The 71,475-nt window shown below is 47.7% G+C and overlaps 1 protein-coding gene across 4 annotated transcripts; it reads left to right on the top strand.

Moving 5' to 3' along the window:
- The first annotated feature begins 30,615 nt into the window (after positions 1–30,615).
- YWHAG (tyrosine 3-monooxygenase/tryptophan 5-monooxygenase activation protein gamma) lies at positions 30,616–66,182 on the top strand. Of its 4 annotated transcripts, XM_044993974.1 has the most exons (3): positions 33,202–33,276; positions 36,817–36,882; positions 62,732–66,182. In XM_044993974.1, exons 1-3 carry the CDS (start codon positions 33,217–33,219, stop codon positions 63,386–63,388), a joined length of 783 nt encoding a protein of 260 aa, XP_044849909.1. In that variant the 5' UTR covers positions 33,202–33,216; the 3' UTR covers positions 63,389–66,182. The 4 variants fall into 4 exon arrangements, with proteins under 4 accessions (XP_044849910.1, XP_044849913.1, XP_044849912.1 ...); XM_044993975.1 differs by lacking the exons at positions 33,202–33,276; positions 36,817–36,882 and adding an exon at positions 30,616–30,758; XM_044993978.1 differs by lacking the exons at positions 33,202–33,276; positions 36,817–36,882 and adding an exon at positions 33,039–33,097.
- The last annotated feature ends 5,293 nt before the right edge of the window (positions 66,183–71,475 follow it).

Genomic DNA, 71,475 nt, shown 5'->3' with positions numbered 1-71,475 from the left:
AAGCGTGGGGGGTGTTTTTAACTTGCATTGGCTGAGCCACGCCGGGTTTCAGGCTACGGCGGTTAACATCATCGCTCGGTGCTGCTCCGGTATTATTCTGCACCTCACGCGAGTGAGGCTGGCTCAAGAGGGGTTCACGCCGCGTAGAGAGCTCGAGGTAACTTTGACGGCAGCATTGTGGGCCCATCGTTAGAGATCGGCTCAAGCGGCAAAAATGTGGCTTTACTCCTGGATCCGGACTGCAGAGGCTCCAGAATCCGGGGGTGTTTGGATCCGGGCTTGGCTCTGAGCTAAATAGAGATGAGGGCGGCACCCGGCTAGGGGAAGTGAGTGTGAAAGTGCTGCTGGGACTCCCCTGAGTGGAGGCAGATGGAGGCCAGCTGCCAGGCTGGAGCTTCTGCTTCTCTCCCTGGAGGAGGATGGGGGCGTCTGTGCGAAACAGACCCCCCCTGTGCAAGGCACCTGCTCCTGTGCCGGATGAACCCGGAGCAGCACATGGCAGCTTGGGAAGGCAGCCCACCCCCACACCTGCCCTGCTGGCTGGAAGATGTTGTTCTGCGTACGGAGGGAGCTGAGAGCCCGTGGGGTCGTTCTGGGAATGCAGGAGCTGGGGGACCACCTCCCGTGCTTGGATCTGGCTGGGTTTCCTTGCCACACTCAGCCCCAGGGCACTGAGCACCAGCAAGGCAAACACCAAAATGCTGCGGAGTGGGGCAGGGGATGGGGAGCTGCAACGTAGGCCCTGGGATCTCGCCAGCCTTTAGATCAGCGCACCAGGGGCGGGTGTCATGCGTTTCCCCTTCTCCTGCCTGGTGGGACTTGGCCGCAGTGGCATGGGATCCTGGCTGCTGCCCTGGGGGAAGGTAGAGGGACTCCCCCATCTGCTGGGTGTTTGCATTGAGTAATGATGCCACCCCATCCCTGGGGCAAGGCACCAGTGCTCCCTGGCTCCTTGCTGGGGCAGGGGAGGGGCCCTTCCCTTTCCCCTCCCCCTCGTGGGGAAGGGGCCCTCCCCCCGCCCAGGGCCAGGGCTCTCCTGGCCCCAGTTTGGTTTCACCCTTTGTTGCTTCTGACGGGGAGGTGCAGTGGGGCGGGGTTGCTGGGGAGCGGAGTCTCCTGCTTAGGGGATTTGTCACGCTTTCCTTCCGGCCCCACACCAGGGCTCGGGGCGGCCCCTGGAGAGAGCCGGGGTGTGTGTGGGTGCACTGTTCCTGGGGGCCGGGCGAGTGGAGCAGCACCTCCCTGCTTCTGCCTCGGGGCCCCCTTGGTGAGCCTCCGGCCTGCCTCCCTGCTCTCCGGGGGACGGGGGTCCTTAAAACCCCCTCTGGGTCGGAGGCGCGGTCCCGTTAATGGCTGCGACCAGCTCCTCTCGCACCCTGCTGGAGCCGCAGGAGGGACGCTGCGGGGAGCCTCGCTTTCCGAAAGGGAGGGGGGCAGGGGAGGAAACTCCCAGGTAGGCCATGGTGCCACACAAAGCATCTGCCCCTTGTGCTGGCTGCCGACCAGGGCTGCCCATGGTCAAAGCCAGAGAAGCCTGGTCGGAAGTGGCCAGGTACCAATGGGACCTCCTCCCCTAGCAGATCCACCCCCGGGGCCTGGGCCTCAGGACACTGTGGTGCCAAAAGAGGCCTTGCAAGTCCCAGCTACCCCCCCGGAGGGGCAGGACCATGTCAGCAGCGGGCTGAGGGCAGGGAGGGGGCAGAGTGCACTGCTTGTCATTGGAGCAGCCCCGAGGCTGCTCTAGTTTACGCTGGCTCCTGGCTGCTCCAGAATAGGGGAAGCGCAAAGACGTGTGAAAGCTGCCTTCGTTTCCCTCTTTCCCTGTAGCCCTATTCTGCTCCAGCTCACGGGTCATCCCCGGAATTGTTACGTCCTGCCCCTGCTTAAACCCAGGTCTGCCCTCTGCTACCGCAGTGAAAGACCCTGGGAGACAGCAGGGAATCAGTGGGGTAAGGGACGGCAGAGTTGTTTCTTTCCTCCTCTGACCCCTCCAGAGCCGTGTGTGGGACCCCTCCACAGACCCTAACAATCTCCTTCTGGAGCAGGGATTTCCCCCCCGCCTGCAGCTCGAGGACACCGCGTGTGCAGGGAGAAGCGTTTGCTGGGATCTGGGGCTAGTGTTTGCTTATTCTGAGCCTCAGTGACGAGCAGCAGGACTTGATTCCATCCTGCTTCAGGGCAGGCATGCAGCATGCGTTAGAGGTGCTCACGCCAACCGCGGGACATGACACCCCTATGGCTTAGGGGCTATATACAGGTGCTTGCCTCAGGCTCTGCATGCTCACCTTGTGAACCTGGTCATCAACTGCTTGAATCGACCCCGAAGGAGCCAGGTCTCTGCAGCACCACTCAAATTACACAGCCTGGTTCATCCACATCGTGCAGGGGAAAAAAAAGACCCACCTGCTGCTGCCAGTCCATCAGGGAAATCCATGAGCGGCAGCAGCGATAAAGGGACATAGGACAAAACGGAACGTGTGCATCTCCCGCCTCCCTGCACTGGGCTGGCCTGGATAAAATTGAGATTTGCAAAACCCAAACTCCGGTGGTGTCTCCCATTAGTAGTGTTACGCTCCTCCCTGCACGCAGAGTGGCCGTGTTCAGAGGAAAATGACTTTGTGAGAGTGATAAGAAAGAACAAACATAAAGTCCCCATAAAAGGGGCACTCGGGACCTGGCTGTTACCTGCAAGGCCAAGTTTAGACTGGCAGAACCTGGAGGAGTTTGCTGGTGAGGCGGACAGACCGGTGTGACAGGGAGCTCTCATGCAGCAAAGCTCTCCCTTGCTAAGGCAGAGCTAACACAGTGGCTTACGGTCCTGGTCTCTCTGAGGCGTGTGTTACTCATAATTATTTGCATTGCAGTAGCACTTAGAAGCACCAGCTGAGGTCAGGGCCCCATAGTGCTAGATGTGGCACGGACCCATAGTAAACGACAGCCCCTGACCCAAGGAGCTCACCATCGAAATACCTCTTCCTTAGCGCTGAAGGGAGCTTCTGCAAGAGACAGTTTTGCACCGAGGGAGACCCCAGACGCCCTTACCCCCAAGCCACTGCTCTAACCACTAGGCCAACTTTTTAATCTGACCGCTTGGCAAGCAGTACCTATGTGTGCACGCGTGCTCATTGGCTGATGTCTGGGTTTTTGCTGAGATCCCTGTAGATTCTGCACTGGGATTCCTTCTGACCATCAGCCGAGCTAGAATGCAGATCCCTTCTGGAAGGAGACTTTCCGGCGTGGCTGGGGGTAGGTCTCCCATGACACGCAGAGGGAATAGGGGGTGCCCTGCCCTTGGAGAAGGCAGGGAGGTTCTCCCAACCCTCCAGGAACGGCTCAGTGGCTCCAGGCTGCGTCTGCTGCTGCTGCTGAGTCACTCTGCAGAGCCATATTCCAGCAAGACTGCAGCAGCCGGACTGGCTGAGCCGCACCATGCTGGCTGCCCCTAATGAAAATAAATGAGAGAGCTGATTATCCCTCGCAGCCTCACTGGCTTGTTCTTGCTGAGTCCATCTGCAGAGCTGGCTGATTGGAGGGGGAAGGGATTGCGGTCTGCAGAGGGGGTTCTTCGCCTCCCCTGCAGCAGCTGAAGGGGTGGGGGAACCCTGGGGGGCTCTCCGGCCCGCGCCAGCCGGGCAGAGTAATGCAGGGCTATAAAGACAAGGAATGACTCAGAGCCAAGGTGAAATGGAGCCATTAGAAATCAATCCACTCACAGGGCAGCTTTAATTGAGCCGGTGGCTTCTGCCAGGCAGCGTTCAGTAAGGAGCTGGTGGTGTGCCCAGCAGGGGCGGGGGGACGGAAAGGAATGGGGTAGCAGCCGGGGCTGGTGTGCTCCCATCTCCCCTGCTGCCCCCCTCACCCCATTGCAATGTAGTCATCACACAGCGTCCTATGAACAGCAGCTTTTTTATAATTTGAGGTCACCCCTGGTTTCTCCATGGGCCCCAAAACTACACTCGGGGTGCAAGAGCCCCTTAACTTTGGAGGAGGGGGCTGCACTCTGAACCTAGCTCTGGAGTTTATAGCTGACCCCACTCCCTCGCTGGGCCTGGAGCCAAAATCTGCAGCCAACCCCCTCCCGCACCTTTTATGTGGCCGAGCAATTGAAAAGCCAGCTTTGAGCCCATCCCTAGTGTCCTGGGTTGGAGAGGCTGCAGCCTACGGGGAGCCTTGCTGACCTTTCCCTATCGCCAGGCACCAGCTCTAGTGTCTTTGCCTTGCGGCTAGAATCTGCAGCCCTGCTCCTCGGGGGGCGTGGGGCCAGATGCCTGCAGACCTGGGACGTTATCGGGAAGACTCCCATTGGCTTCAGTGGGCTGCGGATCAGGCCCCATGTTGCCCATGGTTTCCTTCTATTATGTGGGGTGGAAGATTCAAGTGCTCCTGAGGAACATCACCCTGCAAGTTATTCCCAGGCCTTAGCACGTGAGGTGGCGGGCGGGGGGGGCTGGGGGATTGTGGGTTGACTCCAGCACGGTGTGGTTTATCAGATCACGCTCTGGAGGCTAACAGCAGCTAACCACGGCCTACTGAGAGCCTAGGGTGGCCAACTTTGTAATATTTAAAACCTGGACACTCCAACAGGAGTGCCAGAACCTCCCCCTCCTCTGAGTCCCCACCCCCACCCTGCCTTGCCCCTTCCCCCGAGGCCTTGCCCCCGTTTGTTTCTCTGCCCCTCTCCCCCTGGTGCTCACTGCGTTCACCCCACTCCCCTCTGCCTGGGTCATGAGGGACTTGCCTGCAGAGCTGGGGCTGGGAGCTGCAGCCACCCAACGCAGGTAGGAGGCAGCCCCGGTTGAATAGGGACTGGCAGGGTGATGACCCAGCGCTTCCCACTCCTGCAGAAACTAGACTTCGGGAGTCCGGTCAGTAGATCTGACTGGACCCTGCCAGGTACCCTTTTTGACTGGACTTTCTGGTTGAAAACTGGCCACCCGGCCACCCTGTGGGCGCCATGTCCAGCGAGATATTTGTAGAAGATCCACCAAATACGTCAGCCAGCAGGACAACTCTCTCCCTTGGTCGGCAGCCTCAGCAGAGACATCAAGGCATGAAGACTGGAGACCTGCCATCTCCAGACGTAAAGTCGGTTGCGGGAAGGGTAAAAGGACACATTAGTCTCCTGTGGGATGGGATAGTGGCCTAGGCTAGACAGTGCTGGATGGATGGAGAAGAGGACTTCACACTCCAGGGCTGCAAGGTGGTTGTCTGTCGGTCCAGGAGGAGGAAGTTCTCTGAGATGGTGGGGCCTTGTTCATGTACACACATACTACGAGACTGCATGGATTTAACTAAATCAGTTCCTAAACTGGTGCAACTTTTGTGTGCAGACAAAGCCGTGGAGCTGCCAATCCAGCACCTTTCATCTTTGGGACAGTCTGTTTCATGAAAAATGTACCGTTCACATCTCCTTTTCCAATGCAAAATGAATCCCAGAAGAGCCCTTTCCCTGTCCACACCTGGGTTCAACCAAGATGGCAAAGATCCCAATTGAGGGTGGCTGTGGGGCTCAGCTATAGGCTGTAGTGGTCAAGGTATCCTCCCAGCTCCTGTTCCGAGGCCCTGTGGGGTAACGCCTTAGAGGGAGAACGCAGGAGGCTCTGTCTCCAGCTCTCCTCGTGGGCTGTGTCGCTCACACTCCTCCGGCACTGTGTCAGTTGTGCATGAATTATCACTTCTGCAGAGCCCCAAGGCAAAGGTTGGGAGAAAGCAGCTAGGGCCATGAATTATCTCAACCAGGACGGGGCAGGGAGAGGTGTGCAATGAATCAAAGGCTGGACAAAGCTCAGAGGCTCTTAGACAAGACCCTTACTAATGGGTTTCAGCAACTCTGAAGGGAGACTAAGAGATTTATTTATAACACATAATGAGAAGCAGGGTCTATCTATCTATCTGCCCGCCTGCCTATCTACCTACCTCCCCCCCCCGCCCATCATTATATTTGGGCACCAAGTGTATATAGGGCACCTCACCTGAAGGTTTAAATTAAAGATGGGCCTGAGCCGGGACCCAAACACCCCTGAGCATTGAAATATGTGACTCTGGATGTAGGATTTGAGGTGTGGACCCCACCCCATGCCTAATGATGGGCCAGAGGCAGTCTCTATTGCGTCTGCTAATAGGGGACTTGATGGTCACCAAGGAACAATGGTTGACCAAGGTTCTTTCTCTGGTACAAAATGTTATTGCTTAAGGACTTATTGGTCAGCTGTAAAAGTGCAGCACCTCCCAAAAAGTGTAACACCTATGCCCAAATATTGCAAATTTTTCTTTCTTTCTTTCTTTCTTTCTTTCTTTCTTTCTTTCTTTCTTTCTTTCCAGAAGCAGCAACAAACAACACAGGAACTAAAGTCCAGTTTCCAGTTCGTTTGTACCAACATCTTGGTACAATGTGGAACATGCTTTGGTCTAACCCCGTAAACCCTATCGCCAAAAGACTCCAGGGGCCAGAGCGAAAGGAGAACCTGGCTCCCACGAAGGGTTGCCAGAGGACTAGGAAGCTGTCCCCCTTGCCTGTTGGAGTATCTCATTACAGAACTTCTGGTCAGTTTCGCAAAGGCACCAGTGGAATCCAGTGGCTAAATGTGACCTGGATTGACAGAAAATGTAGCATCCCCGTTGTGGGGAAGTGGGCACTGCTAGAAATCTACACTGAGAAACACGCGGCTTTTCCTAGATACCTGGCTGCCTGTTTCCTCCATACCCAGGTAACTGGAAATCCCTCTGTGACATGGGGTTAAGACTCTGGTTGAGCTGCTTAATCTGGTTCTAATCCACCACTGCAGGCGAGTGGCTCAGAGCCTGAGAGTGGAGAGAAACTCCTCTGTTTTGACACTGATCTTATTTCCGGCATCAGCATCGGGAACCAAGGCAGCTGCTTTCAAGGAGCCATAGTGAAGCATCCTCAAGTACTGTCTGCAGCGCAGTCACCCGGGCCTGCACCTAAGGGCCCCAATCCTGCAAAGTGCTGCGCTCCTCCTGCTGGGGTCCATGCTCTTTTGATTCTCACTGAGCTGAGAGCCCCGGCAGGAGATGATCTGAAGGGACTGGTCCCTTAGGAACAGGACCACTAGAACTGCAGTCTTGGCTTTGCATTGCATTCCTGCAACTGCTTGTGGCAACTGGCGGGGCAAATTCAGCTCTGCAGCCAGTGAAGTCAGGCGAGGAAGAATCTGGGCAGTTGTGTGCAGTGAATACCATATTTGGAAGAGCTAGTACTTTCCCTCTGGGCTGTGCTCAAGCTGCAGAGCAGAGGATACTCTAAGGGGAGACAGCTCTCCTTCGATTCCTTTGTAGTTCAGCCATTTCCCTGCAGTTCCCATATGGCAGCTTTGCTCCGACGGGCTCAGGTTTGTATGATTTACAGGGGCAGCCCTGGAACGGCTCTGCGGTCTCGGTTTGCACTGCAGTGCCGGGGTTGCATTGCAGTCCTAACTTAGTATGACTTGCAAAACAGCCCTGGCATTTCACTGCAGCCCGTGGGTTTGCATTGCAGACCTGGGCGAGTCTCGCTTAACCCCTTACACGGCAGGCTGGAAACCTCGCTGCAGCCCGGGAGGTTTTGCGTTGCACTGGATGACTAGGACTTGCAAAATGCTCCGGAGATTTCACTGCAGTGGCAGGTTTGACGCCCTGCTGCTTTGTACCACATTCCTTCTAGAATGGTGGTGCCATCATCAGCGTGCCCTGCAGCCTGGCTTTCTGGGGGCGGAAGAATCTCTGTGATGGAAGTAATTCGTTAGGGGTGCAGACAGCTAGCAAAAGGCATTGGCACAACTTAAATTCCCCTTGTGGTCCCACTAGGGTGACCAGATGTCCCAATTTTATAGGGACAGTCCCGATTTTTGGGTCTTTTTCTTATATAGGCTCCTATTCCCCCCCACCCCCGTCCTGATTTTTCACACTTGCTGTCTGGTCACCCTAGGTCCCACTGGGCCATGCTCCGCCTGGAGCCAAGCCGGCAAGGATTTCAAAGTCAGTCTTGCAGCGCCGGGGGCAGTTTTACGGGCTAGCGCTGGTGTCTGTAGCTGCCTGCTGCCCACTGTGACATCACTGACCATTCCTCTGAGCGTGCTCATGAGCTCACGGCCCCGGGGAACCTGGGCCACTGGGCTGTGGGGCTGCTCAAGGTTATGCGCATGGAGACCCTCCAGCAAGGCTGGACTTCTCAGTGGGTCCATGAGAACCTAGCCCAGCTCCAGGGACTATGGATGCACCGTCCGTCAGCTGCTGGAGATCTACTGCGACCCCATCAGCCCCAAGGAGTTTGCTGCGTCCCACTCTCAGCACAGTGACCAGAGAGCCATGGCCGTCCTTGGCCATTTCATATGGCGGGGTTCAAATGGTCCTGCATGTTCTCTTTACTCCAGCCAGCCAGCGGGGCTGTGATCTCCTGGTCCGACCAGGTTTCTCTGGAGAAGGGGCACTGGGGAGGTCATGGCTGTCCAGATAGTGGTGTGAATGTTATGCCCAGCAAAGAAGGATCCCAGCATTTTAAACCTGCCTGCAGTTTCTGGGTGCCGCAGCCAGGTAAGCTCCCCGGTATTCGTTACACACAGGGAATAAAGCTCCCTTGGGGTGAGGCGTTGCCTGAGCAAGTGCACTCTGGGATATCTAACCAGGGAGCGTTATGGCAGGAGGCAGGATCTGATCTCTGGTTACAGTGGCACAGGGAGGGGCACCATGCCATGTAACAAAACACCCAAAGGCCATAGCTCTGTTGCCTTTACAGGAGCGACACTGATTTACACCAGCTGAGGATCTGGCCCATGTCTGACCACTTCCAGGACACAGAGCATGTGCTAGATGGGGCCGCCAGCATGGTGCATGAGGAAGATTCACCAGTTATTCAGCATGTTCCATGTGGACAGGAGTGTTGATTTAGACAGTGGACATGGCCATAAGTAACAACTTACCAAGTGCGTTTGCTTGAATGCAGCGACTAGCCGTGCAGACCTCTACACTGAGTCTGGCTGAAAAATCTCGCGCCCCCCCCACCCTTTTGTACTAATGAACGCGGTTAAGGCACAAGCAGCCAAGTGGTGTTGCGCCCCGGGGTTGGATCCAAGGGGGTTACATGCGATGCTTGTGTTTCTGATAAGGCTGGAAGGCTGCAGGCTGTTCCAGAGACAAGATCCATGGTCACAGTGCTGAGACCAAACCTGACTGTATAAAGACACCCCTGGGCTGGGTGGAGGGGCCTTGAGTCCCCCGCAGAGGGGAGCGAGTGGGGCCTCACCGAGGCCAGCAGAACATGGGTCCTGTCAGGGAAATGGTTATGTGAATTTAAAAAAATGGATTTAGTTAAAATGCCTTCTGGCTGATAGGGAAATATGAGCAAAGGGAGGTAACAGAGCTTACCCTGCGTCCGAGCCTGGGGCCTTGTGGGACTGTAGGGTGACCAGACAGCAAGTGTGAAAAATCAGGACACGGAATGGGGGGTAATAGGCACCTATATAAAACAAAGACCCAAATATCAGCACTGTCCGGGCATCTGGTCACCCTAAGTGACTGAGGCCTTTGGGAGGTTGGCCTGGTGACATGGGGAGAGCAGAGAACTCATCAGAATAAGCAGCATAGTGACTTTAGTGGTGTATTGTGGCATCCACTGGTGAGCTGAGGAGAAAGATATTAATGGGGGTTTCTGGCAGGGTGACCAGACAGCAAGTGTGAAAAATCGGGACAGGGAGTGGAGGGTAATAGGAGCCTATATAAGAAAAAGACCCCAAAATCGGGACTGTCCCTATAAAATCGGGACATCTGGTCACCCTAGTGTCTGGGGGCTACGGAGAACAGGCCGGACTCTTCCCACACAGCCCCCGGAGGGAGGTTTATTTACATGTAAGCAACTGCGCTGGTGTGGGAGGAGGAGGTGGTATTTCAGTGGCTGGAGGGATTGGATGGGCTGGTAGCACCCTGCACCCCGGGAACACGACTACAAGCGGCGTCTGGGAAAGAGGAGCTGCCTCCCCTTTGTAAACTCATGGTGCTGCTGGGTTTACGCTGCCTCAGGCTGAAACGGAGCCTACTCAGAACGTCCGCCCTGCCCTGTTCCCTGGCGTTGCTTCAAAGCAGAGTCTCTGCAGGCTCAGGGCTCCCAGCGGGCGTGTGGTAGGCCCGTCTCCACCCAGCGGAGGGTGGCCTTGCTAGCTGCTGCCGCACGCCCGCTTGCCCTGATGAGCCGTGGCACCGTGGCTTTGGGGAGAATGGCTGGAGGGAGCTTTTCCAGCAGAGGGCATCGGTCCCTTTCCCAGCCTGGCCTGGCCTGGGCATCAGGGTGAGGGCGGCTTGCAGGTCGGGAAGGAAGCGAGAGTGCAGGTGGAGCAGAGGAGAGGTAACGCCTTCGTGTACCCCCTGGGGCTTTCCTCTCCAAACGCCACTGTCCCACCCCCCACCCTCCCTGAGCCACGGTGGATGAGAGGATGGGGACTGGATTGGCTGGGGTGGGGCAGGGAGAAGAGAGGATACAGTGCAGCATCCTCTGTACTCCCCAGTACCTCCCATGGGAACGTCCTCCCCAGCCAGCCCACGCCCAGCCCTGGTCCCACCCCAGCCCTCCGGCTGACGCCAATCGCCTTGTCATGGCCCTGACTGGTGCTGCGCTGCCTGCCAGCCTCGCAGAGCACAGGAGGCTGCTCCTGGAGCGAGCAAGGCATCCGGAGGCTTTTTTTAGACATGCTTGAAGTGCTGCCTCTGCGGTATTTAGATCAGCTCCTTAAATAAGAGCTGACATCTGGGCCCTGACTCGCCTGCTTAATTATTAAAGCTCCCTCGGCTTGGGGGGCCACCGGGAGCGCGCTTTCCAGAGCCCTCGCGAGGTCACATGCTGCAGGGGGGACATGCAGGGCGAGGGTTTGTGCTGGGGACGGCTTGCCTGGGAATGTTAAAGGGGCGGCGGCTCCATTGCTTTGCACTGCTCCAACTGTAACAGTGGTCGGTCTATCTATCTATCTATCCTCATCCACCCCCTCTATCTATCTATCTGTCTAGCTCCATACACACCTAGCATCTATCTATCTATCTAGCTCCATACACACCTAGCATCCATCTATCTATCTCCATACACACCTAGCATCCATCTATCTATCTATCTATCCCCATACACACCTAGCATCCATCCATCTATCTATCTATCTATCTAGCTAGCTCCATACACACCTAGCATCTATCTATCTATCTAGCTCCATACACACCTAGCATCTATCTATCTATCTATCTCCATACACACCTAGCATCCATCTATCTATCTCCATACACACCTAGCATCCATCTGTCTATCTATCTATCCCCATACACACCTAGCATCCATCCATCTATCTATCTATCTATCCCCATACACACCTAGCATCCATCTATCTATCCATCTATCTATCTATCTATCCCCATCTATCTATCCATCTATCTATCTATCTATCTATCTCCATACACACCTAGCATCCATCTATCTATCTATCTATCTATCCCCATACACACCTAGCATCCATCCATCTATCTATCTATCTATCCCCATACACACCTAGCATCCATCTATCTATCTCCATACACACCTAGCATCCATCTATCTATCTCCATACACACCTAGTATCCATCTATCTATCTATCTATCCCCATACACACCTAGCATCTATCCATCTATCTATCTATCTATCTATCTATCTATCTATCTATCTATCTATCTATCCCCATACACACCTAGCATCCATCTATCTATCTATCTATCTATCTATCCCCATACACACCTAGCATCCATCCATCTATCTATCTATCTATCCCCATACACACCTAGCATCCATCTATCTATCTCCATACACACCTAGCATCCATCTATCTATCTCCATACACACCTAGTATCCATCTATCTATCTATCTATCTATCTATCTATCCCCATACACACCTAGCATCTATCTATCTATCTATCTATCTATCTATCTATCTATCTATCTATCTATCTCCATACACACCTAGCATCCATCTATCTATCTCCATACACACCTAGCATCCATCTATCTATCTCCATACACACCTAGTATCCATCTATCTATCTATCTATCCCCATACACACCTAGCATCTATCCATCTATCTATCTATCTATCTATCCCCATACACACCTAGCATCTATCCATCTATCTATCTATCTATCCCCATACACACCTAGCATCCATCCATCTATCTATCTATCTATCCCCATACACACCTAGCATCCATCTATCTATCTCCATACACACCTAGCATCCATCTATCTATCTCCATACACACCTAGTATCCATCTATCTATCTATCTATCCCCATACACACCTAGCATCTATCTATCTATCTATCTATCTATCTATCTATCTATCTATCTATCTATCTATCTATCCCCATACACACCTAGCATCCATCTATCTATCTCCATACACACCCAGCATCTATCTATCTATCTATCTATCTATCTATCTATCTATCTATCTATCTATCTATCTATCTATCTATCTATCCCCATACACACCTAGCATCCATCTATCTATCTCCATACACACCCAGCATCTATCTATCTATCTATCTATCTCCATACACACCCAGTATCTATCTATCTATCTATCTATCTATCTATCTATCTATCTATCTATCTATCTATCTATCTATCTAATTGCTTGTTTAACGCTCCCGTCTCCCTAGTATCGAGGCACAAGGGAAGGCCTGTGTTTGGAGGAGATGCCCCCCAGGCAGCAGCCCAGCCCAGCAGCTGAGACAGCAGGTGTTTGCCTGTCCTAGGGTCTGGCCGCCCGAGGAGATCAGCCTGCGCCCTGTATGGAGGGTGCTGGGGACATGGCTCGGAGGGAGCTGGCTTTCCTGTCCAGGGGGCTCCGTGCGAGGGATGCAGACTCAGGGGAAGCCAAGGGGGGCATTTCACGTCAAGGCGGATCAGGGCCTCAGCCATCCCGCTCTGTCTAGTCACAGCAGCGGCTGTCTCATCTCTCTTGGCTTTGGCTCCCGGAGGGGCGTGGCGTAGGCTGCAGGAAGCTGATTGTGACGGGACCAGTCCCAGCAGTTAAGGGGTCGGAGTTTCTTCACCGTCTCATCCCTTCAAGGGGAAGCCAGCCAGCAGCCTGTGTCTGACTGCATGGCTGGGCTGAGGCCAGGGTCCTGCCAGGAGGAACACAGGGGCCGTCTGATGACCTAACTACCCTTCTCCCAGCTCCATCTCGAAAGTCCTCTGCCTCTCCTAAGGCTGACTGGGCCAGACTGGGGACAGCCCATACTGTCGGAAGATGCACTCCACGGGGTCATAGCACTGATGCCCAGATCCCGTGGCATTTCCCAGAGCGGTCTGTATCGCCTCAGCACATGGGGGCAGGGCTGGGGGGCACAAGGCTGCCTCCCGGGACACCTGGCCCCATTCGGGGTGTGAGTGAGGGGCAGCGAGTTGTTCCTTGTCGCTGAATCACAGTGCCCTCGGCTTCTTGTTAAACAGCCGATCCCCAGCCCTTGCGGTAACCTAGCAGCTGATGTGCACAATTGCAGAACAGAGTTATCGCCCAGGCAATTGCTATGTCATTATGCACTGGCTAGTTATCATCTGAGTGCTGCTTGGGAATCGGCAGGCATGGGACATCTGGCTCCAAGGAACTAGCAGGCAGGACTCCTGGGTTCTACTCCAGCTGTCCCCTGAAAGCTAGTCTCTTTTCTGTAACTCCACCACTGTAAGAGTGACATGACTCTGCCGCTGACTCACGGCATGGCCTGGGACAGTCTCTGTCTCTTTGGAGGGATTTTTCCCAATAGGATGGAGGTACTGGGAGTTGAGTTAATTATCCACAAGATGCTTTGAAGGGATCAGAGGAAAGGAGCTATGGTATATACAAAATGGGGCTGTGTCTGTCTTCCAAGCTATGTAATTAGGCATGGAATAACATCGATTTTTTAGGGTCTCTCCCTGTTATCTACCTTCTCTCATATGTAGCCAGCTGTATCTCGGTATACCAGTCCCCTCCCTGTCCCAGCTGAGCAGTCAGCCATTCAGATGCCCCTGTGATGGGCATGGTATAATTATCGAGAAGAACAGATGGCAGAACGTTTCCCAGAATGATCGTCCCCACGGTATAAAGGGGGTCGAGATCCCTCCCCGCCTTCCCCCGAGGTCGCTGCGGGGGAACATTAAAAAATGTATTTCTCTCCCCCCCTTTCTCCCCCTTTGTTACTGCCAAGTCATCTGCCAACGCATGTTGCTATGTAATTTACAAGGTGTTTAAGGGTTTAATTAGAGATGAGGCTACAGGGTTGGCTGGAAAGCCAGCCGCAGAGGGCAGGCTGAGCTCTGACTCACACAGCGCAGCGTACAGTGCTTCCGGGGCTGCCTGGGGGGTGAGACTTGACCTACATGTGCCCAGCTCCAATACCCTGGAGCCCCAGGGGCTGAGGAAGGGGGGAGGAGGAAGCAGGTGTATGGACGCAGCCAGGTATCTGGGGTGTAATGAAGTCTCAGAGGTCTCAGCTTGGGTCTTCCACCGTCCGTCCTCAAAGGATCAGAGCACTCCCAGGCTGCGGCAGGGGCGAAGGGAAGAGAGCGAGACCCACAGTGACCTCGCCACTGCCCTGCCGAGCTGCCTTCAGTCGGGGCTAGACCGACCGGGATTGCTGCTCGCGATGCCGGGTGACTGGGCACCCTGCTGGAATACCCCCCACCCCACCCCCACCCGCCTGCTACCAGAACAAGAGCAAGAAAGCAAAGGGATCCTGGGTGCCTCCCTCCTCGGCCAAGGGAGCCGATTGCCCGTTCCAGTCCACTGGAGGCAGAAGGGACCTTACCAGGGCTGGGAATGGCCCTCAGCCAGCCCCACCTCCAGCACAGGCTCTGTGTTGGGGTCAGGGGGTGGGACGCTGAGGCACAATTTAGGGGCCTGAGTGCACTCCAGTGGGGCCCATAAGAACGTGGGAGTCACCGAGGCGTGTGTAACTCGGCGACGTCTGGGCTGATTGGTTGACAGCAGAACCGAGAGGCCCAGCCAAGATCTGGCGATTTTTGTTTTGTCGACTTTTGGGTGTTGACATAAGTTTTGTCAACAAAACTTGGTAGTGTAGACAAGCCCAGAGTAATCCAGGTATAACTCACGCCACAGTAAGAGGGAATGAGGGAAATAGCGGTATAAGTACTTGAGAGACTATCAGCAAAATGTTCCTGTGTACACAAGACTTTCCCTCCCCCAGCTGAGTTCAGAGGAGAAGAGCTGGGCCAAGGTTTCAGTGAGCGGCTGTTGAAATGTCTCCGTGGGACTTAGAAATGAGCTCCATGGATCCCGCCAACAACCCTTTTCTCCTTGTTTCCTTTTTGTCGTTAACGTGTTAATTACCGGTTTCAGAGTAGCAGCCGGGTTAGTCTGTAGCCACAAAAAGAACAGGAGTCCTTGTGGCACCTTAGAGACTGACAAATTCGGGTGCATCCGAAGAAGTGAGCTGTAGCCCACGAAAGCTCATGCTGAAATAAATTTGTTAGTCTCTAAGGTGCCACAAGGACTCCTGTTCTTTTTGTTACGGTAATTACCGTGATTCAAAAATACTTTCCATTTAGGCAGCGCTCTCCATCCCAAAAGGATCTGCAGATGTTCTGCAGATTGTTCGCAGTTGCCACTAATGCAGCCACCTCTGGGGTGGGACGTGGCAGCTGTTTAGCAGTGCCCCGTTCAGAGCACGAAGGAGCAGGCCGGAACCATTTCAGAGGGAGACGGGATGCTGTTGGCCACAGCTAAAAGCCTGGTAGCTGGCGGGGGCAGAATTTTCCTGGCACAGACATAATGTAACACAGGCAGCCCTCAGGAGGCAGCTGGGAAAGGGAACAGTTGCTGTCTGCCCTATTTTTTGCCAGGCCGCAGCCCAGAATAGGGAGGCTGTGTCGTAGCAGGGCTATAGCCCTCTGAGGCTTGATACAAAGCCCAGTGAAGTCCCGGGGCGGCTCTGCAGGGCTTTCAATGCGTTTTGAATCAGCCACTGTGGCTCCACGCGCTGTACAGATATTAGCTATCTTACCCTCGGCGCCCTCCCAGAGGCAGGTACATCGACATGATCCCCATCACACCGCCAGGAGGGAAGTGTGGCTGAGCCTAGCTCTGGGGAATGAGGTAATTCCTCAGCCCCGTGCCTAGTGGAGCCGGGGCTGGCTCGTACCAGGAGCCAGGCCTCCCTGACAGCCAGCTGGCCCTCTGCCTCCAAGGATTCAGGCCATAGCAGCACAGAGCTCTCCTGCACGGCTTCATTTATTTAGCCACCTGGTTGACGGAGGCCTTTTAAACGCCTGGGCCCTGAATTGTCCATTAGAGGAAGGGCCCTTTGCACCACTGTGGCAGTGTCAAGGGGGCGTAGAGGGGCCTGGGTTTATCTGAGATCTCAGTTTAAAGCTCTAATTCTGGGGAGTTTGTGTTGACCAGGCTCTGGTCTATACCAGTTGGACATCTGGGGTGTCGGTCCCATACTTGGCCAGGAGATGGGAATGGCCGGAGCATTTTCATCTCAGACTTCTCTGCGCTAGACAACCATCCACTTCCAGATGGCCGCAGCACCGTCGTGTGCGGAGAAGTGTCTCTGTAACATGCCATCAGAGGAGGGTCTATATTTAGTCTCTTGAGGTGACATACAGAGCAAATCTGCCCTGTTTACAGCCGGAAGATGATTATTTCCCCCTAACTGCGGCAGCTGCAAACTCTCACTGGGGATGGCACATGCCTGTCTGTTGATTTGCACAGAAAGATCCGCCTGGGGAAGTTCAGAACCAAGAGAGGCTGATCCAGTCCCTTAACACCACACTGTGGCCTACAGGGATTTTCAAGGAGGTGAAAGCAGCTCCCTGAGGATACTCCCTGCACCGAGAGCAAACCCACCCCAGGTGGCTCTTGCACCAGCCCATAGTGTGGTGGACAGAGAGGAGGCGTAGGGGGCGAATACACTACAGCTGCTTTCTGCTTCCCGGGGTCTAGGCCGGGCCGTCCCAATAGTGCCAGCATGCAGTGAGCACAAAGCTGGCTTAACGCCTATTCCTGCCTCAGAGTGCAACGGATGGGGGAATTTCACCCGAGATGCCTAGAAGTTTCAATACAGAGCCGTACCAAACCACCCCAGAATGGGATGAGTCAGTGCTTCCGAGCTGCAGTGAGTAAGATAGATGGGTATTTCTGACACCTCCTTTCCCAGCATGTGATATCCCTCGGGCAGAGCTTCCTCGGAGATAGCTGCATTCCTTTTTCGGGCCCTGATCCTGCAGTCGGATCTCCACTGGCAGACCCTGATCAGAATCCCAACAGGGGTCTGCTCATGTGGATCTGATTGCAGCAGCGGGGTCTTTGTTAGTAAATAGTGTTAGGCCTTCCAAGCCATGACAGCTAATTACCCCATTTCACCTTTCAGTGGCAATGTCTTTGCTTTAGTGGGTTGCTCTCAGATGCTTGGGGGGCCCACTCCCCCTGTGAGAGTTTTGCATAATTCCTTTTGATTCCAAGCACACATGAAGAAAGGGGACTACACCTCTCACATCTCCTTCAATGCAGGCTCCCCCCCACCAGGAATGGAAGAGCCGGCGAGTCACCGCGATAGATTCAGCGCAAAAGAATCCGCCTCCCGCTCCTGCCGGCACAGACCCAAATCAAAGGCTGCAAAGCAGTCCTGACGGCATTAGTGTCTTTGAGCTCTGCCTCGCCCCATCCCCCTCCTCTGCCTGTGTGTCAGCTGCTGAACTCGGCTGTCCCTATCGCTGCACTGTACAACCACCCCCCCACGACTCACTTCAAAGTGCTCCCCTCTAATGAGCAATCTGAACCAGAAACAGCTGCAGGAAGGGGATGGGACTAAAAAAATCCTATTTTCTTTCTTTCTTTCGAGTTGGTTTCTCTAACAGTAAAAGGGGACAGCAGCTATTTTTCCGCCACGCAAGGCCCGTATGCCCCAGCAGAGTGACTCTAACATTAGCATTCGCCAGAAAACCACTGTCATTAACTGGATCCAGCTGCAGATTAGAACCCTAGAGCCAAGAATCTGTCCTATCGGACTGGGTTAAACTGGGGCAGATTCCTGTGGGAGGCAAGAGTCTAGTGGTCAGAAGATGGGCCTGGGAATGGGGACTGCCGCGTTCTCTCTCCTGCTGGGTGACTCTGGAGAAAGCACTTCCCCCTCTGTAAACTGGCGATAATGATAAATACCTCAGGGGGCAGGCGGGGAGCCTGCATTCATTTACGCTTGCGAAGTGCTTTGAAATCCGCAGATGAAAGGCCCCATACCGGTGCAAAGCCCGATGAATCTACAGACAAGCAGGCTGTTCCCGCGCAATCCCTGACAACTGTTGTCTGGTGTTTCATATTTCCCTGCCCTCTCAATCATCTCCTGTCTCCGGTGAGGACTTCAGCCCCTAATTTGAGGGATGCTTTCTGGAGCCCTTTTCCTTTCTGCACTGAATGCATCCACCACGCACAGCAGCGGCCCTAGGGGCCTGTCACTCCTGTTTCAGGCCTGATTTCAGTGAAGTTACACCAGTGCCGACCTGGACTAACAGAGTGAAGCATCAAGCCCGGGATCTTTACTGAGATGGACCCAAACCAAACTGGCAGCAGCCGAAACGGAAGGGGTCAGTTTATCCGGGGCCGCCCAGAGGATTCGGGGGGCCTGCCCCGCTGCCGAAGACCCGGCACTGCCGGCAGCGGGTCCCGGGGCGGAAGGACCCCCCACCATGGGTCTTCAGTGCACTTCAGCGATGGGTCCCGGAGTGGAAGGACCCCCCGCCACAGGTCTTTGGGGCACTTCAGCTGTGGGTATCGGAGCGGAAGGACCCCCGCCACGGGTCTTTGGGGCACTTTGGCGGTGGGTCCCGGAGCGGAAGGACCCCCCGCCACGGGTCTTCGATGCACTTTGGCGGTGGGTCCCGGAGCGGAAGGACCCCCCCGCCATGGGTCTTTGGGGCACTTTGGCGGTGGGTCCCGGAGCGGAAGGACCCCCCGTCACGAGTCTTTGGGGCACTTTGGCGCTGGGTCCCGGAGCGGAAGGACCCCCCGCCGCCGAATTGCAGCCGAAGACCCGGAGTGGAAGAAGCTCCGGGGGCCCGGGCACTGTAAGAGTTTTCCAGGGCCCCCGGAGTGAGTGAAGGATCCCGCTCCAGTGGCCCCAAAAAACTCTTGTGGGGGCCCCTGCGGGGCCTGGGGTCTGGGGCAAATTGCCCCACTTGCCCCCCCTCTGGGCGGCCCTGAGTTTCTCTACAGGCTGGGCCGGGGCACACATCCCCGCCCCCCACCTTTCACAGCCCCAGGCTTTCCCCTTCTCCAAAGTGCCTCAGCCAAAGAGAGAGGCCAAAGCTAGACCTACTCCCAGGCAAATTCAGTCCTCTCTGTTGAGCCAGGGCTAGTCCGTCCTAAAGGCCCACAGTTGTGATGCAAACGGCTGAGCGCAAGGAGGTGAACCCAGAGCCCACCCGACTCATTTCTTACAGGCCATCAAGCAGCCTTTGGGTGTAATGATTTCCACTCATCGTCGACCTGCGCCCTCGAGCGGCGAGTCTCTGCCTGTCAGCAGGAATCAGCTGAACGAGGCAGCCCGCTTTGCGGGGGGCGGGTCACCAGGAGAGCCTGAAATCAAGGGGCCTCCTTCTTTTCTTCAGTGGGTTTGGAGCAGGCCCAGAGCGGGATGGGGAGAGAGCAACTTGCACATTTTCTACATCCTCTGTGGCTCCTTGGAGGAAGCTCTGAAATGGAGCCGGCTCAGTGCTATTGCCCTGTGCGCTGCGGGTGCTCAGGTGCAATGCAAGCCGAGCAGATGATGCCTCTTCTCGCTTGCCCTCAGTTCTCCCACCTCAGTGCAGTTCTGTGCTGCGGTAACAGCAGTTGTATTACTATTGAGATTGGGGGCTTGCAGAGCATTAGTTCTACTAACGCAATTAGCGGGGTATCACTCTAGCCTGGCGCGGGCCATGTGTATGGATGGAGGCAACAACAGGAATAAGGGTGGGAGATAATGTTGGCTATCGGCAACAGCCGGGGACTGTGAATCAGGAATCCCAGCTGTGCCACTGACTCCTTGGAAAAGTCTCTTCACGGCTCCGTGCCTCAGTTTCCCTCACTTGTAACGTAGGGATCATACCCACCCAACTTTGGAAGGCCTTGGAGGAACGGCGCTGTGTACATGCAGAGTATCATTTCTGTTCTGGCTCCCTTTGCCAGCTGTGTGAAGCTTGGATCAGAGGAAAATGTTTCAGCATCTCATGTCACACACAGTCAGTTAACAGCTCGCGGTGAGGGCGGCTGTCATCCGAAGCCAAGAGGCCCCCTGCTGTTGTGGCTCAATCACGATATAAGGGCGTGGTCTCATTAAGAAGCCTAATGCCCATACCAATTCAAGTTTTGCTAGACCGGCTCAAACCACCTGTCCATCAAATCTGGCATCCTGCCTCCCGCAATGATCAGTGTGCATCAGAAGCAGACTGGTACCCTCACATAATGTGCCAGTTTGCATGCTGTCCACGTGACGAGAAGGGAAGCTCCTCCTCATGCCGGTGATCCGTTTACGCCCTGCAGCACAAGCCTGGGGTATTTCCAGGATTGTCCTGTCTGGTGGGAGTCATGCCCACTTCCCTCAAGCAACAATCACAAAATCACTTGGGGGGAAGCTGCGAAAAATGCCATTGTGTTTGCGATGTCTCCTCACAACGCTGTGGTGCATGGATGCAACGTTCCCTGGTCGCACCAAAGCACTGTCACATGGCTTTGGAATGGACCAGGAGAATTAAAGACGTTTCAACACACAGCTTGTCCTGCTGGGCAGACTCACTACGGTCATAACCCCAGTATTGTACCATTCATATTACTCTGTTCTGTGGCATTCTGGGTTTTTCAGATTTATCATTCCTGGGGACATTTTTGTAAATGTGTCCATAAAATGTATTTTAAGGATGCACTGCCTGGGACAGTTGTGAAAAGTTCCCCCATGAGGAGATCAAAACCCACAATAATGAGCAGAGTATAAATACCTAGAAAGTTGGAAGTGCATGCCGCTGGATTAGATACAGTAAATAGATCCTGGAGATAGCTAAGCAGATAGCTCAGATGCTGGCAGATAGATTAGATAGGAAAGCTGTCCTCAACACGGGACTTCTTAATGTTCCAAAATCTGCTAATGAGATGATGCTCCAAGCAAATTAATTAGTGTTTCAGCCTCTTGGGAAGCCCGTAATGCCGACCCGCTGGAGCTGGTGTGAGGAGATGATAGTTTTTGATGACTAAATAACATCAGCTTGCTAAAGTAGCTGGGCATTTGCGGAGACGGTTGTGCTAAAGGCCTGTTCCTGGAGTACCCAGCACGTTTGCACAAGGAGCCCAACTGTCAAGCTCTTGTGTAAAGTCTGCCGCCCATAGACATGTAGCACTAGTGAGTGCAGTGGTGACCTCCTATAGCCCCACATCATGGGATGCCTGGTAAGTGGTGCAAAGGATTCTGGGACATGCCTGAGAACGGAAGGCTGCTGACATTTAAGATGGACATAGGGAAAGTCCTTTGAAGTTGGAATGGGGACAGGTAGGGAGCCAGATGGGTCACCAGGTGGATTGGCAAGAAGACAGGAGAAGTGGAACAGGAGCACCTTGGAACAACCCTGAAAACACAATTCATATAGTTTTCTTGCTCTCTCCAGGGTAACCATCCCTCGTGTCAGATACCAAAGAGGAGGCTGCAAAGACAGGCCTGTTGACCTTGACCTTGGAAGGTTTATGCTTGTGTTAAATTATATTTTAGAGGGAAGCCAGGATGCTTAAAGATGTTGCCATTAAAGCTGTAATACAAGTAGGGAAGAATTAGATGTAAGAGTAGGCTTTGCAATATGCCTGAGGCCTAAGAGGGCCCAGCCAGTAGCAGTGAGCATAAGAGTTAGCATGAGTGCTGAGGTCAAAGGATTTAGCAATAAATATCGCGTGATGAACAAGTCAACCGCAAAAGAACAAAACCAACGTATTTCTAATGGAGTTTTGGTATCTGTAACCACCAGGTTAACTGCTTTAGCGTGTTGGAAATGCATTGATGCAAATCGCTTGCGTAAGCACACGGAACCCTAATCATGGCCCCTGGAACACCGTACATGGGCAGGGGGTTGAGACCTAATCTACATATGGCCACCGGACACGTGTGGGTGTATAGGAAAGAGGTATAAAATAACATGCAAGTCCAACCTCTGGTGGGCACATTGGGGTGACAGAATGGCGGAAGCCTGGCCTGTCACATCCCGCTTAAGATGTTCTCCACTTCCTGTTCTTCTAGCTTATCTTCATTTCTAATGGTCTCCACAAGGTTAGGAGAACGCACAATGCAGGGGATCGTTCTGTTGCATTTATCTTATTCACTTACACTTGTTTGTATTAAACAAAGTCTCCGTGTCTCGCTGGGTGTCTCACCAGTCTCAATTCGTATTATACTTCTTATGGAGCTGCCTGAGTAAAGAATCTGTTATTAGTAACTTGTGCATTTTGCAACCTACATTAATCAAAGGGCTACGGGGGTGCAAGGGGCCTCCTTCCCAGGAGTGAATTTTACTCTCTGCGTGTGTCTGACCCTATGACGTTGTGTGGATCCTCTCTGATTCTGCCACTGACTTTGTATTACAGGGTGGTGCTCCCGTCGCAGCTGTTCCTGGTCATTACCGTGTAAACCATGGGATTCTTTGCCCATCCATGGGGCTGCCCATCTGAGATTAGACTCATCTTGCCATTTTCCACTCACCTTCCCCCAACTCACATCGCACGGTGCTGCAGTGTCGCTGGCTTTACCGTCTTCAGCAAGTGGGCAATTGGGGGCCAGCAAGGGGGAAGTTATAGCCAGCTCTCCCTCAACACCCAGCCTGAAGATCCGGGGATGGCACAGTCCCGTCTAATTCCTGGGGGAATTGGGCACGCAGAGGCCAGATGTGCTAACCCACCTTCAGAGAGGAGTAGCGTGCACATGGAACAGCTCATCAGCGGGCACAGGTTTTCCTAAAGGAGCTGCTTTAGGAATTTTTGGGGCAGTTCTCTGGGCTGTGTTATCAGGAGGCCAGACTAGATGGTCTCAGTGGTCCCTTCTGGCTTTGGAACCTACAGCTAGGGAGAAGTTACTGCCGGGGTCTCCAGAATCCATCCCGGATACTCAGCCCCTTAGTAAAAGGGAGAGCGACACCGCCTCAAACCAGCTCGGTCTCTGGAGTCCTTCCCTCGCACCCCGTCTTTTCTGTTAATGGACCATTTCTCAGGCGTCCAACTTTCCTCCTGTTGGGATGCAGAATGCAGAATCCACCGTTGAACTCTAGCTGCAAAAGTCTGGGTAAACGGCCAGTAAACAGTGATCCCCTTATGTTCCTGTGTTCCTGAATGTCCCTCTTTCTCAGGCCCGAGAACTGTCACCGAGATGCTTAAATGAGAGGCTATGTTGCAGCAGTGGGCAAAACACAATGCATTGGCTCTGCTCAAGGCATTAGACTGTAAACTGTTTAGGGCAGAATGCTTCTGTTTGTTCAGTGTTTTTACCACACTCTAGCAGTGTGGTGTCCTGGTCCATGAATGGGGCGACCAGGCATTGTCGCAACAGAAATAACATTGAGGTATCAGCAAATTTAGAGGTAGAGGCACATATGCACCTCTTGCAGGGCTTCCTACGAGGCTGTCGCCACAGAAGATCTGAAGATCCTCTACTGGTTGTGCAGGAGATAATCAAAGCATCAGCATGAATCTCTCATCGCTGCTGAAGTTAAGGGGTGATTATCTCCGGATAACCTATCAGAATATTAAGCAGCCAATCAAAACAAGCCTCCAAGTCAAAGCAGATTTAGAATATTCCCTTAATGTGTCACAAGCCATTTACCACAAGCAACATGAGAGGGGAGAAAATGTGAAGAGACGACCTCGTCTCCCAGGCCGCAGGACTTAATGAAGCGGTGCATTTGAATGCTTTTGAGTTATTTTAATAGTGTAGGCAGAATCAGGGTTATTAGGCCCTTCTGGGGGATTTACTGAATATACATTGGAATCTTGCAAGTCTTCTGGTTATTTGTAACTTTTCTGTACCCAGGCATTCATTCAGAACAACCAGCAGCCTCGACTTCACAGGATATTCTCTGTTCTCAACTATTCCTCATATAGCCTTAAGTCACTGGGGTTACATCTGTGTCACGGGATGGACTCTGGAGATGAATGTTCATTGACCAGCCTCCAGAGCTTCCTCCAGGTTAAAACCTTTATGAACAAATTGCTCTGGGAGGTTGTCTGGTCTTGTGAACTGGTCACCAGGCAGTCCTGAGTTCTAATCCCACCTCTGGCCATTTTCGATGTAGCCTTCACAGAACCACTTAACTTCCCTGCCTCAATTTCCCTATCTGTAAAATAAGACGAAGGCTATTTCTGTGTCCACCTACCAATGGTGTTATCAGGAGTGATTTGTTGAGGATTAATTATAGATCAATAAAAGTGTGCTAGATGCATTACAGAGAAATATTCAAACAGGTTCCCTGCCCTGAAGAGTTTACAATATATAGGACAATCTGAGCTGAAATATTTTCTATGAGGAATTAATTTCTCTGCAACGTGAGGTTTGTTTATCACTTTCATGCCATGACCTGAATAAGTCAATGTTTGTACAGGATGGGACAGATCCACAGGTAGCGTAAATTGGTGGACCTAGAGCAGTTTACACCATCTGAGAATTTGTCCCATGTATGTAAATGACTATGTAAGTGTTAAATTATATGTATCTATTTATCGATGCCAATTCCAGTAGTGTCTAGAAGCTAGTAGTATTTTTGCAAATTAAAACAGCAATTCACTCAGCCCAAATCTAGCAGCATCATTTAGAGCAGCCTTCAAGCCCAGGCATTCAGAAACAGGCTGCAGCCCTGCCTCAGGGAGGGGGAGGATAGAGTTTGACAGTATGAAAGAGTAAATCCATATCCCTTAAAGACAAATCAGTCCACAATGCCGCCATCATCTGTTCATTTCTCCCATCAGCACCTTTGTGATTTCTTCCATCCTGTCCCTTGGATACAGAACTGCCTGCATGTACCAGTTCATGAAGCCGCTGTCCTGTCCTCTTTCAAATTCCTCCTCCAGCCCCATTTCTACCACAGTGTTGCTGGGAAACTGACTGCTGAGGTAGGTGGCTGGGATTTATCTTTGTTAATATATGTAGACATCTTTGCTTAATAACAAAGAATAAAACTCAACTCTACCTATGGCCTCAATCCTCCAACACTCACGCATGACTTTACTGCTGCATGTACTACTATCCACTTGGGTAGTAAAGTTAAGCACGCATTTGCAGGTCTCAGGCCTTGTCTTCACTACAGGGGGAGATTGATCTAAGTAACACAACTTCAGCTATGTGAATAATGTAGCTGAAGTTGACGTACTAAGATCTACTTACTGTGGGGTCCACACTACACTCTGTCGATGGGAGACGCTCTCCCATTGACTCCCCTTGTGCTTCTCAGTCAGGTGGAGTACAGGAGTCGACGGAAGAGCGATCATCACTAGACCCGCTACATTGACCGCCGATGCATCGATTGCCACACGTCGAGCCCCTGGTAAATGTAAACAAGCCCTTAGCCTTCTCTTCTCTTCCCTGTATCTTCAGTTTGCTTATCACACCCAGTGTTGTATCGCGTCTTAAATTAGACTGTAAGCCCTATGGGTACGGCCCTCTCAAATTCACAGCCATGAAAAATGCGTCACGGACCATGTAATCTGGTCTTTTGTGGGCTTTTACCCTGTACTATGCCAATTTCATAGGGGAGACCAGAGTTTCTCAAATTGGGGGTCCTGACCCAAAAGGGAGTTGCAGGGGGTCACAAGGTTATTTTAGGCGGGGATCGTGGCATTGCCACCCTTACTTCTGCGCTGCCTTCAGAGCTGGGCAGCTGGAGAGCGGTGGCTGTTAGCTAGGCGCCCCGCTCTGAAGGCAGTGCCCCACCAGCTGCAGCACAGACATAAGGGTGGCAATACCATACCATGCCATCCTTACTTCTGCGCTGCTGCCTGCAGAGCTGGGTGGCTAGAGAGAGGCGGCTGCTGACTGAGGGCCCAGCTCTGCAGGCAGCAGTGCAGAAGTAAGGGTGGAATACCGTACCATGCCATCCTTACTGCTGTGCTGCTGCTGGCGGCAGCTCTGTCTTTAGAGCTGGGCTCCCATCCAGCAGCTGCCAATCTCTGGTCACCCAGCTCTGAAGGCAGCACTGCTGCCTGCAGCTGGGCAGAAGTAAGGGTAGCAGTACTGCAAACGCCCCCCCCCATAACCTTGAGACCCCCCCCACACACAACTCCTTTTTGTGTCAGGACCCCTAAAATTACAACACTCTGAAATTTCAGATTTAAATAACTGAAATCATGAAATGTACACGTTTTAAAATCCTATGACCGTGAAATTGACAGAAATGGACCATGAATTTGGTAGGGCCCTACCTCTGGGGCAGGGAGTGTCTCGTATTCTGGTTTTCCAGACCCTAGCACAAGGGGGCCCTGATGTGATTGGACCCTTTAGGCACTGGCATCATATAAATAAAAATGACAACAGCAGGTCCTTATCTGAAACGCTACTGCTAATATGGAACCCACATAATATCTTTAATGTTCTCTTTAGTCCTGTATCATTGTTTGTTTGCGCAATATACATAAAACCAGACACAGCGCCAGGGCCGGCTCCAGACCCCAGCGCGCCAAGCGCGCGCTTGGGGCGGCATTTTGCCGGCAGGGCGGCAGGCGGCTCCGGCGGACCTTCCGCAGTCATGCCTGCGGGAGGTCCACCGGAGCCACGGGACCAGCGAACCTCCCACAGGCATGACTGCGGAGGGTGCGCTGGTCCTGCGGCTCGGGTGGACCTCCCGCAGGCGTGCCTGCGGATGCTCCACTGGAGCCGCGGGACCAGCGCACCCTCCACAGGCACGTCTGCAAGAGGTCCCCCAGAGCCACGGGACCGGCAACAGGCAGCGCCAAATTCCTAGAGCCGCCCCTGCACAGCGCATGGCTTACCACCAAACACGCTGTTGGCCTCTCTGGAGCAGCGGTTTTCAACCTGAGGGTCTGCAGACTATGTGTAAGATTTCCAAAGGGATCCGTCCTGCTAATTGAAAAAAAAGGTTAGGGGGTCCTCAAATGTACAAGGTTGAAGACCACTGCTCTAGAAACTGCAAAACCTTATTAGAGGAATGAATATCCCAGGTTTTGTGAAAGACTAAGCAATTGCTGTTCTGTAGCTAAAGGATATTGTAAATGTAAACAATAGCACAGGACTGTGGCTATCAGCAGCCTACAGGTCAGGGTGGGCTTGGTTACACCCCCGAGCCTCCTGACTCTGCCCCCCTTGGGGGAGGGGGGCTGCAGTGTCAGTAGGTACATTAGCTAGACTGGCCTCTTCTAGGGCCTAATTCAAAGCCCACTGAAGCTTATGGGAGTCTCCCCATGGACTTCAGTGGGCTTTGAATGCATCCCTCAGTGCTTAAGGCCGCCATTTCCATTGACACTCAAACTCAGTAGCCATTTGTGAACATGCTGGTGTAAGTGCTCAAGAGATCAGTAAGAAAATACCCGGCCCAGGTGTGTAGCAATGGAAGAGGAGCCCTGCCCCATCTTCCTTCACATCTAGGGCCCTTGGTTTTTGGTTTCCCTGAGTATGTGTCTGTGTTTATTACCACAACAACAAAAACAGGTGAAAATCAGGGCAAAAAACTCGTAATAATTTGTCTAGGTAAATGTTGAGGTTTATTTTGGTGGACGGAAGGACCAAGGAAAATGTATTCAGTAGATTAATGCTTTGATGAACAGAATTCAGTGTGGTTTGCTGCAGAATTAACACACAACTCAAAACACAATGCTACCTCGGAAGTTAAGAAAACAATATATCGCTAATCCCCAAATAAAACTTTTCATTTGAATAAACAGTTTACTGTTGTAGACTTAGAACTATAATCCTATAAAAACATTTAAGAATCGGGCCACACCATTTGCAGCGCATACACTCAGCTTCATCCTTTTCTCCTGTTTTTGTTTTTTCAAAACTTTCCAATACTTCCTTGGGTCCTGCAATGTATTCTGATACAGATTTTCGTTTTCTTACCATTTTAGTGTGTCAGATCATTAAACCGTTATCTGCTAATAGCTTGAAATGTGTACGTGGTAGGCATGAGAGTCATCGGTATGTTCAGATGCGCACACACTTCAGAGCTTTGGTGCGCGCCTGTTTGTTTATTGTGTGTATCTTTTAGACTAATACATAAGCATACACACACTGGCTAATGTATTATCGTACTACATATAACTCATGCAATGTATTGTATTTTCTGAATAAAACAAATTATTTTTTAGATATTTGAATGATACAAAAGTAGGGTGATAATTGGAAAAAAGCAAATAATAATTTTTGGAAAACCCAGGATATTTTTGGTAAAAATGGGTTTAAACTGAAAATGAAGGGGCTTAATTATAGTGCATCTCTGTTTTAACAGCATCTAGGGGTTATGTCTACGACTAGCGCTCCTAAGTCTTATGGTAACACAAATAAATACTACAACTAATAATTATCATTAATATGCAACCCAAGGCAGGAATTTCCTGCCTTGTCCATTTATGAATATCTAGCAGTATATGTTTATATAGAGCTATAAATGTGTTCAGTGCTTTTCAGGGATTAAGAAAAAAGACATGGGGTGAAATCCTGGCTCTGGTTTAGGGCCTACGAGCAGACCTGGCCAACTGACCAGCTCTTCCTGGCAGGGATATAGAGTAAGACATGATCACTCAAATACTGAGAGGGCCTAGTTTATGAAGGGCTTTATATGCAAGTATGAAGACTTTGACTCGTGGCTTTTGGAATAACAGTAACCATGTAGTTCATGGGAGGCAGGTGCAAATGACTCCCTCAGTCCCTGAGGAGCAAACAAGGTGCTCATATTCTGCAGCCGTTGTAGCTTGCGGATCAGTCTGAGGGAAGCCCAGTTAGGATTGCCAGCAACAAGATGACTCAGCAACATCATGTCAGAAATGTCATCGTACGGTAATACAAACATCATGATGTATCTTTTTTGCACTATGGGACAAATTGCCAAATTACAACGATACTTTGCATGTCTGTAACAGTGTACTTTTCATCCAAGGATCTCATTTCAAGATGGGCACCCAAAAACTACAGCGCACTCAGCTCGTTGCACCTCATCTTCCCTTGCTCAATGGTGCTTTGTGAGACCTACAGACAACTGGGGATTTTCAAAGGTGCTGAAAGGACTTAGGTGCTTAACAACCATTGATTTTCAGTGGGGTTTAGCCGCTGGCTCCCATAGGCTTCTGTGACAATCCCGCAATGTCAGATGTAAGCGTGATTACAGGATATTCTCCCACTGTGATGCCGCATCACTGCAGCAGGAATAACCCATATGTTAGGACAGGGAGAGGTCCCAGACCAGCCAAGCTATTCAGGCGCCCAACTCCCATTGCCTGAGAGTGAGTGACTGTGGGGGTGAGCAAGCGATGGAAGGAGCGGGGATGGAGTGAGTGGGGCGGGGCCTCAGAGAAGGGGCGGGGCAAGGGTGTTCGGTTTTGGTTGGTTGGAAAGTTGGCAACCCTAAGCTAGGCCTATGTCCATGGAGGTGGTGGCTGGCCCCAGGTTACAGTGCATGGCAGGGCCGCCCAGAGGATTCAGGGGGTCTGGGGTCTTCTTGCTGCCAAAGACTTGGCACTTCGGTGGCAGGTCCCGGGGCTGAAGGACCCCCCGCCGTGGGTCTTTGGGGCACTTCGGCGGCGGGTCCCCAAACGGAAGGACCCCCCGCCTAGGGTGACCAGATGTCCCGATTTTATAGGGACAGTCCCGATTTTTGGGTCTTTTTCTTATATAGGCTCCTATTACCCCTCACCCACTGTCCCGATTTTTCACATTTGCTGTCTGGTCACCCTACCCCCGCCGCCAAATTGCCGCCAAAGACCCGGAGCGGAAGAAGCTCTGGGGGCCCAGGCCCCACGAGAGTTTTCTGGGGCCCCAGAGCGAGTGAAGGACCCTGCGCCAGGGCCCCCGAAAAACTCTCGTGGGGGCCTCTGCTGGGTTCAGGGCCTGGGGCAAATTGCCCCACTTGCCCCCCCGGCAGCCCTGCTGCATGGGGGGTTTGTGGGGGTGCTGGGGCGGGGGTCCCTGGGCTGTGGGGGGAGCCGCTGCAGCTCTGCCAGGAGGCCGTGCTGGAGAGTCAGCACTCGGGCCCAGCTGCTGGGCCCAGAGGCCTGCTGGGGAGAGCGGGTAAACCAGCCTCTCTGGGCCCCACAGCTCGGGGGTGGCACTGAGAGGAGAGAGGCTGTGAGTATTTAAGGGCCCCCCCCACTCCTCCACGGAGCCCCCGGGCGGGGTGCGCTGGGAAATGGAGTCTTCCTCTGCAGGCTCAGGCTGAGGCCCGCTAGGGTGGAGAACTACCACTCCCACAGTGCCCCGCGCGGGGGGCGGGGCCGGGCCGGAGTGAGGCGCGCGGGCAGGGGGCGTGGCCGCAGGGGGGTTGTCCTCGTCGCGGGCGGCGCGCGCACAGCAGCCGGGTGTGCAGCAGCCGCCGCCGCCGGAGCCGCAGGAACCGCCTCAGCCGGAGCTGCCCCGCTGCCGCCGCGCGCTCAGGGAGCCGCCCGCTCGCCCGCCGCCTCCGCTCCCGCTCCGCTTCGCCCGCGAGCCCAGCCCCGCTCCGCCCCGGCCGGGAAGATGGTGGACCGCGAGCAGCTGGTGCAGAAAGCCCGGCTGGCCGAGCAAGCCGAGCGCTACGATGACATGGCGGCCGCCATGAAGAACGTGAGTCCGGCCTCCCCCCCCCCCCCCCCCGGGGCGCTCACCCCAGGGCGCGGGGGCCCCGCCTTTCCCGGGAGCGGGGGGGGCTGCGCCCACCTGGCGGGCACCGTTGCGGGGGGGCTGCTGCCGCCGCCGGGCTCCCCCGGACAACGGTCCCCCGCGCTGGCGCTGAGCGAGCCTCAGGCTCCCCCTCGAGCTGAGCGTGGGCCGTGGTCTGGGGGGTCCCCCCTCAGCTAACGGGGTTACCCCCCGCAAGTGGCCTGTCAGGCTTGTGCCCCCCCTTTGCTCTGCCCTTGGATCACCCCACCCCTCGGGCGGGGCGGGGCTGGCCCCGGCTATTGTCCGTCTGCCCCTTCCCCCGGTGTGGCGGGGGGGGCTCTAGGGTCGCTTTCCCGCCCTGCCTGTTTCCAACCTTCTGATTCATTGGGCCCTGGGGGGGCATGGTCCCCCTCGGGGTGGGGGTGTCATGGGGAAGCGGTGGAGGGGACACGCGTAGGAGGGGGCTTCTCTGTGGGGGACTTATGGCTAAGCTCTTCCCTCCCATGTGTTTGGAGGGGGCGATGGGGGGGGGGAGTTAGTACTGGCTTCCCCAAAGGGGTCTAAAGAGCACTGGGGCTGTAGGGATGCAGTTGCTTTTTCCCTTCCTCGCCCTCCCTTTTATCTGGGCGGTGCCGCTCCCTGCCAGCTTTTCCCATTAACTCAGCTAGTCTGCGGCCCCCCCTCCCCCCTACACACACCCTCCATCATCCTCTGCCACCTCCCTTAAACTGCTTCTCCTGACAGGTCTCAGTGAGCCTTCTTCTGGAACCTGAGATCTTTGGATTGTACCTATAAAACCTCATCTTAGAGATTTACATGTATGTTGTCTCTAGCTGTATCATTTAAATTGCTTTCTTAGAGGTCACAGTGCTGCTCAGGGGAATTCATAATCGTGTGTGTAATTTATATAAAATCACACTGAGGGATTTTTATGCACGTCTTCCACTATATCTATTAAACATCTCCCAGTTTCTCTAATGCATCCCTTTTTCATATCTTCTGTCCTGTATTGGCCTGTATTTGGGAAGAGCATATACATGTCTTTTCAATTATCTAAGTTTGTTAATTTTTTTTATTATTTGTTTCAAGATTTATGGATTTAGCCTTATTTTCATTTTACACTCTTAAAATAAAGACTCTGCATTTATCAGACTGATCTGATTTGTGATACTTAATGTTCCTTATTAATAAATGCAGACATCATTTGGAAATCAATAAGTAAGAAATCACTCTGTTCTGATCTTGCAAACAAAGCAATCGTGGGAGGCAGTATCAAGTCATTCCAGAAGATTCTGCATTTGTCATATTGCAGAGAGGCTAGACTGGGTGGAGGGAGGGAGGGGTTGCTTTAAAGGGGAAAACTGTTCTTTATATTTGCCTTGTTAGTCAGGTCTGAGCCTTTAAGAGAAGCTGGGGTGTCCTCCCTTGCTGAAGAAAAGTGAATGCTGATCTTGGAATGTCGCAGTCTGTCTAGGATGCAGCTCTCAGTACCTATATTGCACCATTTTGTCAATAATCTTGCATTTTTCGAACAAACAGAACTGTCAAAACCTGACTGAGAATGGGGAAGGAGGAGGTATATCAAATGAAATAAGGAAAAATCAGAATAAGATATTAGCTTGACAGTACTCAGTGATTCTAGTATCTGATCTTCTCTACTGCAATATGAATTTTATACAGGTCTGTCTCTATACTGATCGCTTCAGTTATCAGTTTAAGGCAGCGGCTTGCTAAGAGTGCAAATATTAAACCTTATTTTATATGGGTAATGTATCTATTACTATGGCAAGGCAGAATGTAGTGTGGCTGAGACCATTACAAGCAGTAGCCTTATTGCAGTATTTCCATTCCTGCAAAAACTTGACTAGCACTCTTACACCAGTTTTAGATTTAAAAGAAAATTACTCATGTAATCAAGGAGAGGGTTAATCTTTTATTGGCCATCACTGAAACAGCAGCAATCTGGGATAATGCTGCATCTTCAGTTGATGCAGTTCAGCCATTAGAAACTGATTCACACTGGGACTGTTTGTGCTAAAGCCTCTTACTTCAGCAAACAAAAAAGAGCTTTGTTCTTACAATACTTGTAAAATACTGCTTAAATTTGAGCTCATTTCCATCAGTGGACTTGTCACATTTAGTTATGCCTGATATTTGTCCCATCCCATCCCCCAACTCCAGTTGTGCAGGAGGCTTGTGACCTCACACTCATTTCCGTAGCAACACATATGATGTGTCTCTCAGTGAAAGAAGCTGCAATGCACCCAGGTGGTAGCAGAGGATGCAAATTGCATATATTCAAGGTAATGCTGAAATGTAATAGTACAGTGATCCAACTGGATTGATATCCCTTGCAGAAAACTTAGGTCTTTTTCAGTTGTCCTTTCACAATTGGTGCCTACCACTTCCTTACAGGCAAATAATGAGCTTTATTACATCAAAATTTCACATTTGCTTCCTGTTGTACAAAGCAGTTTTTATGGTAAGACATTAAATATTTGTGATGGCTGTTCTGTTAATAGAAACTCTTAAGTAGAGAGCAATAGCTAATAGTGAACAATAGATACTTGAAGTATAATTGCCTTTTAAATGACAGTTCAAAAATTGAGTTGTATCAGTAACTTAATGACTGATTGTATGTGATGCAGCTTCACGTTGCCTAATTAAGTGAGCCCAACACATCCTTTTGGGAGCTCTTAAATGCAGCCTTTCTATTAAGGAGTTCAGAATCAGTTTGGTACAGTAAACTCCTTCTGATTAAATCACTCACTGGGTAACCCATCATTGCAAGGAGAATGTACTCTTGAAGCCTTCTGAAAAAGCTTTTAAAAAAAATGTACTGAATGAAAATGCAGTCACCTTATTATTCAGTGTTTTAACACTTGACTTTCTAGTGTTTATTAAAAGCAGGATTTTTAACTTGCTAGAACCACTTAACCCATTGATGCACTTAGACAGGGCATATGCAAACAGAACTTGTTAGTGATTCTGTAAGCAGGTTAGTATTACTGTTTAGTCTTTGAGCTCATTAGGCTTATTGAGATGTCCCAGTAAAGTGGAGTATACTGTGTTGCATTTGCCATGGAAGATCAGGATAAAATTATATTCTTATAAGGCTCTTGATTGGTCTCTCTCTGGATAGTCTCTGTATTCTTCTAACTATTCAGTCAGTCATAATGTCAACTCGTAGCTTGACTTCTAAAAAGCCAGCAGGAGAAGGTTGGAGGTTCTCCCTGAGTAGGCTACTAAGACTCTGAACAGAACATCAGCATGGGCACTCAAGAACCCTGTCCGTGCCTTAAGTGGAAGTGAGCCTTTTTTTTCCTCTGAATTGGGTCTCTAGGAGGCTAGCCTAACTTAGCTTAAAGCTTGCTGTTATACAGCTGCTTATGCCACGATGGATAAATCAATATCCGTTAGCTGTAATGGAATGGTGATGCCTTTGCAGGCTTTTCAGAGGTGGAGTCCTTCCAACCATCCAAGTCATGTGATGCTTGGGGAATTGTTTCTGCCTTTGGGTGGGCACTTCTATACTACAGTTTTCAGCCTTATCGTTCCACCTATCCTCCCAGACGGGAGTGACTTTCAGTGAACACCGACTATCTGTAAGAAACTCACTTCTGAAGGGCAGCTTTTGGAAGCATTTTAAGGCTTCAGGACTGTGGTCTTTGCATTCTTCAGTGTTCTGTGAGCAATATTTTTATAGGGACTGCATTTATGCAGCATGTAACAAGAGCAGTCCAAACTATCTCCCTGATTCTGTCTGTCTTCAGTTACATCTTGTCTCCTATAAGAATTTGTAATCTCCAAGGAAATTCAATTATGCCATTTTAATACTGAATCACCTTCATATTTGCTACATTAAGAGAAATTTACCAGTCTTCACTTAACTAAATTAACAAATCCAGCAATAGACTTTTTGGGGATGGAAACTAATAAATCCTATCTGATTGTTTCTCTCTTAGCGGGTGTCCAAAATATTATTGTTACAGAAAATCATTAAGCTGTGTCTAAAACCACACACACAAGTTGATAGAATGGATTTAGGTGTGGCTTTAAGTTTTCAACAAATGTCTCTTGTTGGCTGACTCCCTGGTTACTTGATTCCAGGCATCTAAATGTCTGCATTACATAATGGTATTAGGCTATAGTGTGATAACTGTACATAGTGTTATACAAATAGATAAATACCAGAGATTACTGCTGCTTGGAGTTTACAATCTCTTCTGGATCAGGAACATAATACTAGTAGGCCACAGTGAGTGGGGAAGAAATCAGTAAACCCAAAGTACAAATTGTTCTTGGGGGAGGGGTTTGTACCTATTTCGGTTGTACTCAGTTTGAGTGAATAATTTGCAAGTTTCTCATTGGTCTTGAAAAGCTCAAATTTTAATTATGTAACAAATGTTTGGCTTATTGGAAGGCCTCAGGGGAGAGCAAAAATACTAGAAAGGGATATGGAAGAGTGGTTGGCTAATATCATAGAGGCTGTTTCCGTCTTAGTATGTTTTTTTCCATGTTGACAGTTAAGTGTGGAATGACTAGGCAGGAATGAATTGGTAGGCATGGGGAAGGAGAAAACTAGAGCAAATATGTGATCTGGATTGGAGCTGTGCAGAACCTGGACTGTGAAGATGACTAACTTTTAAATCTCTTTGGCTTCCCCAAACTTAGGGGAAGTGAGAGAGTGCGGGAGATGATTTTAACCACATCTTGGAGGGGCACACAATGAGAAGTAGGGAATTCACAGGAGAAGTGGCTGCAGAGGATAAAACAGGAGGTGAAATTGGAAATCTTCTTGGTATCAGGACAGAGTAGCATCTACTGATGTATATTGAAGTAGTAAGATTATAATGCCTAGGCACTAGGGGAAGAATCAAAGTTAGCATATAGCAGACAGCAAGTTGTCTTAATATTTCTTCTAGAGAAATCTAGACCGTTATGGTTGTGTAGCTAAAGTCTTAAATGTGAAAGAGCCAAAGCTATTTGCATAGGCACAAGGGGCATAGCTAAAGTTCTATGTATTACAACTCTTCCCTGTAACCTTAGCACCTGTTAACATGTGCTAGTCTGTTACGATTTCGTGAATACCATTGATCTTTTTTATACACATGGTATCCACAGCATTCATTGTGACTAGCTCACCAGTGAGTGAACTAATGTTACTAAGGACCCTCATTGAAGTTCTCTGAATTCTGCAGTTGCAAAAATCCTCTTGTGGCTTTTTCTGAGGTGATACAGGTGTTGGCCATCTTGGTTCCTGTCTGCCACAAGAAGGGGTCTTTCAGTGGGCATGCATCATAACTAAGCGAGGTTGCTATGAGCCCTAAGAAGGGGCTTCCAAATAGCTAGGCTTCTGATAAGATACTGAGCTTCTGAGCCTGATATGCTAGAGCTCCGCTCCCTGCAAATTGTAAGCGTCTCTTAAGATTTAACTTTTATGCAGCTGTCTTTTTTTTTCCCTCTGAACTCCTTTGAATTTCTGGTCTCATCTTTTCCTCCTGTTGCCTTGTGTGATTTCAGTGCAGCCACAAAAGGGGTCATGGTACATTGACCCTAAATGCTATGGCAAAGCTACCAAATTCTTTATGGAACACCAGTATTGGATGCTGTGGCAAATTAGGCAGCAGCCTGAACTGTGTGGGGCATAATTTTACTGGCTGAACTAGCTAAAATGAAGAAAAATCAGTTTCTGAATGTTTGGCTACCTATTTTATGCAGTGTCAGGAATTGAGAGAGACAGCGGTGGAATCTGCCTGTGGAAAGCTATGCCGTAATTGTAGCCTCTTTCACTTCCTGATTTTTGTGCACTTACAATGGTAGACTGACAAAAAAAAATAATCTGTATCTAGAAGGGATCTGCTAATTTGTTGTCATGTAATTCCCTCAAGCTGTAGGCAATAACGCTTGTGTAGGTACTTGTTGCTCAGACAGTTGGAATAAGCTGTAATATGGAAAAAACAGGTGGTGCAATACTCAAACTCTAACTCAACTAATGAAGTGTTTGTTTGCTTTAATGTAGACTAAGACCTACAGAAAGAAACAAGGTAGCCCAATAGAGCCACAGACCATCCTACTGTCACTGAGGGTTAGTCTATATTTTTGAACATTAAAATAGGTAAATAGAACCCCCGGGTTAGTGATGTTCTTCTCTGTGCCCAATTCACAGATGATGTGGTTGTGTTACAACTCTCTGCTTGAAAGCCTGGCTCATAGCTCAGGTAGAGACAGACCGTTAGCTTTGGAGTCCTAGGCTCTACCAAGATGTTTGCCTTGGCAAACGTAGCTACTCTACTGCATATCTGCCTTAAGTACTTTGTTCAAAGCTGTGTACTGAGTGACTAGTTGACACTTTGATTTTTCCCATGTTTAAATCCTTTTCCAGGTGTACTAAAGGTTGGTGATGCCACACACACAACTCATTTCACAGAATAGGTAACCACACACCACTGTGTAAATAAAATGGGAGCAGGAAATCTCTCTACATAAAAATAGAAGATCTAAAACTGACCATCTTCAGCAGCCAAAGCCTGGAGTCTTCTCCACTTGCTTCTTCCCAGCAGAACTCCCCTGACTTTAGTTCTTTAACATGTGCATCTTGGGAAAACCTACAGATTTATTTGCAAGACAGAAGAAATGCACTGGATTTGCTTTTGAAGTATATACCTGGCTGCCATACTCAGCAGCACTTCAGTACAAGTAGCTTAGCTAACAGTAATATAAAACAATGAGTGGTTATAAGGTGCATAGATTTTTGAATCTGAATAACACTGCAACATAGCAAGGCAGGGCTAGATGTAGAGGAGGCTCTGTCAAGGTGAGTGTAGCATTACTCTTGGGACTTGCTGGAACAAATCACCCTGCCAGTTAAGGATGGCTGGTTTACAAGAGCTGGAGACTCTTGCAGATCACTGCAAAAAGCTTCACTGTGACCTGCATATAAAATCACGACTTGGTGTATGGGCCCTGTAAAGGTGTGGCGGTCACCCCAGTGTGCCCCCTGCAGTCAGGTGCAGGCCGCAGGTGAATCCTGCCTCTGTGTTTTCTTTCACTTGGGTAGAAACCAGTCCAAACAGGCTTTCCAGTATTAAAGCGCCCTCTTTAGAATGACAACACAACAACCAAAAACGTTACTCAGTTACTCCAATGACAACGCACCACCCTTGAGTACTCCTAGGCTGGATTCCCTTCCTGGAGCTTGGGTTTCTGCTAGGCATTCAGCCACATGCCAGTCTTCTTCCCCCCCCCCCTCCAATGTGGTGGTTTTGGGGGGTTTTGTTTGCTTTTTGCTGAGCAACTCCCTAGTAGCTCCTCAGGAGTCCCACACCCACTTCATTCTCCTGGACTTCTTTAGTCCCTTGCCTTGGGAGCACCTTCTCTCTGGACCTGTTGCTCTGTTCTCCAGGGAGACACCATGGGAAGTAGCTTCCTAACCAGCTGCCCTGAGGAAGAACCTTTTTGCTCTGGGGCTAGACTGACTCTGGGTCTAGCCTTCATTAGGTAAGGAGCACCTAGACCTAATAAACTGCTGCCCGACTGGCTAGGCAATTAACTATCCATAGATGGATCTGAGCTGGCTCATTCTCCTTAGAGCCTGTCACAGGTCAGCTGGATGCTGCCCTCCCCTCTACCCATCAGACCCTTTGTCCTTGCTGTAGTCTTGACTGACATGCTGGTGACACATTGGTCATTATTCCAAAACAGCGAAGTTACAGCAGAGGTTGCTAAATGCAATTCAAGGAAAAATGTTCTATCAAACACTCAGTCCTATAAACAGCAATCTAAATTGATAACAATTCCTTATGCAACTGCAACACCCTACTTCCACACAGACCATTAAACAGAAAACTCCCTGCCAATGGACCACTAAAGCACATCCCATTGAATCTTCATGCTATCTTGAAACATGCATTATTTGACACCTTTACTCTTGTTGCTTTGTCCTATCTGGCTTAAACTGAGGACTCCATTTTGCCCCTTGGCTTTTGGCCAAACTGGGTTCACTAGCCACAAAACAGGTACTGTGGATGATGCCTACAAGAGAAGTTATCAAAATTGAAGGGGGGAGGCATTGAGATTAAAGTCCAGTATCCTGCTGATAGACCTAATGTACACCACTCAAAGGGTACGTCTACACTCTTGATTGGCTGGTAGTGATTTTATCACGTGTAGTGTAGACTCGATAAATCGATCCCTGATCGCTCTCCCATCGACTGCTGAACTCCAGCAGTGCGAGAGGCGGAAGCTGCGGCCGTTGATCCAGTGCTGCAAGGACGCGAAGTAATTCTAATTCAATTTAAGATACGTTGACTTCAGCTATGCTAGTCTCGTAGCTGAAGTTGCGTATCTTAAATCGATTTCCCCTCCCCCCCCAGTGTAGACCAGGCCTAAGTGCAGGAAGGTTGCGCTTCATGTTGCTAGCATGTTGTCTGTGGACCTTGCTTGTAGGGCTTAGGTGATGTCAGGCACGATTAGGGAAAGCGTCAAGTTTATCTTGGGCTCAGCTGCTGGGACTAGGAATGTTTCCTCTTAGGTTTCTGGCTCCCCAGTTGTTGCCTCTCTTTGGTGAAGACATATGTCTCTCCTGCTGCTGGCTGAGGGTTTTCCATGCTGCAAAGTTGCCCTCCTGTGCTGTGAGTATCCCAGCAAGTCAGACTGTAAGCAGACCTGCTTTGCCTTCACCTTAGAGGCTGTACACAGCATAATTGCCCATAGCTATAAGGTACCACACAGCTCTTTCTAAGCAAGCATATTTATTCTTCAGGTGAAAGCATTACAGAGAAAACATAGTAAAACAATAAAGAACCTACATGTGTGCTAATAAGCTTGCCCGAGATCATCCCCTAAGCCCCACAAGGGCTCTGGTAGGAGTCAGTCCTTCAACCCCACATAGGGGATTTTCCTCTTGTTACAAGTTCATAACACCTTTCGCCCAGAACAGAAACCCACTGTAAATCAGAGTCCCTCCTTTATACAGTTTGGGCCTTCAATCTTGGGTCCCTGGGAACATGTAATCAGCACACAATGGATTTCTCCTCAAGCGTAGCTTCAAAAGGTTGGCTCTGGAGGTGGGAATTTGCATTCACCTTCTCCAAGTATGTCCTAGGAAACCCACTCAAATGTTCATTCATGTTGGGTCCCAGAATTTAACATTTAATCAAGTCTCCCCCTAGAGATGTTGCATACAATGACAATAATGCATGAACATGTGCGTTTTTCATACTAAGTCACACTAGGGGGAATCTCACAGCTTTCCCTGTCTGCTTTGCTCCTCTTCGGAGTACTCCTTTACCTGGACTTTCATGTCTCTTCCTCACACCCATGCATTTTTTGGAGGTCTTCAGATCCCTACTCTCTCCTGCCACTCAAAGCTTTCCTAAATGCAGAAGAGTGAAAATGGTTCAATTCTGGTCAGCGTCACCACTGCTGTTAATGCAGTCTAACAGCATTTTTTAACAAAAAAAAAAAGCAATATTGCAGGGGTCTTCTGTTTAGTCATTTGTAATTCTCACAATGTATCCCCTCAGCATCTGTAAAAAAAACACAATCTGCTGCTGTTTGGTGCACTGGATAGAGGAGTGGAGAGACTCCTTACTCCGTCACTTCAAGAAAAAAAATCTAGGAGCAGTAGAATGAAATGAATTAGATGGATCAACTTTAGGGCTGTTTTGTTGGGAAACAGTGAAACTGACCAAGGTCATGCTTGTTTCAAGCCGCTGCTGCTGCTCTCTAACTCATGGGCCAGAGGTCTGTTACTTGCTATGGACAAAAGGTTTTCAAGATCTGATATTTTATTGTGCCACTTTATCCAAGGACTTGATGTGCTTCATAAAGCACAAACAGATTTTCTCAAGGCAATAAAACCACTTCAGAGAGTGAACAGGCACAGGAAGGAGTTTGGCGGCAATCAATGTAAACCAGTATCTGAGAAAATGCAGTGCAAAATTTCAAACAAACTAGAACTTTCTCCAGCTTGATCATAAACCCAGTCGGCTATTGGTAGCCAGAAGCTTGCATTCTGATTTTCATTTGTGGTTCTTAAATCAAGGCCTGATATAAATAGTAAGACACCTCATCACTGCCGTCTCCCCTTTTGATAAGTGCTGATGTTGGCTCCAAACAAAGAATATATTTCTGTAAAGATTATGGGGAAATGCCTAAAACTATCAGCTTGGCTTTTAAACTTGGTATCTTAATGATTCTCTGCTTACCTAAATCAGGCAGGATTCCTTGTTGCGTTTACTTGGGGTTTGGCTAGAACAGGTAGTATTCTCAAGTGTAAAGTACTCAGATTTTCACACTGAGGACCTACAAAAGATTAAGAGGAAGTATCTGTTAGCTTCCTGTTTTGGTCATTGCATCATATGGTTATGCTCTTGATTTCTAGTCTTTAGCTTTAATAAGTGTCAGGGATTAACATTTAAAGGCACATGTACAACTGTTGGCCTTCAGCAGGTGGAATGAGGCTCCATGGGCTGTCATTTCATCCCAAGTAAGGCTATTGGTCGTAGTCATGAGTTCAGAACAAAGAAAGCTACCCTCTTCTCTATGCAGATCTCTTCAGAAGGAGGCCAGCTGAGCGAGCCGCTGTGAATATTGACAAATTAGGCTCTCTGTAGCCAGTAGAGTTGTAAGGGTTTTTAATTTATACTACTTTAAGCATGTTTAGTTCCTTTTACAAGCAGCATCGTACTAATTAAAATGTGCCATGATTATTCCTCTGTCACTAAAACTGATCAGTATGGTAATACTAGTCAGACTTTTTCCCATGTGCCATAATAACCAGCCTTAGATATAGTTCACCTTTCAATGGGTCATTGAAGAGCAGCTGACATACTAAATTTCCATGGTTATTCTGTCTCAAACTAACACTATTTTAAAAAAAAAAAAAAGTATTGTGCTGTTAGCATGAGCGTGCTTGAGTTTCTTGGTTTGACATTTTGAGGAGTAGTGTATCCTTGGTGCTTTCAGAAAGTATCAAGGGTTCAGCAATTATACCATACTTTGCTGGCTCACACGAACTTGAGATGGCCTGTTCTTTGGATCTTAATGGGATTCCAAGTATTTCATTCCTGACAATATGAAGTGGTATTTCCTTTCCCACTTAGATTTTCTCCCTGACTCCCCTCTGCCCCCCACCCCCTGAGAAGGTTGTGAAAGCTTTCATATCAGTGTATTGGAAATCTAACATAAAATATTTTGTTTGAGAGATTCCAAACAAAACCCCTTTAAACCCATGTGAGGTTGTTGACTAAGTGTTTAATCTCTTGCTTGATTCTGGTGAGCCAAAGCTGCTTGCGTCTCTTGTGGCAGCCAGGGTCTCTAACTGAGCTACATTGCTTCCAGGTGATGGCCATCTTGCCAAAAAGAGAATGAACCCACTGTAAGACTTTAGAGGGGGCAAACTTGTGTGTAATGCGTAACTTGATGTGATGCTTAAAATTAAGAATGGCATTTCTGCTTTACCTCTGCTTTTGTTATGGTTTCAGGGTGTTTTAAACCTGATTGTCACATCTTTCCAGAGTTAATCTTAACATAGTGATGGGTGTGGACCTTTAGGTAATCTGTTCTGTCGTCACCAGGCTTTGGCCATTCTCCTTTGCTAGAATCTTAGCATTCAGTTTTGTAACTTTTTTTTTTAAATGGACACCCTTCCTCTCTTCTCTTGAAAGAGACAGAAGCTGGTCACCTTTGTCTCCAAGAACTGTCCTCCGTGGCTACTCACATATCCAAAAGGAACACTGTCCATTTACTTTTTTAAAACATTGGCTTGTTTGGATAAGTCAGGGTCCTGAGAGGACTCTTTAATGGGATTTTTATGTTTTGCTTAAATAAAATTTTTGGTCCTTGTTCAAGGGAGAGTTGGGTGGCCTGAAGAACACTACTACAGAATCTCTGGTCCACCTAATCCCCCTTCCTGTCTGCGCACACATGCCTCTGCCACCTTTTCAGCTTCCACTTTGCTGCTGTTAATATTGACTGCTATCTCATAAAACCTGGGGAAGCCTCTCCCTGTCTGAACAGTGAATGAATGCCCAGAGCGCGGGATGGATGAATTTCATAAATCTGCGTTTGTGGGGGCAAACCAGCTCAAAAATGAATATGCAACTAACTGTTTATTCCCCACAACATACTGGCTTATTCTTGCTGAAGAAATTCAGTCTCAACTTCTTTCCAGTCCCAAACTAACTTTATTACCCTAATTAGCATTCACCTCCCTCACTGTTTCTGTATTCCTTTCCTGGATGGTAAGTGCACTCAGTGGTATGCAGAATTGTTAATTGTATCAAATGACTTCTTAAGCAATAACTCAATGTAAATGTGTAGAAGCAACAAGAGTGGTCTTAGCGTGGCAGTCTCAACTGCTGCTTGATGTTAGTAAAAAGTCTTAAAGGTAAAAAGGTTTCTTTTGGGGGAAACTGGAGAACTATCCACAAGTAGGGATTTCACTGAATGTCTCCAGGCTTACTACCCCACAACTGCATACTGAGTCATTGCATGTACTTGTACTGAGCCGATGTCATCACTGAAGTGCTGGAATGGGAAGTGTGTGTTGGGGTGGAGTGGAGACAGAAAGTAAATTGGTTTGTCAATGTTCTGTGGCTCTTTAAGGCTTTAAAAAATGTAGACTGTGCAGTTCTTATGGTGATTCACTTGTCTTTGCAACCTCCCATGACACTTAAGTACCACTGTCTTTTTTTTTTTTTTTTTTTTTTTTTTCTGGATGGTATGGTGGAGTTGCCCCAATGTATGTGGAAGCATTGCCTTTTAGTAGCTGTATTAGGGCCTGTATCCCAATGGGTACAAGTATGGAAGCTTAATGGGGTACCACTTCTAAGATTCCTTGTGCTCTTTGCCTGAGAGGGGATCACTAGATATTTTTGATACAGTTGCCAGTACATACGAGGATGTTTTGTGTGAATAGCAAAGAATCCAATCCTGAGACTAATCTGAAGGATTCAGAAAGTGAAATAAAATGACTGTTATTTTTAAAAAAAATAAAAATCCCTGCCAACTTTCAACTATTCAGCTGTTAATCTTTATGAGGCTTTCAGTTCACTACATATTAAAACTCTCATATGAATTGCAACTCAATGTCTCATTAACCAGAGAACCCAACTTTTCGCTTCTGAACAGTGAGAACATACAGCTTGTATGTTCAATTAGCATATACTGGCTCTCTAAACTCTCTACTAGGTAAGCTACAACCTGCTGTCACAAGTGGTGCAAGACTGCTTCAAGGCTGGAAATATGACTGACCTTATGCAGCTGAAGGCATGGTATTGACAACATGGCTAAAGAAAAACTCCTCTGTTAAACAGCTGACTGCAGAGGCAGCTGCAGTGATACAGAAGAAAATTGCCAGTGTGAGGAGGCAGAAACAGCACAGCAGGGATGTGGTTAAACTTCCAGGTGTTATGTCACACTTGCATATGGATCCATAAATGTCCACAGCTAGTTTGCCAAAAACAAGGTTGTTTTAAATATTATCTCTATGTAGTGAGAGACCCGGGAAAGTATTAAACCAAAGTATTTATGAATAGTGTGGTGGTTGTACAATTTCTCACTGTGGGTCACTTAAGAATGGCAGCTACAATGCCTGGCTATAAGAGCTTTGATGTGACTGCCTCGTGGGTTATGTTTAGGACTTATGATTTTAGTTTTAATCAATAGAACGCCAGTGAATGAAATTGGTATTTATCCAATAAACACCAGTAGTGTTTACTTGTATTTAAGGGGCTTGTCTACATGGAGCAGTAATGTGGACTGGGATGTGATATCTAAAGCACGCTAGCACGTGTATTAATTGGCCTGTGTAGACCTGCTCCTGCCTTCTAATGGTTCCCTAGTATGCTTTAATGCAGTGCTGTTTGAACTGAGTCTCAAACCCTGATTTTATTTACCTCTACATAAAACTCAATTACTAAAAAATAAACCAGTTAAGAAACCCCAAAAACCAGAAGCCTGAGGTATGTTCTCTCCTTCCTCAAATGTTTATCTATTTATTTTGAGTGCAGAACTTGAGTAGTACAAATCCTCTACTTGCCTGTAACTCCACACTAATTTCTTTTGCCTTCCTGGTTGTGTATCATGACTGAATTTCACCAAAGCACCTGACACACAGCCATTTGGCATGGAGGTATTTCTTTGATTTGGCTTTTAGTAGGTCATAGCAAGTCTCTAGAAATCCAAACTACTAGGTTAGTTGCCAGTGGTTAATCTCACTGGTAGATGCTTCACCATTTGGACAGTAGCGGTTCTGGAGTACCTGGAAGTGCTCTTACGAACTATCAGTAGTTGATGAGTAATTTTGGAACAGCTACAATAGTACTGTATGTTTGAACATGGGCATGGAAACTTTCAGTAGACTACACCACTAGACTGGGCTAACACTTAGCTGTCAGTAGTGGCTGAAAATTCAGGGCCAGATTCTCAGTTGGAGTAAAGTGGTATAAGCTGCTGAAGTCATTGTCGCTTTGTCCCTTTGTCAGCTGGAATCTGATCCATAAGGTGAAACCCTGGCTCCATTAAAGTCAGTGGCCAAACTTCTATTGACTTCGGTGGAGCCAGGATTTCACCCTGTGGAAGTCAGTGAGTTTTGCAATTGACTTTAATGGAGTCAGGTTTTCATCTAATTTTTAAAGGGCTCTGTCACGTTGGTGATAAGCAGAGAGTATCAAATCTTTGAGGAATGATCTCTTTGGAGTAAAAAACATCTTTAGGATACAATTAAGTGGCTACATCAATGAAGGTTTAGCTAACTTGGCTTTTTGTTTAAGCCAGAAGGATCAACTCCAGAACTAATAGTTAGAACTAAAAATGCAGACAAAGTAAACTTCTGGCAAGATCTGTTCACAGCATTTATGCCATTGTTCTATTAGAGTTTGAAAGCATCTATGCATCTGCAGCACAAGTTTCCAAGTTAAAACTCAATTATTTGCCTGCTACAATAAAATGTCAATCTAAATTCCTGTAATGCTCTTTTTGGTTCTCTCTCAATGAAGTTCCTTTTTATGCCCAATTTAAACAGGCACACTTAGTGTAAACACCAAAAATGTTGGCTGTTATGCAGGTTAAGTTAACTACCTCGCTAAACTAAGTGCACAGGATGAAAGGTCTCAAAGTTTCACACTACATCTTTAATTCTCCTCCCCCCCCCCCCCCAAAAATGCACACAAGCAACCCATGATACCAATGGTGACAAAATATGTGGCAAGCATGGCCCTGGTGATGTGGATATGGATTCTGAACCGCATGCTAGCTCAGTGTTTAACCAAAGTCTATTGCCTTAGATGTACTGTACTTCACCCACCTTGTGTGTCTGTAATAATCTCTTATATTGGACCAACTTCTGTTGGTGAAAGACAAGCTTTTGAGCTGCACAGAGCTCTTCATGTATGTAACTTAAGGAGGACTGTGGCATTGTAATACTGAGAGCTTAGTATCATTGGTGCTGAATTGATGAACTTGGTCACAGGTAACTTGACTTGAACGAGGGACCCAAGGACTCTCAGTTGTCCAGGCCCATTCTTTTAAGCAGTACAGAAACATGAGAGAAGGATCCTACTTAGAAGCAAAAGTTCATCTGTTCCTCTCTTGTGTAAAATAAGGCTAACCTGAAGGAAAACAATGCTGATGTAAATGAACACAGGCATATCATCTGGAAGAATGGTTATGCAAGACTCTGCACATATAGGTGCTGATAAAATGACCATTGGGAGAGTGTACAATCCTGTGCCAAGTCATGGGCATAGATCAGACATCAGAGGATTGACTTCAAGAGTAAACGAATTCCACTTAGTCATTACTAAGACATTGAGCATAATGTGTAATCTGTTTGGACCTGTGCTAAGCAGGTTTGTGCTATTCTGTTTTGATAACTGACGGGAGTCCTAGGGGAGCCAGCTGAGGTCACTCAGGGTGAACTGCAAAGACAAGCCCCAAAGTTGGTGGATATTCCAATACTTAGATTTACCAAGCCACCACAAAACAGCTTCTTTATTACCTCACTGGTTGCCCAGAAGCCAACACAATTTCCTTAAAGTAACCCAGCCTCAGGCCTAGATACCCAAGTCAAGAACAATGAAGATTACTGAAAATCCTTTTCGTCATATAAAAATGTTCTACCAATCCACATTACCTCCTAGGTTAATGAATATTCTAGATCTTACCCAAATACAAGCTTACAGCCAATTCTTATTAACTAAACTAACATTTATTAGAAGAGAGGATGTTTAAAAGATCAATATACATACAGACATAAGAGTGATTCAATTCTTGAAGTTCAGGTTCATAGCCTAGATGAGCTTTGTAGTTGGAAAGAGTTTTTAGAATTTAGTCCATATGTTATAGTCCAGTGACCAATATCTTATTCAAGGTGTCCAGTTTAACTGGGATCTCAATCTTGCGACTCAGACTTCCCCTGATGAAGCTTAAATAGATCTGAGATGAAAAGGATTGGGACTCAAACATCTTTTATACAATTCAGGCCTTCTTTGACAGGTTGAAGTCCCTCAGTGAACAATAGGCCCTCACTTAAGCATCACCTGGTAATTATTCACACACACTATTAACATAAGGCAATTGCCTGGTTTTTTTTTTTCACCATTTGCAGGTGATATGCTATACACTTCAGAGAGATGAATGCAGTGATTTCCTATGTTTACAGTTTGTTTAAATGCTAAGATTTTTTTTGATCTCTGAATTAACAGGATACAGCATACAGGGGCTGTTTGATTACATTGTTGAGCTTTACCAATATATATGTAAAAACACAAACATTATCTCCCCATATATTTTTAAGGGTTGAATTTGAGTCATTCATCCTGCAGAACACTTAACCCTTTCTGGTCATGTGTCACAATAGCATTTTACAGCCACTCTGCACAGATGTAAATGAGTACACTAGATGTAAGGCAGTGAAGAATTGGGAGTGGGGGTTCTGAGGACTACTGCAGCAGGGTTTGAGTAAAATCCTCATTCAGTCCTATCTGATTGCATGCTGCTGCAGCCACAACCACAAAAACACTACTGTGCAGGAGCACAGTATGAAGTAGGTGGTAGGTGAAGCATACATTGTTTCTATGGTGCTCAAAGTGCAAATTAGAAAACAGCTCATAGTTACAATTTGTGCCTACTTGAGTATGGAGTGGTTTTTTGCAACTACTTTATGCCAGGAGTGAGTGAGTGTGTGTGTGTATAAGAGCAAGAATCATGATAATGAAACACTGAGATCAGTAAAGGCTGGGTTTAAAAGGGGGTCTGTCCTAATCTGAGCCAAAAACTAACCTGCCTCTAAACCTTTTAATCTGAATGCCTTAAACCATAAATCCCCTTTCTTGGAAGGTTGGAGGAACCAGACTAGCACTCACTTTCAGGTAACACCGGATACAATTGGTGCCTTAAAAATGTTGCTGGTCTCTGCTGTCTGGCATCCTTGCAAGTCGTGATGATGGTGCATGGGCTTGTCATGTTCAATAGCGCAGAGGACAAGAATCTAGTTGTGTAGGAATTGTGTTAAATATATGAAGATACACATATCCCATAGAACTGGAAGGGACCCTGAAAGGTCATTGAGTCCAGCCCCCTGCATTCACTAGCAGGACCAAGTACTGATTTTTTTGCCCCAGATGGCTCCTCAAGGACTGAACTCTCAACCCTGGGTTTAGCAGGCTAATGCTCAAACCACTGAGCTATCCCTGCTGTATTTATATTCTGCTGTGTTTAAAGTGCTGAACAAATACTTATGTTCTCCTGTGAAGGAGAACACCTCATAGGTGTTCAGCTAAGATTAAAAAGCTAAGAGACTTGCCCAAGGCAGGCAGTAAATCAGTGACAGGTCTGTATGGGAGTAAAAATTGCTCTAGTACAGTGGTTTTCAAACTGGGATACTGGAGCTCTCGGCAGGGAGTATGCAAGAAAAATTCTGTAATAGTGGACAACACATTTTATTTAGTAAGACTTGGCAATCTGATCATAGGTATATTATGACCCTATCTCAGATGGGGGTACGCGGTAGAAAAAAATTGAAAACCACTGCTCTAGTGCCATATTCAGTCTACTAAAATGTCAGGTTTTTTTTACATATCTATAGAGCACAACTGCACTTAAGCACAGTTATTTCACCTTGATTTCCTCTGTACTACTGTCTTGAAGTGTTAAGAATTAGATTTAATGCATGATCTAAAGCATTAAAACAATGGCAACACAAGACTTTTTTTCTGGATCTTCAGGATCTAGTTTAAACTTAAATACAGGTATGATTGGAAGTTTATTAAGTCAGACGATCGCCAACATGTTTCAAACTTGAAATTGTAGTCTGTTTTGTCTTGATAATATCCAGTGCTTGCAGAACAGAAATCCAAGGGCTGCAGTACATCTTCCTTTTCAGCATGTATTTTGCACATTTTGCTGTAGTAGTCGTAGTAGAATAAAGTACATCTAGTACTCAGAACCATAGAGAGAAACTCCTGTTTCATAGGAGCTGGGAACTTGCTCACCCCCCCCCCCCAAAAGAAACTAGCTTCTTAAAGAACCTATTAGTTAACCTAGTAAAATATTTTCACTTTTGTTGTTCATGTTTGTAAAGCTACTCATAGTTCATATGTTGAACAAAGATCTGTTTTTATTTAAGCAATTAATAGTTTAACTTTCATTTTAAACTACCCTTCAAAGCCCTGTCTTGATCTGCCAGTGGGGAAGTTGCCCGAATGAAGCATAGTTAAGAGATTGTGTTGCTGCAGGGAACTGCTATGTGCATGGGGGAGATTTCTCCCATTTCATTCTGCAGCAGTCGCATGTCACTTGCAGGAACAGCATTGGTTTTCCCAAGCAGGAACAACCGAGTCAAACTTACAGGAGTTGCCTGTGTTCAAGCCTGCTGTGGCAAAGCTGGGGATGTTGTAGATGGCACAATAACAAAGCAGAAAAAGTGTCAAATGCTGGGAAAGGAGGAAAATGGAAATAACTCCAGTAAACCAAAGCAGCTTCAAATGTACCTGGCACCTATGAGCCAGAAGTAAAGTTCTGAAATGGGAAGAGGAAGGTGGATGATCAGGATTCACGTGTTGGGCTTATCACCAGGTTACTGTCCTTGCACTCTACTGGAGTAAACTGTCATGCTTGCCTCCAGTTTAGGCCTGGTCTACACTGAAAATGTATGTCAGCATAGCTATGGTGTAAAAAATCCACATCCCTGAGCACCATAGCTATGCTGACCTAACCCCCCGATGCAAACATCGCTAGGTCAATGCGAGAATGCATAAGAACAGTCATATGGGCCAGATCAATGGTCCATCTAGATCAGCATCCTGTCTTCAGACTGTGGCTGGTGTCAGATGCTCCAGAATGACCTAGACAAATTGGAGGATTGGGCCAAAAGAAATCTGAGGTACAACAATGACAAGTGCAGGGTCTTACACTTAAGACAGAAGAATCCCATGCACCGCTACAGGCTGGGGACTGACTACCTAAGCGGCAGTTCTGCAGAAAAGGAGCTGGGGGTTACAGTGGACCAGAAGCTGTATATGAGTCAACAGTTTGCCCTTGTTGCCAGGAAGACTAACGGCATTTTGGGCTTCATTAGTAGGAGCATTGCCAGCAGATCGAGGGAAGTGATTATTCCTCTCTATTCAACACTGGTGAGGCCACATCCGGAGTACTGCGTCCAGTTTTGGGCCTCCCATTACAGAAAGGATGTGGACAAATTGGAGAGAGTCCAGCAGAGGGCAATGAAAATGATCAGGGGGCTGGGGCACATGACTTACGAGGAGAGGCTGAGGGAACTGGGCTTGTTTAGTCTGCAGAAGAGAAGAGTGAGGGGGATTTGATAGCAGCCTTCAACTACCTGAAGAGGGGTTCCAAAGAGGATGGAGCTCGGCTGTTCTCAGTGGTGGCAGATGACAGAACAAGGAGTAATGGTCTCAGGTTGCAGTGGGGGAGGTCCAGGTTGGATATCAAGAAATGCTATTTCACTAGGAGGGTGGTGAAGCACTGGAATGGGTTCCCTAGGGAGGTGGTGGAATCTCCTTCCTTACAGGTTTTTAAGGCCTGGCTTGACAAAGTCTTGGCTGGGATGATTTAGTTGGTGTTGGCCCTGCTTTGAGCAGGGGGTTGGACTAGATGACCGCCTGAGGGCTCTTCCAACCCTAATGTTCTATGAATCTATGAACCAAAAATCTAGATCATGTGAAAAATTCAGCAGGTTTAAATACCGTGGCAAGTTCTTATTGGAGGAAGGTTTTTAGACTCCATGGTACAAGATTGTGAAAGGGATGGAGGGTAAAATACAAATCTGCCCAGTATATGTATTTAAAATATATATGTGCAAAGACCACCTATTCTTCCAGTTTGTTGGTATTGTGATGTCCAGCTTGTCATGTTTCCAGTCAAATAGCACTCCACATCTGATTGCATGAGCTAACAGAAGTTTTTTGGTAACAGGATAGTTACCTGGAGCAAGAGGGCTAAAAATGCATAAAGTATAAACATACTGAGAATAGATTCTGTTCTTTCAGCGTTTTAAGTTTTTATTTTGGGCCATTTGCTAGTGCTCTCTATGGTCAGTTTCCCTTGATTATGTAGAAGTCCCATACAGCAACAGGGAAGAAACATTTTTAAAGAGAACTTGGCATGGGGCTTGAGCAGATGCAGCACCTGAAACTCCTAACAAGTGTCTTGAAACTGGCTAAACTTCAAGTTGGTGTATGTCTTTAAAAACTCCGTCAGACCAGAGTTCTGAAACTAAGAGGTAAAATGCCAGGTTATAAGAACTGATGTAACTTCACATCAAGTGCTAAAGATGGGAACTCTGAACTTGGCATTAAGGAGTTAATACAGTGGTTCTCTACCTTTCTGGACTACTGTACCCCTTTCAGAAATCTGCTTTGTCTTGCATACCCTAAGTTCCACCTTACTTAAAAACTACTTGCTTATAAAATCAGACATAAGTACAAAAGTGTCACAGCACATTGTTAGAGAAATTGCTTCCTTTCTCGTTTTTACCATATAATTATAAAATAGATTGGAATATAAATATTGTACTTACATTTTGGTGTGATACTTGAATCTGTTTTTCACTTGTGAGCCTTGTCTGAAGCCTGAGCAGTGGGGCTTGGGGCTGAAGCATATAACTTAGAGGGCCCCACAATGCTGACATGGCCCCCTAGTAATTGCCATGCTTGCTACCCCCTAATGCTAGTCCTCATTTGTGACCCCCCAAGCCTGTCCTGTGGCCCTCCTGGGGATTGCCATCTCCAGGTTGAGAGACACTGATTTAGATGCGTTGAGTACCTCCTGGATGACCTTTGCGTATCCCGAGGGGTATGTGTACCCCTGGTTGAGAACAGCTGGGTTAATAAGAGACCCAAGTTTTTATCAGCATAATTTGTGAGAGTGCTTTGTCTGGCAACTGTATAGATCTTTCTTAGTTACTGGGAGATCTAGAAGAAAAGGCCAGTAGAATACTGTGAACTTGCTGCTTGACCCAGGGATATTAAAAAATAGGTTTTAATTACCAATGACCACAGTGAAGAATGTATTAAGCTGCTTCATAAGCATAAGAAAAACCCTATAAGGTCCATTTAGGTTTTCCACATCACTGGCTCCCAGTAGCATCTTGCCTGTATTCTTGATACCTTATTGCTCAGAAGAAATGAATTTAAGTATACTGCAAAGCCACTTATTGGTCCGTGTAGAAAGCTGGCTCCAGCTTTTTCACCCAAAACACTTTACACTGGAAATAGATAAACTTGTTCATTGACGAGAAGTTTAGAAACAAAAAAACAAAAACAAAACTGGAATGCTATGGAAGAGAACCTTGACATAAGCAATACTGAAACGTGGTGGAACGACAAATCAGTGGGGGACTGTAATTCTTGGCTATGAACTATAGGAAGAGTATTTTAGGTTGCAGAGGAGTAGGAATAGCATAGAATTCCATAGAACAGGCAGGTAAAACTGAGTGGAGGACCACACAGTGGACTCTGTAAGGAGATCAATCTCAAGTCCTAAGACTACAAACACTTCAGAAGGTTTATATCGGCAGCCCTCTGATCAGGGGAAGAATATTCAGTGGATGTTACAGGAGAGCAGAGCCAACAAAGTCTAACAAAATTACCTGTGACTTATGTTTCAGACTGGCCCCATGTCAAAATGGCACAAGGTTTAGAAGTAGTTTACTTGATACTTTATATGATGGCTTCTTGGAGGACTTAATCTTTTGGAGAGCTGGAAAGCTGACCTCATAGGGCTGCCTCTTTGTTAGGAGCTTCATCCCACATCTGAGCTGGTAACTGTGATGTGACTCTTGAGGCCCCTCAAGCCTGCCAGAGGCCTCCTAGCGCTATGGCGTGTGTAGTCACAGCATAGCGCTGGGAGAGAGCTCTAAAAAGCCCACCTCCACGGGGGGAGTAGCTACCAGTGCTGGGAGCGGGGCGCCCAGGCCTGGTGCACTGTCTACACTGGCCCCTGATAGCGCTGAAACTTGCAGAGCTCAGGGAGGAGTTTTTTCACACCTCCAAGGGAGAAAGATGCAGCGCTGAAAGTGCCAGTGCAGGCAAGCCCTTAGTGCAGTGGTGGCCAGCCTGTGGCTCTGGAGCCACATGCATCTCTTCAGAAGTTAATATGCAGCTCCTTGCATAGGCACCGACTTTGGGGCTGGAGCTACAGGTGCCAACTTTCCAATGTGCCGGGGGGTGCTCACTGTTCAACCTCTGGCTCTGCCATAGGCCCTGCCCCCACTCCACCCCTTCCCACCCTCTCTCCTGAGCCTCCTGTGCCATTGCTCCTCCTGCACGCCACAAAACAGCTGATCGGGAGATGGGGCGGTGCTGATAGGTGGGGCTGCCAGTGGGGGGAGGTATGGGGGGAGGCTACTGATGTATTACTGTGGCTCTTTGGCAATGTACATTGGTAAATTCTGGCTCCTTCTCAGGCTCAGATTGGCCACCCCTGCCTTAGTATTCAGACTTGTGCTTGTCAAGAGTTGCATATCCAATAAAAGATATTACCTCACCCACCTTGTCTCTCTAGTATCCTGTCACCAACACAGGTACAACAACACTGCATACAAAAGTTGTATGCACACTTAACGATTCAGATTCTTTTATCAAACAAATTTTAGCCCTCCAAATCTAAAACTACCCTGGTCTAGACTGCTTCCATCTTGTACAAACAAACTGTGCTTTGGTGAGAAATGTTTTTAGAAGTTGGCTCTTTGCATCTTGGGAGCAGGAATTATTTCAGTGCTACTAGTAAGTGTCACTTATAAATTACTGTGCCTGATGCTGATATCAAGAAATTCTTAAAGGTGGCCAGCAGTGGACTCTAAACATAGGGCTTGTCTTCTCATGCTCCTTCATGGAATATAAAGAGAGCCCAAAAGGTAAATATAATATATTCGGTCTTGGAGCATTTGTTAAAGATTTTAACCTCTTTCCCACAATAGACTGCATTTATCTGCAATATTGATGACTTAAGTTAAATAGGCGTTAACAAAACCAAAGTCTTTAGCAGCCTGACTACAAATTGCCTCTTGATTTCTCAGCTCTTGCTTGTGTGACTCCTATGCTGTTTCACTAGCTCCCCAGTCACTGGGCTGGCCTATACAGAGTTGAAAGTGTTATTTTGGTGCTGTTTGCACCTTTTTGTTTTGGAGTAGATCTGTGTGGACATTTATATCTTTTTGATGTAGCTGAAGTTCAACTAGTTACTGTGGTGAAAATCTGTGTAGACAGTCCTGTAGAAATTTAAGACTTGGTTTTCAGGGTAGAATGACTTCATCAAGCAGAAACTAAAGTCATATCTACATGACCACTTATGTCAGCAAAACTTGCATTGCTCAGTGTGTGAAAAAACACCCGCCTGAGTAATAGAAGTGGTAGCATGCACAGTGGTATGTTTGTGGGAGAGCGCTCTCCCGTCAGTATAGCGCAGCTACATGAGATCTTACAGCTGTGACGCTGTAAGGTCTCTAGTGTAGTCGTAGTCTAAATCAGAGCTTTATGTATCAAAGAATGCAGCTGATTGTGGGAAAACTTGATAAATAGAAACATTTTCACAATCTCCATATTCTCATCAGCTCTAATGCAGAGGCAAAAGAGCACAACCCCACTTTATTCTTCTTGCAGATGACCTCTTACCCCATAGGAAAGGCGTTCAATTTCTAGGAAAGAGTAAGGAGAAAAATCTTTTTTTATATATATAGAATGAGTGATCTCAATAACTCCCACTGGGCAAAGGGGTACATTTCTCCTTCCAGATCAGAAGTTGGCATCTCTGCTGTCTGACCTGCCATGTGTAGGGTTTGATATTTGCTGTTTACTGCAGATTTATACCTCTAACACATCAAGTACATACAGAGCTAGAAATTAAACAAAGCAAAATATTGCATCTTCCATGGAGGGGATGTTGTGAATAAGCTTAGGTACCAGTGGCATTTCTGTTACCTGACCCCAAAGCCCTGATCCCTGGTTTCATTCCTTACTTACTCTGAAAATGCCATATACAGGAGCAGCAAAGGGGGCCAGCCTTGTTGCATAACAGTAAAAATGCAAACGACAAAGAGAAATTAGTCCTGTGCTTGAAACCTCTTTCTAAAACTATCAGGGAAGCTAAAATCATAACAAGATTCTTTAACTTCAGTGGAAGCTCAGTTAAGCTTATAGTGATTAACTTCTGTTGGAGCCCAAAATAATTAATTGTGCAAAACTTGGACACACATTTATTAGATCCCCACATACCATGAAAGTGTTGATTTGTCACGAACCTCGACAGTGAGATGTGAATACTGACCAAATGCCTATAAGCCAGTGCTAATACAGTCCTGGTTAACTCTATTTTTAAAATGGGCCAACTCAAATTCCCATCCTTTGGATCATAAGGCTATAGCACAAACTTTCAGCTGAAGGCCCTTTCATTAGAAAATGGGGTCGGGGGGGAGAGATATTATCCTGCTATTATAAACTTCCCCAGATTAGTCATTGCCTCCTCTTCTCAGACCTGGTCTACACCTAAAACATAGGTTGACCAAACTATGTTGCTCAAGACCATGAAAAATTTTACACCCTGAGCACCATAGTTTGGTCAACCTAACCTCTGGTGTAGATGTGGCCAGGTCAACAGAAGGATTCTTCTATTGACTTACTCACTGCCTCTTGGAAAGTGGATTACCTACATTGATGGAAAATCCCCTTCCGTCGGTGTAGGAAACATCTACTCGACAGTGGCATAGCCCCAGCTATGCCGCACTGTCATGTAGATGTACCCTCAGGGATTTCATGATTTCAGTTGTTTAAGTGAGGGAGTTAAGACTGCCTGAGCTCTGATTCATGAAACAAAAGAAAAATCTCTTGGAAAAGGATTTGGAACATGATCTGTGCGATTTTTTTTAGCCAGCTCTCACCCTGCTCTAGTGAGACGTGTTAAATTACAAGGAGTGCAACACCAGACATGTCTCTTCTGTCCAGGTCTAAAGTAAGTGTCTTGAATCTTATTCATAGATTCCAAGGCCAGAAGAGACCATGGTGATGAGGTATTCTGACCCTCCTTTATAACCCAGGCCAAGAACTTCCCCAAAATAATTCCTACAGCAGATCTTATAGGAAAAAAATCAATCTAGATTTACAAATTGTCAGTGATGGAGAATCTAGCCCACCCCAACCCTTGGTAAATTGTTCCACTTGTTAATTACCCTCACTGGGGGAGGGAAAAATGCTTATTTCCAGGCTGACTTTATCTAGCTTCAGCCATTGGATCATGTTAGACCTTTTTCTGCTAGATTGAAGAGCCCTTTATTAAGTATTTGTTCTCCATTAAGATACTGTAATCAAGTAAATCCATAACACTTAGTTTAACAAAAAAAGATGTTGAATGCTATGAGCCTGTCCCTATAGGGCATGTTTTCTAATCCTTCAATCATTTGTGTGGCTCTTCTCTGAACCCTTCCTGAACATACTCCTTGAATTGTGGGTCCTGGGAGTACTTTCCATTCTAATTAGTTGTAACACACCAGCAATGTGACCCTTAAAGCAATAGGCAGTGGTAAGGCTGAGAGTACACCTGTCATTTAAAGGTGTATAAACCACCTAACAGCACATTGATTATAAAATACAAACTAGAAAATCAGAGAAGTTACAAAATAATGAAGAAATGAGCACCTGTGAGTAGGGAAATGCATCCAAACAACCTTAACTCTGCTCTACAAAGATGCCATTCTTGTTCCTTTCTAACCTACTCTACGGCATTTTATTTGGGTTGCGGACTGGGCTTTAGAAAGCCTGCAGCTGTCTTGTATTTGGAGAAGTTAGTATATGTGATCAGAGATACGTGAAGGTCAGTTACATACTCTCCTGTAATGTATGTGTCAGATACAAGCAAAAGGCAAAAGTGAGTGTGGGGATATTAAGTGCCAGAACTACACTACGTGGTTGAAAAAAGGCTTGAAGATAGGGACATATACAACTGCAGCGCTCTGAGCTTAATTGCCCTTAATGTACTAATTTTGGCTAATTGGGAATCACTTAGATTGAACGGTGTTTGGGGCAGGGATTGTCTCCTGTGTTTGTACAGTGCCTAGCACAATGGGGTCCTAGTCTGTGGTTGGGGCTGCTAGTGCTACAGTAATAATTTTCAAGTTATGTTTGTGACCTACGTGGCTAGAAAGGCTGGAGTTAGTACAATCGCTATATAACTTGTGGTGTTTATGGTCTCTGAAATGAAACTTTGGGTGTTAAGGTGGCCTCAGTCTGACTTTTTGGAGTGGTGTTGAAGGCAGACATTATGTGGATGCTTAGAATTTCTGTATGAACTGCTTGGTTTGGGGGGCAGCAGGAGGAGCGTGGTTTGGATTTACTAATAGGATTTTTGATAATTACAGCATTTTTACACGGCTTTCCCCTGCATATTGATTCAGTAAGAATGAACACTGTTCTGTTTGCTGAAATAGATCACATCTCCCTTGATCAAGTGGGGTTGACTGGGCACACGTAACCTTGACTTAATGGTGTAAATCATGTTCATTCTCCACGTCTGCCAGCAACTGCTTCAAGTAGCTACATAGATTGAAATATGGGTGCTTATTGACTAGCCATGCTGAGAACTGCTACAGGGATCAGCCTAACTGCCACAACCACCCAAAGCAGTTACATTCACAAGTACCAACATTTACTAAGCTAGTAAAAGGTGCCATACCTGCAGCCATGGAGACTGTTGAGCAGAACAGACAACACAGGTAACTGTAGCATGAACATTCTTGTGTTAACCTGGATGTGTTGCCTGTAAGTAGGAGGTAGTTTCTGTAAACATTCAAGCACTTTCCTCACTGCTGAAACTCTTAAGGGTGGTAACTAGTGACAGTGCAATAGATTTGATGAAGTGGGCACTGTTCCATTGGCACTGGAGTAAGGTGTCAGGCTCAGGGTACGTCTACACTACGGGACTATTCCGAATTTGCATAAACCGGTTTTGTAAAACAGATTTTATAAAATCGAGTGTGCGCGGCCACACTAAACACATTAAATCGGTGGTGTGCGTCCATGGTCCGAGGCTAGCGTCGATTTCTGGAGCGTTGCACTGTGGGTAGCTATCCCGTAGCTATCCCATAGTTCCCGCAGCCTCCCCCGCCCCTTGGCATTTCCGGGTTGAGATCCCAGTGCCTGATGGGGCAAAAATCATTTTCGCGGGTGGTTCTGGGTACAGCCTCACCCCTCCCTCCCTCCCTGACAGCGGCAGACAACCGTTTCGCGCCTTTTTTGCTTGGTGAACCGTGCAGACGCCATAGCACAGCAAGCATGGACCCTGCTCAGCTCCATACCGCAATCGTGGATGTTTTAAACACCTCGCGCACTCTCGTGCAGTATATGCTGAACCAGGACCTTCGAACCGAGGCGAGTAAGAGGCGGATACGGCAGCGCGGCGATGACAGTGATGAGGACGTGGACACAGAATTATCTCAAACCGCGGGCCCCGGCGCTTTGGAGATCCTGATGGTAATGGGGCAGATTCTATCCATTGAACGCCGATTTTGGGCCCGGGAAACAAGCACTGACTGGTGGGACCGCATTGTGTTGCAGGTGTGGGACGATTCCCAGTGGCTGCGAAACTTTCGCATGCGTAAGGGCACTTTCATGGAACTTTGTGACTTGCTTGCCCCTGCCCTGAAACGCCATAATACCAAGATGAGAGCAGCCCTCACAGTAGAGAAGCGAGTGGCGATAGCCCTGTGGAAGCTTGCAACGCCAGACAGCTACCGGTCAGTCGGGAATCAATTTGGAGTTGGAAAATCTACTGTGGGGGCTGCTGTGATGCAAGTAGCCAAAGCAATCACTAAGCTGCTGCTACGAAAGGTTGTGACTCTGGGAAACGTGCAGGCCATAGTGGATGGCTTTGCTGCAATGGGATTCCCTAACTGTGGGCGATAGATGCTTGCTGTATTCTCCACAATCTCTGTGAGAGTAAGGGGGAGACCTTTATGGCTGCTGTGTTTGTTGATGAACACCCAACCCTTGATTGACTCAGTCCCTGTAAGCAACTCCCCCTCCCCCTTCGAGTACAGCTTACTTATGCAAATAAAGTCACTCATTTAAAAAGCATGAATTCTTTATTGATTCATTATAAAAAGAGGGAGAGAAGTAAGGGTGTGCTTTGGGAGGAGGAAAGGAGGGATGGAGAAGGCCATTAAAAAAATAAAATTCAGAGTAACGACATCCTTCTGGTTGGGCTGTCCACGGGGGTGGAGTGGGCGGGTGCACGGAGCCTCCCCCCACGCGTTCTTACACGTCTGGGTGAGGAGGCTAAGGAACATGGTGAGGGGGGAGGGTGGTTATACAGGGGCTGCAGCGGCACTCTGTGATCCTGCTGCCGTTCCTGAAGCTCCACAAGACGCCGGAGCATGTCAGTTTGATCACGCAGCAGCCCCAGAGTTGCATCCCGCCACCGCTGATCTTCCTGTCGCCACCGCCTCTCATCTCGGTTGTCCCTCCTGTCCTCACGTTCATCCCTCCTGTCCTCACGTTCACTGGCCTCTTTCCTGTAATTTGAAACCACGTCCTTCCACTCATTCAGATGAGCTCTTTCATTGCGTGTAACTTCCATAATATCCGAGAACATCTCATCTCGCGTCTTCTTTTTCCTCCGCCTTATCTGTGCTAGCCTTTGGGATGGAGGAGGGACGCTTGAAATATTTGCAGCTGCATGAGGGAGATAAATATTTAGAAAGATACATTTTACAGAACAATGGTTATACTCTTTCACAGTGAAAAGCACTATTCACCTTACATAGCACATGTGATTTCCCTACAAGGTCGCATTTTTCATCTTAATAGTGCCTGCTTGCAACTCTTGGGTTACAGATCTCAGACACAGGTCCAGGCATCAGGATTCAGCTTGCATGCGGCCATGGTAAGCCACTGTCTCAGTGATTTACCCCTCCCCCCCCCAACGCATGGCTAATACCACGCTAGCTCCCTGCTAATCAACAACCTTCCCCCTCCCCCCCACCCACTGCTTGTCCGGTAGCTTGGGGAAGATCGCCTCGCCGGTGACCAAACAGAAAAGATCATCGGCATTTCACTCCTCCCCTCCCCCCGCTTCGCTACGTGCAGGAAAGTGTTTTTTTTAAGCTGCTGCATTCCACGAACCCAGTAGAAAAATGGCCACCCCCCCTTACTTAAATTCCTGATTTCTAACCAGGTTATCCTGAACGATATCACTTTGCTGAGGATAACAGAACAAGATAAAGAGCGCATGCTTCTTGAATGCCAGCAGTCACCGGGACCATACGCCGCTATGCTTTGCCACGCAATGATACCTGATTACTTGCTACATGCATGGCATGGTAAAGTGTCCTACCATGGTGGGCGGAACAAGGATGCTTTGCCCAGAAACCTTCTGCAAAGGCTTCTGGAGTACCTACAGGAGCGCTTCATCGAGATGTCCCTGGAGGATTTCCTCTCAATCCCCGGACATGTTAACAAACTTTTCTAAGTAACTATACTGTCTGCGAATGCGTCCCAAGTCCTCAGGGCAAATCAATCATTAAAAAAGGCTTGCTTAAAAAACACTGTTTGCTATTTGCAAAGGTACACTCACCAGAGCTCCCTTCCATGGCGTCATTCTCTGGAATAGTTGCTTGTGAGGGCTGGGAGCAGGGTAATTCCGTCAGGGTGATAAAAAGCTCCTGGCTGCTGGGGGTCACGGAGTGCTGTGTGCTCTCTGCGAGGTCTTCCTCCTCTTCTTCATCTTCATCTTCCCCGTCTGACATGGCAGAGATTACAACCCCCACCTCGGAATCCACGGTCAGGGGTGGGGTACTTGTGGCGCAGCCCCCTAAAATTGCATGCAGCTCAGCATAGAAGCGGCATGTTTTTCGACCTGCCCCGGACCTTCCGTTTGCTTCTTTGGTTTTCTGGTAGGCTTGTCTGAGCTCCTTAACTTTCACTCTGCACTGCACGGAGTCCCTGCTGTGGCCTTTATCCGTCATAGACTTAGAAATTCTTTCAAATACTTTTTCATTTCGTCTTTTGGAACGCAGTTCTGTTAGCACTGAATCCTCTCCCCATATAGCGATCAGATCCATTACCTCCCGAGCGGTCCATGCTGGGGCTCTTTTTCGATTCTCAGGAGACTGCATTGTTAACTGTGCTGATGAGCTGTGCGTGGTCACCTGTGATGATGAGCTCTCCACGCTGGGGAAGCAGGAAATGAATTTCAAAAGTTCGCGGGGCTTTTCCTGTCTACCTGGCCAGTGCATCCGAGTTGAGAATGCTGTCCAGAGCGGTCAGTGGTGCACTGTGGGATAGCTCCCGGAGGCCAATACCGTCGATTGCGGCCACACTAACCCTATTCCGATATGTTAATACCGATATTAGCGCTACTCCTCTCGTCGGGCAGGAGTACAGAAACCGATTTAAAGAGCCATTAAAATCGATATAAGGTGCCTCCTAGTGTGGACGGTTGTGGCGTTAAATCGGTTTTAGGCTCCTAAAACCGATTTAAACGCCTAGTGTAGACCAGGCCTTTCAGATATAACACTTACCAGCCATAAGATTGATTTGCTAATGATTGAAGAGTATAATTTTGGCTGGATGTAAACTGGCAGTCTTGTACCAAATAGTTCCACGTTTCTTTACTATTCCCCATAGCAATGGGATGGCTATGGCAAATAATCTTAGTGGTGTATGTATCCTGATGCTGAGAGGGTTGTACACCTAAACTCTCCTTACAACCAGTGGAGAATCTTCTGTGTAGGAAAAAAATAGCATACTGCTACCATGTGAGCTTTTAACTGGTCACAGATCAAAGATGTGTAATGGATGTCTTGAAGAAATCTGTCTAAACTCAGTTTGCTGAAGTCTCTGGACATCTCAAAAGAAGACAACCAGCCTCTCAGAAAACTGAAACTAAACATTCATTAAGCTAATTTTATAGCTTTAATTCATATAATTCAGCTAGTTTATTCACTGTTTTAGGAGTACAAGCATCTCTTCACATTTTGCTATAGCTCTTACTTTCACCTCTTCTGCTTCTTATTGAGGCCTGACATCCACCCAGTTGGTGACTATCAAGGCATAACTTAAGCACCATCTTTTCATAACTGGAAAAATGATGCTGAAAAGTGATTAAATTTTGACATAACTTTTGGGTAAAGCAGCACAGCCTCTAGTATCCAGGTTGATGGTACATAAGTTGTTTCCCAGCTGTGTGTGAAAGCTTGCAGAATTTGCAATGTCTTTCCCCTTACATCCCACAGACGGAGCAGGGTTTTTACTTCTGATATCAGAAATAAAATGAACTGGAATCTTATCAACTAGCACCTTGTTCAGGTCACTCTTCTAGAGGTAGCAGGTGAGAACAGCAGAATGTATGAGGTAGAGATGGGATGAGAAATGATAGTGTAATTTAATCCAACCCTCTTTCCTCTCTCTCCCTTCTCAATGCAGGTCACAGAGCTGAACGAGCCACTGTCCAACGAAGAAAGGAACCTGTTGTCTGTAGCCTATAAGAATGTAGTGGGGGCACGGCGCTCTTCCTGGCGAGTAATTAGTAGCATTGAGCAGAAGACGTCTGCTGATGGTAATGAAAAGAAGATAGAAATGGTACGGGCCTACCGTGAGAAAATAGAGAAGGAGTTGGAAGCTGTATGCCAAGATGTGCTGAGCCTGCTAGACAACTATCTGATCAAGAACTGCAGCGAGACACAGTATGAGAGTAAGGTCTTTTACCTGAAGATGAAAGGGGACTATTATCGTTACCTAGCTGAGGTGGCCACAGGAGAGAAGAGGGCAACTGTGGTGGAGTCTTCGGAGAAAGCCTATAGCGAAGCCCATGAGATCAGCAAGGAGCACATGCAACCAACTCATCCCATTAGGCTTGGTCTGGCACTTAACTACTCAGTTTTCTACTATGAGATCCAGAATGCGCCTGAGCAGGCATGCCACCTGGCCAAGACGGCTTTTGATGATGCCATTGCTGAGCTGGACACCCTCAACGAGGACTCCTACAAAGACTCAACGCTCATCATGCAGCTCCTTCGTGACAACCTAACGCTCTGGACAAGCGATCAGCAAGATGACGACGGTGGAGAAGGCAACAATTAGACCCCCAAATGGACTGGCAGCCGCACGCTGATGCTACTACTGCAGTCTTTATTTTTTTCCCACGAGTGGGGGGGGTCGGGTGGGGGAGGGGAAGGGAAGGGTAACCTTCCCAGGGAGGCCCCCACGACCTGTCTTGATTGCCTCTTTGACATTTTTGCCAAAACACCACTAGTGGAAAGTCAGGCTGGCTGTGCTGGGTATGGAATGGCAGCCTCACACTGGCATATGGACTGTTCTGTAGATTAATAATACAAGTGGAGCTGTCTTTAATTTAACTTTATTGCTAGAAATAAAAGGGTTTAAAGATGAAATAACTTGAATGAAATGGCCCTCACTTTAAAAAATGAAGTTCTGTGGTTCCAGTAAGGTTTATGTGCATGTGTCTCTTCAGTTCAAGTGCTGTATGTTTACCATGTAGCAGTGCATCCCCAGGGTGCGCTGTGCCTGTCATGGCGTAGCTTACAATCCCAAACTGAAACGACTTACGTTGCAGGGCTTCTAAAGCCCCAGGATTTAGGCCATTTAACTTTTTGTTAAGATGTTTATTAGGGTAGCTTACAGTATTAACACTAAATTACAGTTTACAGTATTTCTACATTACAGCCATATGTGACATCAAGCCATTGATTGTACACTTTCTTTTGCTAACTCTCTTGGCTTGCCATCCTTATCCAGTCCCCTGTGGACTGGCTTGGCTGTCCTTTGTCTCCCAAGGCCAGAAGACTGCCTGAGGAACATCAAAGCTGCTCTAGTTTTTGATCAGCAAATTAACAGATGCTTGGCAAGCGGCTGTTTAAACTGAGTCCACAGCAAAAGGATTAAGAACTTAATTAGAAAGGGGGGAACCGTTAAACTAAAACACCATTAGATAAAAAGAATTCAGGTCTGTATGTCATGTACTGTTTGGTATTTCAAAGACCATCCTGATTTAAGGTGCCACAGCTCCTTCCTCAGGGATTACACTGCCATTTCACTTTCCCCTGACTTTCTCCCACTGTACCATGAGGTTTGTCAGCAGATCTCTGTAGCGCCCAGACTCCTTGTTTTGTCTTCATGGCAGCTTGGTGTTCATTCTCCTGGGGAAGCTTGTGGTATAATGAGTGAAACCTCAGGAGTTTAGAAGCTCATTTGGTAGAGAAATCCACAAAGGAAGAGCTACCATCATAAACATTTCTGTCAACTCTCGGGAGCCCTGTAAATTAGTTCTCTTCGAAAATATCCGTTTTCCAGATCTGTTTGATTTGGCTGGGAGAAAATAAAGCTTACCAGGTAATATTTACCCCCATCCGAGTAAAGATTTTTTTACACGATTGTTGGAAGTTCACTGCCATTTCCTTCTGATTTCGCAGATTGCTGAACTTCGTAGATTTTTAACTAAAACTACGCAGTAGAAGGAAACTGCACTCATTAATGTCATATTCAAACAGGCTTTCACTATCCCATTTGGTAGTCAGTCTGTAAACAGAGCATCTTGGCGTTGCATATACAGTACAATCAGTTTTATTGTACGGTTGGATACAGAGTCTGGCTCCATTGGACTTAAGGAGCTTTTTTTCCTTGATGTGACAGCAAAGATAACCAGTCATCTTTAAGAAAGTGAGTTAAGAGGAATGACCGAAATGTAGCTAAAATTCATAACCAAGAGTGACTTTGCAATTATATCGTCAAAACTTTTAAAGGGAATTTACAATGGAAATCATGCAAAGATATGCTCGGTAGAAATGACCATGTGCACATATATTTTAAATGAATGTACTATATGCAACATCACAAAGTTTACACAGTGACTTCAAATGAAGCCCAACTCTGTAAACTTAAAATAGCCTGATTAATGATCCCTACTGGAAAGATCAATAGGAAGAGGCTTGCAGCTTAGGTAACTGATAGAAACCTACAGTAAATGCCATGGACTGGAAGATTTATTTAGACTTCTTAACTTAATTTAACTTCGTGTCCAGTGAGCAGTGTTGTCCCTACCTGTATAATTTGGAAGTGATTTACTGGAATTACAAAACCTATTTTTTATTTCAGCTTTTGCTCTTGCTGCTTTAGAAAATTATGCAGGAAAGATCACACAAGAGGGCTAAAAAATGGAGTGGGGATAGGGACGGGGACTTGATTTTTAAGCAGCTTGAATGGTTTCTTTCATTTTTTTAAGAAATGCACTTGCCTATGATACTGTCTCTCCAGTGAAATGATTACTGCTCCATTACTCTATTGATACAATATTGTGCATGCTAGTGTCGTATTTCTATACAGTAGCTTGAAATTTATTAACTTATACTGTAGATGTTATGTATTCCTATGACAAACTAGTCTTCAAAAATTTTTTAAAGTTTTTTTTAATTTATTTTTTTTTCTTTTGGGGGTAAAGTTTGCTCTACCAAATAGTTATCGTAACAAACTGATCTGTTATGGATGTTGCTATAGTGACATGCAATTATATATGATTTTGTTTTAAAAAAGGAAAAGCAAAAGAAACACCAGTGTTAGCTTAATCTTAATGTCTGGTGTATGTCATGGTGAAATTATAACTATTACAGTGTAGGAGAACAATTACTATGTTCTTTGAATGAGCCTTTGTTTGTGCTTTTTGTCATGTTATGCAGTGAACTATTTTTAAGGTCTAATCAGTGATTATTTTTCCAACTCCGTGTTTCTGTAAGGAATTATTTCACTCACGGACCATTCTTAGCAGTTTTCCTCAGTGATGGAATATCATGAATGTGAGTCATTATGTAGCCGTCGTACATTGAGCAAATAAAATTACAGATCTGATGTCAGTGCTACTTAATTGTATTGCATTATGTGTTTGAATTTATTTTGTTCTTTTGCTCCGCTGGGATGGGAACGTCACTGCCCAGTTGATCTTTTTAAACTGTGGACTGGGGAATTTGTTTGCAGTGTTGTAGCTGTCTTGGTCCCAGGATACTACAGGGAAAAGTGGGTGAAAGAATGTTTTATTGAACCAACTTCTGTTGTTGAAAGAAGCTTGCAAGCTTACACAGCTCTGTATAACAAAGTTGGTCCAATTAAAATATTTCCTCACTCACCTTGTGTCTACTGGGGAAACTTGGTATTTACTGTCACCTTGGCCGTTTAATCGTCTGACAATGGCCTGTCAGGTTTCAGTTCCTAATGCACCTGTTCTGGGGGAGGGGGTGGAAGAAAGACTGGGTACATTGTTCAGCAAGGTGTTAGTTGAGTAGTTCAGACACTTCACTTAAAGCAGATCACTAGAGATGTGGAGTAGCCTGAGATACTCTGATCTTTAGTATCAGCAAAGCAAATGGTTTAGAACCTGCAGTGATGGGCTCTTAAAGCTAAACACTGCATCTGAGAGCCTTACGCAGACTTTCAAGTACAGAAAGTGCCTATAGCCATCTTGCAATTTCTGGGCAAGTATGAGCAGTTCATATAAATAGAACAGGGAACATGATCTGAATCTTGGTGTGAAGGTGGACTGAAACCTCACAAAGAAAAGCGGTCTGGCAAAACGATCCTTTCCATCAAACATCACCTAGGGACCAGCAGCGTCTTTGTTTAGACAATATCTAACTAGATCATCTTGAGAATACAGCAGCATGACTGAATACTTCTAAGATCTGAGGCACATGCGAATCTTTTTGTTCACTGAAATTCAGAGCCAAGTACACCAGTCCCCATGAAACCCAGGTTTCAGAAAGATATCGGGTCTCTGAAAACAGGGACAGTTTTGGTACAAGATCTGATGGCCAGAGATCACGTTGAGTGTTTAGTTTGATTTTTGTTTTTCTATGGATGGTAAAGACATGTTCAGGAATAAGACAATTCAAACTACTATGAGACCAAACACATCTGTATACTTAAGATTAAAGTGTCTTGGATATAGCTGTGGTAACTAATAGTGACCAATGTGCTGTGTAGAAGTAGCAGGATATTAAGATGTAGATGTCCACAAATAATAAAACATTTGCTGTTGTGATGACTTGTTTCTATCAAAACAGTAGTTTCTCAGGACACCTTTTGGACTAACAATTTGTACTTTCAGCCTATTTCATCTGGACGTCACAAATTAGTCCTCAGTAAAATGAACATTAAAATAGTAACGCCGAGGTCTGTAAGTAAAGAGTAGCCTCAAATGGCAAGCAAGGGAATAATTTTTTTAAAAGGCAGCTCCAGAATATACAACTCAATGTACTAGCTGAGCTTGGCAGCATACATTTGGAAGAGTCCGCACCTTGGAATTTGGGTTTCTAAACAGGCTTCCCCTGTCCTATGAATGTTCATTTCATTTGACAACTTCAGTGTAGAAAAGTGCCATGTCACTTAGCTGTAGGCTAGAGCCGAAGGGCCGGGAGCTAACTTGTTTTCAGAGTCTTAGCTGACTCCCAAAGTACTGGTCAACTGTTCCAACACTTTTGTATAGAGCCATGTGTTTCCATGGTGACTTAAGCACCAACCCCCTGCTTCACATAGCTTGACCATACACAAGGCCAGGATTGAGAGTGTAGGGTTATTCATGGGGGAAGGAATTGTTTCAAGAATTGGGTTGGAAACCTACTACTAGTGTGCGAGGAGTCTAGCCACACTGTCAATCTGTGCATGCTGGTCCTAATCCAAGAATTGGCAGGGGTAGGGAGATTGGGGAAGGTTGTGGCTGTTTCAGGTGTCCAGGTCTGGTCCACATTTTGCCGGGATAGCAGTGTTGGCTAGGAGAATAGAAAAAGTCTCTCAACCCAGGTGCTATAGCTATGCTGGCAAAGCCTCCCGGCTAGATGCAGCTAAGCCACCAGCAGAGAGCATCTGGCCTAGTTAACCTAATTTGGAGAGGTGGTGGTACTATGGTAGCAGAAAATCTTCCATCAGCATATGTTGCATCTACACCAGAAGGCTATGCTGGCATAGGCTTGCTAGCCACTGGGGCCACCATGAAGTCCCACCGTAGCTACTGATCCTTCCAAAATGGAATGGGGTGTGGGGGGAGAGGCCTTGAGTCTTCTGTAGGTTGGTTACTCTCTCTGTCCGTGATTGTCCAAAGCCAACCACCAGCTTTGTGCCTTTTACTGCATCCTTTGTGCTGTGTAGGCACTTTGATCAGTGTCAACGGATTTGCTCTTGCAGTTCACCTTTCAATATATTAATGCCAGGGGCGTTGCTCTCGTAAGGTGGATTCTGTGTGTAAGGAGGATTCTGCCCTCTGATGGAACAGTGCTTTGCTTAAAGCCTCTGTGCAGATGGCTTTTACGATTGTGGCTGCTATTCTTGAAATCGCCCTCTGTGAAAGGGTGCGTGTATGTGTGTGAGCAGTTCCAATCTTGGTCTCGCTGGTGGGAGGGGGTGATGTAGTGCAGCTAGTAAGACTCACTCTAGACTCCTTTTTCCAGGAAGAAAGTGGGAGGCTCTAAACTGCTCCATCAGCAGCTCCTAATCTGCAGTGTGTGTGTGTGTGGGGGGGGTGGATTACCACTACCAAGCACATCTGGCAGCTGTCCCTCCACTCCTCACTCAGATACAGGGTTGGTAGCAGAAAGCAACAGACTTGTGGGTGCCTGGAATGTGTTTTGGCCCTTGTCTCTGGGATGCTCTCCTGACGGGCGGATAGGGGGCTGCCCTCCCTCGGTAATAAGGACAGAGCCTTCCTGTTGTCTCAAGGAATGAGGAAGTAGGAGTGTGGAGGAGGGGCCCTCCCTAGCACTCAGTAAGGCCAGCTGCCAGGATTAGCTAGCTTTCTGTTCACTCCCCCACCCCTCCGCACAGTGTCATGAGTGCACAGATGTTCTTTCTAACCCTAACTTCCCACACCCACACCCTGCTTCACCGGTAGCAGCTGCTGCTTCCTCCTGACAGCAGCCGCCTGCTTTATCTCCAGGCAAATGATGCCTCCCATGCCTGTCACAGCACAAGCAGCTGGGAAGCCCCTCCCGCTCCTAAGACAAGGAGGCATGTGTCCTGAGCTAAGTTCAGAAAAGATGGATGGCTCACCCTTATCTAAAAGGGGGGTGGGATCAGCCCTGCTGTATAGATCTCCTGCTCTTTGACTTGATCTGTTTTAATAACTACCCACCTTGTAAGTGAAACACATAACCTGCCTTTGTCTTATTTCAAGTAACTTTGTTCCTCCAAGTAACCATGCTCAGCTGTGGGGTCGTTCTGTGGGTTAATAGTTGTTTTTCCCCTTAAAATTCTACCTTCGACTCCTGGCTTAAGTCAAAAGTCAGATGGCCGTTGCTCTTGGGCCTGAGCTCAGAGGGGAAAGAAAGAACCTTGTCGCATAAATGATCTTGCTCTGCAGTTGATTTTTTTCCCCCCACATTAAAAGCCTTATTATACAGGATCTTGGGAGTGAGGGAAAACAGCTGCATCTTCCTTTCCAGGTTTACTCACCGTGACTTCCAGGAATATACTGGTCCCCGAGGAGTGGGGGTGGAGAGAACAGAACAGTTCTAGTGCTAAAACAGAAGTTGTTGAATAAATAGTGACGTGCATTAAACAGCAAGGAGCTGGCTCCCAGCCCCAGGTTTTGTGTGTGTGTGTGTGTGTGTCCCTCCTTCCCTTGAAACTGTACACCTACAATGTGCCTGGGCTGACTCATTCGCCCTGCAAATGAGCTCCATGCTGAAGAGGGTACAGTCTGTACAACTGTCTTCCCAGCTTTGGGAGAGCAAAAACAACTAAGGTCTCTGCAGACCCACCTGACCTCCAACAAACAGCTAAGCGTGACGTGGCCGGGAGATGCTCCCGGTTTGCAGAGCTCTGTTCGGTTGAACCTGCTTGTACTTCTCTCAAAGTGTCTAAACCTTTCCCAAGCTGCTCGCACCTTTTCACGGTGTCTGGATAACAGCCTAGCCCATGAAATGAGGTCGCTTGATCTCTGTACAAGGAGCTGGTGCCACCTTGTGCATTGGTTTATGGGTTCTCCCCCCCACAAAAAAGCAGATGTGGGCAGATGATGGTTTCTGCCTGAAAGGTAGGTTACTTTCCCTTCTCACCTACCTGTGCACGCAAACACTAAGGGCCAGATTCTTGGCTGGTGCCTTCTGTGGAGCTCTGCTGATACCCACCAGCTAAGGCTCTGTCCCCCAGGAATGACTCAGGCTCAAGATGGATTAAAACCTTACGCAGTGCTGGGTGGCCAGGTACCTATAGAAGAATCAGATGGTTCCCTCTGCCCATGGGGGTGGGGAAGAACATGCTGGGAAGTGGCATACAGGGAATGGGGGAGCACCCAGTGTCCTTTGGTATTTATGGATTGTCTTGTCAGGGCAAGAGGGTTTTAAAGTGGAGGAGGATTTGCTTGGCCTGGATGTGCTGCTCCTGCGTAGGTACCCTGTCCTCCAGAAGCTACTGCTTCCTCTTGACAGCGAAACACGAGGCAATTGTGTGTGTGCTGCCTAGAGAGAAATTAGCGCGTTCGTCTCCACCCCAGCCACATCCACTTGCTGGTGTTTGAAACCCTGGTGGAAAAGCTACTTGTGCACATGTCTAACTTGAAGTATGTGAATAGCCCCATGGACTTCAGTGGGCCTCTCAGTAAATCTGGGCCTGAGAGAATCCTAGAAATGCAGGGGCTGGAAGGGAGCTGGAGAGGTCATCTAGTCCCTTCCTCTCTTCACTCCCTACGCTGAGGCAGGACCAAGTCAACCCAGCCCATCCCGCACTGCGGTTTGTCTACCCTGTTCTTAAAAACCTCCACTGACAGGGATGCCGCAAGCTCCCCACGTAACCTGCTCCAGTGCATAACTATCCTGCTAGTTAGAGAGTTCTTCCCAATATCTAACCTAAATCTCCCTTGCTGCAGATTGAGCAAATTCCTCCTTGTCCTACCCTTGGTGGACACGGAGAACAACTGATCACCATCCTCTTTCTAACAGCCCTTCACGTAGGGCCAGGCTATCACGTTCCCCCTCTGCCTTCCCTTCTCTAGATTAAAACGAAGGGCTCTGTAAGGGCCTGCTCCTGGAGGTTCAGGGGGCTGCCATCATTCATTGTCTTCCATGCGAGCCGGGAGCCCTCAGCCAGCCCTGTGGTTAACAGGCCGGGGTCAGAATCAGGAGGGGCTATAACCAGTCTGCAGGGTACGCTAGTCAATCCCTGGAGACGCCACC

Source organism: Mauremys mutica, chromosome 19 (genome assembly GCF_020497125.1).
Source record: "Mauremys mutica isolate MM-2020 ecotype Southern chromosome 19, ASM2049712v1, whole genome shotgun sequence".
In the NCBI taxonomy this organism is placed as follows: Eukaryota; Metazoa; Chordata; order Testudines; family Geoemydidae; genus Mauremys; species Mauremys mutica.
This window is presented reverse-complemented; position numbering and strand designations above follow the sequence as displayed.

Excerpts from the sequence above, each read along its gene's own strand:
- YWHAG (XM_044993974.1), top strand. The coding sequence starts at position 33,217 with ATGAGCTTTATTACATCAAAATTTCACATTTGCTTCCTGTTGTACAAA. Across the intron at positions 33,277-36,816 it reads TGTACAAAGCAGTTTTTATG|ACTAAGACCTACAGAAAGAA; the intron begins GTAAGACATTAA and ends GCTTTAATGTAG. Across the intron at positions 36,883-62,731 it reads CCATCCTACTGTCACTGAGG|GTCACAGAGCTGAACGAGCC; the intron begins GTTAGTCTATAT and ends TTCTCAATGCAG.